Source organism: Vombatus ursinus, unplaced genomic scaffold (genome assembly GCF_900497805.2).
Source record: "Vombatus ursinus unplaced genomic scaffold, bare-nosed wombat genome assembly UNPS02014845.1, whole genome shotgun sequence".
Taxonomy (NCBI): domain Eukaryota; kingdom Metazoa; phylum Chordata; class Mammalia; order Diprotodontia; family Vombatidae; genus Vombatus; species Vombatus ursinus.
Window position 1 is genome coordinate 2,888,533 of NW_020954623.1, and position 72,089 is coordinate 2,960,621.

A 72,089-nucleotide genomic window follows, 5' to 3' on the forward strand; every position below is an offset into this window, starting at 1 on the left:
GAAGGAAGTTGAACTGGCACTCGAGAGAATGAAATCAGAAAGAATAATTGGATTCAAATGAGTGCCTACAGGAAAAATCAAATTAAATCAAATGTGGACTGCAAGTAACAATCTTGAAAGCACCGAGACATTGCTTTTCAAGATATCTGAAGCGCAGGATACTAAGTGACTCACAAAATCAAGAGTTTACTAATCGCCTATTATGTGCTAAGTGCCAGAGATACAAAGAAGAGCAAAACCTTGGCCCTGCCCTCAAGAAGCTCCCATGCACGTGACTGAGAACGTATAAGATCTAACCAGTGTAAAGGGAAGATAATCTCCAGAACATCTTTGGGATAATGATTTAGACATGAATCACTGGCCAAGTTTTGTCAATTTGAAACCCACACATTCCATGGTCATCCTCTTCTAAGTACTTACATGGCTCCCACCTTACCTTAGGCCCTGGTTACTTCTTACCTAGAGTATTGTAATAACTCCCAACTGGTCTCTTTGATTCAAATCTCTTTTCTCAACAATATCTCCTCTGCACAGTGGACAAAATCTTCCCCACACCTTTCTTTCATAATGTAAGCTTATTGAGCGAAGGGACTGTTTTTCTTTCTCAGGCCTTAGCTCAGTGCCTCGCAAAATGACTTAATAAATGCTTGTTGACTGACTGTTGACTGATTGACTGAGAACCACTTCCATTCACTTCAGTCCCATATTTTGCCATCGGGGAGAGTCTCCTGATTGCACCAATGCATCTTTTTCTTTTCCCAAACCCATGGAATGACTTAGGCAGCAGATTGCTGCCAAGTTTTTTATAACGTAGAATAGTTGGTATGCAAATTTAATTTCCTTAATCATCACTTTTTATTGGCCAATATGGTAATCCTCTATTTCTTTCTAATTTTATAACCAATTCTATAAAACTTCCCATTCTTAATATTTCAGAATTTCAATTGTAAGTCACGATGATACTGATATTTATGGATCTGGTGCATTTGCATACAGTGAGAGGGCAATAAACAAAACCATCTTTTCTAGCACAGATATTCCCTGGAAGCTCAGATGACAGTTTGATATTCTGTGAGTGTCAGGAAAATCATTTTCCTTACTTATCCCATGGATGGCTCCTTTGGAATTAGGAAGACACTTCAATGAGTATGATTAGAAACTGGGAATTCTACCATCATAAATACTGGATTAACATCCAATAAATCCTCCTTGGAGGGAGATTTGCTCTGTTTTTGATGAGCACAGGTTTCTATCAAAAATCTTTCTCTAGTGTCCACACACCAGCATAGGAGGCTGAAAAGAAAGCCTGACTTGGAGGATGGGGTAGGAGGAGGACACTTGAAAAAAATACCTCTTTACTGTAGATCCAGGATCTAATCGGTACACCAAGAGATTCTTAGAACAGGGCAGGAAGGTCCAGTAAGCATCCTCAGAAATATGAAGACGTTGGAAGGGAACAGAATGTGTGAGAGAAAAGAAGACATTACTAAGTTGTAATTTACAGAAAATGAAGGCTGAGGTTTGTGGAATCGATCCAAGTAAAACAGATAAGCCCAACCACAGCCCGACCAGTTCCCACTGAGTGTCAAGGCTAATGAAGCATTCTCCTCATAATAGCCTTGGCAAAGAGATGCTGCAAGTGTCTGTGTAAGCTGAAGAACTTCCCTTCTTACAGTACTCACACACATGTGCACACACACACGTATGCACACACATGCACACATGCACACATACTTCTAGAATAGCATTGACACCAGCTGCCCTCTGTATCCCGCTCTGTGGTTTTCCAAGCATCTTATACATATTATCTCATTTGCACCTTTCAAGGGTCTTGTAAATTGGGTATAAAAAGATGTATTATTATCCTCATTTTACACATGAGGAAAATGAGGCATCGCCTCATAACCCCATCAGAGGGATTATGTGATTTACTCAAGGTCACACAGGACAGTGTGGAGTTGGAATTTGAACCCAGCTGTTCTGACTCCAAGCCCAATTTTCTTCTACCAAACAATTAGCCAATAAGTATGTATTAAGCCTGTTCTAGGTCCTGCTTCTTCCTCACATTGGCTGCGTGATCTAGAGAATATCAGTTAGTGGGCCAGGCAGCTTTCTAGGACTCTCGACTGCAGAGAAGTGGTTACTTGCTTTGGGAGGTTTGCCCAGCTGGGAGTTCCCTCGAGCAATGAGATCAGTGGTTCTGTGCCAGGCAATGGAGTTACAAAGCCATGCATGAAATAGTCCCTGCCCTCAAGGAGCTTATCTTCCATCAAGGAGGAAGAAACAAAACAAAAAAATAAACCCTCTGCATATATGAGTGTGTAAAACAATGCACAAAATAAATGCCTGGGAATTGGGGAAGAGATTCTAGATTGGGAGACAAGGAAGGAGCCGCCTCATGGAGACAGTATTCCTTGAGCTTTGCAGGAAGCTTGGATTCTAAAAGCTCTAAGAGGTGAGGAGGGAGAGCATTCCAGGCATGGGGCACAGCCTAGACAAAGGCATGGGAGCTGGAGGATCATATGGAAGGGGTCAAGTCTTGTCCCTTCTATCTCCACCTCCCCTCTGACCTCTGGCTGCTTCTCTCTCCTCAGGCAGCCACAAACCTGTTTCAGGCCCTTATCAAGTCCTGCCTGCATGATGGCAATAACCCCGCTATCTGATTCCTCTGCCACCAGTCGGCCTCCTCTCCAGTGTACTCTCAAAAATCACTTCTAAAGCCCTTTTTTTATAAAGCACAACTTCGACTATTTCATTGCCAACTCAATAATCTTCTGTGGCTCCTAATTACTCTCAGTATCCATTCTTCATTTGGCATTTCAAATCCCTTACAACCCTCCCCCAAAACACCTTTCTGGCCTCATCCCATGTCACTCCCCTTCATGTTCTCCATGGCACGACCAAATTGAACTGGGCTTTCCTCACTCACATCAGGCCATCTCTCGTGTCCATGTTCCTCTTCCTCCAAATTCCCGGGCATTTCTTTGGTACGTTTCTACGTACTCATGGATGCATCCCTTTTGTAAGACTGTTGGGAGAGTTGAGAAGAATGAGTGAGGGAGACAACGATCTGCCTGGGGAATCCAGTTGGGCCAAAGAGTAGTGAATGCAATCAGATGACTGTCAAAGGATAGGAAAAACTTGGAAACAACAGTGGCTTGTCACTAGAGCCTGGGGTCAAACAGGCTCTCCATTTCTCCATTTCACATCTCTCTGTGTTAAAGATAGAAAAGATGGCTAAGTACAGCCTAAACAGAGCAAAATAAATCCACTGGAATGCCCTAGATGGAACTAGCTTTGGAGAATGTGGGAGTGAGGGGAGGCAGGTTAGGGCCCAGAGTAGAATCAGAGCCAGCTAGGTGGCACCATAGTGCCCAGAGTGTCAGGCCTGGAGTCAAGAAGACTCATCTTCAAAAGTTCAAATCTGGCCTCAGACACTTACTATCTGTGTGACCCTGGACAAGTAAATTAATCCTCTTTGACTCAGTTTCCTCATCTGTAAAATGAACTGGAGAAGAAAATGGGAAACCACTCTAGTATTTTTGCCAAGAAAACCCCAAATGGGGTCACAAAGAGTCAAACAGAACTGAAGAACAATAACTCAGAACTGGCTCAACTTTCTTGGCCCAAAGAAGACAAAAAAGGGAGCCCTCCATTTTCTAATAGACTGACTCAGTTGCCTTGGATCCCAGAACAACCCAATTTCTGAAGTGAAAGGGAGCTTAGTGTTCATCTAGTTTGACCAATACTCCCAAGAAGTCTTTTTTCACCAAGCCCAGAGAGTAGTTATTCAGTCTTTATGTGACGACCTCTAAGGAGAGTGGTCTCATGACCTCTTTTTTTTTTTTTTTTTTTTTTTTTTTAGGCAATTGGGGCTAAGGGACTGGCCAGTGTCAAGTGTTTGGGTGAATCCGGATTTGAACTCAGGTCCTCCTGACTTCAGGGCCGGTGCTTTATCCACTGCGCCGCCTACCTGCCCCTCATGACCTCTTAAGATAGCCCTTTCTACCCTTGGGAGGAAGATAACCCTTATGAAAATTCTAAATCTGTCTCCTTATTGCTTCCTCCCATTTTTTCCCAGCTCTACCCTCAGTGGCCAAGTTGAACAAGGCTAAATCCATTTTCTTGTGACAGCTCAAACAAGTGTGGGAATAGGGTGGTAAAGATTCTTAACATAGGGAAAGAAGGAAATGTGATGTGTGTGTGTGTGTGTTTGCATGCATATATATATATATATACATAATACACATATATGTAAAATGTGAATATATATATGATATGTAGATATCATATATATATGTTTCCTTTGAGATCATCTAATTCAATACAAATGGATAGAAAAGAATTCAGTAGTCGGTTTATTCAGTACCTACTGTATTTCAGGTACTGTGCTAAGTACTGGGGATACAAAAAGAGGCAAAGAGTAGTCCCTGCCCTTGAGGAGTTCCCAGTCTAACTTGGGCCGAGTCTGAGAAAGGCTGTTTGGTGCCAATAATGGTTCATTTGATTGGCTCTCGCCTTGTACTGTCTTTCTCAGGACCACATGAGCGATGGACCGGCTATGGGAAGGTGAAGACCTCTAAGATGACAGGTGCCTCTCAGATGAAAGCCTGACCTTTAAAAAAGAGAACTCCATTCATCTTCTTTCCTTTTAGTGACCCTACCTTTGACTTGCAGTTCTTGGAATTTCTGGACAGAATGACCTGGTATTAACATATTCTCACTGGCACTTCTCATCATCACGGGCATCATTTAAGGGTTTTTTAAAAATCATTTTCTCCCCTCAACAGTCTAGTGGCCTGCTGAGTTTGGCCCATATTAGCAGCTGGGGTGATACCAACTACTGCAATATGCCAGAGCAGGACCAGGGAAGAAGAATAAACACATTGTCTTCTTCCTAACAGGGGCCTTGGCTACAAAGAAGCCTTTTTATTTATTTATCTACTTATTTATCTGTCAATCAATTTTTCTATCCTCCCTCTTCTCTCTCTCTCTCCCTCTCCCCCTGTCTCTCTCTGTCTCTGTCTCTCTGTCCCTCTCTTCCTCCCCCTGTCCCATCAACACTTGCCTACTGGTTCCTTGAGGCGCTACCATTAACCCTCAGTGGCTTTCAAAGTAGCAAGTGCAGAACTGGTAGCACTTCAATGCAAAATCCAGTTCTGGGTCTGTTGTTTAAAATTGCAAATCTCCGCTCCTAAGAAGCAATAAAGACAGAGCTGCTACTTATTAGCCCTGAAAGCCACCTGTGTAATTCACAAGCATCCTGTCACTGAGAGTCTCTGAGGTACCTTTTTCTCCTTTTATTAATGACAATTTTTAGTCTTTTAATACATAAGCCTGAAAACTGCTGCAGCTTTAAGCAAATCAAGGCCCTAATGTGGATGCCCCAGAAGCCCACTGGCACCATCTTGGCATAGATCCCTCCCCAGTTTTGAGAGCTCTGAGACGTTTCTCCAAAGATCCTTCACAAGCTAGGCTGGGTCTCAGTGCCTCCATCATATAGAGCTGGCAAATCTTGTTTATTTCAAAAGAAAAAAATATTGATTGCACACTCTAATTATGTGGTAATTATTTGGCTGCCGCTCTCAGGGGGAGGGGAATGGAAAGCTGAAGGGGTAAAATCAAGTCCTGCTCTAGTCTCCTTTCCTTCTCTCCTCCCCCCCAAAACCCACCCACTCTGCTCTAATCCAGCTGTGCCCTGGGCAGGAGGTTGCAGATGCCCACCTCTGGCAGACACCTAGTGAGTCGAGGGGATTAGGTAACCCCAGTGACCTGGCAGACGAAATCTGCTCCAGAGAACCAGCCAGGTGGAACCCTGCCAGCCTCACCCAGCCCAACTTCGGGCACATTGTGGGGCGCCTGCACCTAACAGACGTTACCTGAGGTCAGTGAAGTGCGTTCTCTTGTTTGCATCCCACTAGTGGAGATCTCCTTCTCAGAACATGACGTTGTGATGCCTGGTGTCCTGGTGAATTCAGCTCACTCCTCCCCTCCTAGACCAAATCTTCTGTCCCTTCTGTTCTCTCCCCTAGCACATTCATGCTTTCAAGGTATGACAAAGAGGGGATGAAGCCTTTCACCTTCTTTGGAACAGAGGGATTTGAGATGCAGGAGGACATAACAACTATCCCAGAGGCCTCTTCACCAAGAGGTACAAATCCCTTGCAGATCCCTTGGGTCAGCAGGGTACATCTGACATGTGTCAAGTAACATGCATTGTTGGGTCCCCTTGGCAGAAAGGATATATGTGGGGATGCCAGGAGAGACAAGGGAAATACAGGAGACACTGGCTATACAGTCACAGACTCTTAGGAGGAGCAAAAGGCCTCAGGAGCCTCTCAATCCCACACATGGCTGACCAATGGTCCCTCGACAGCCTTCCTCATAGAACAGTGATCCTCCTTCCTTCGCGGGAATTCTTCTCGTGGCATCCTTCAGTCCTGATCTGGAGACCCAAAGCTACACTAGCAGATGTCATCCTCTTACGCAGCTGTTCACTTCCCGGAGGGTGAGGACGATCTGGAGAAGTAATGTCTTCTCCTCAGTTCACAGGTTCTAGTAGAGCTTGGATGGGCCTTGTCAGGTAGGTTGCGTACGTGTGTGGGGATGGGGGGGAGATTCTGGACCAGGGAGGTATGGCCTTTGAGGTCTTTGGCATGAATAATTCATCGTCTAATCTAGATTCATTGTAGGTCCGAAGGCTTTTTGGGTGGGTGGAGGTCACTCACACATGCTCATACAGTGGTTTAACTAGTACAGATACTAGCATGTGACTCTGGGAAAGTCATATACCCTATCTGTGCCTCAGTTTCCTCATCTGTAAAATGAGGAAAATAATAACACCAACTGCACAGGCTCAAATGAGATTGTGCATGTAAATAACTCTACATAAATGCTAGATTTCTTCATTTTGGTGATGATGATGGTCTTTAATAATCAAAGTATAATCATCAGATTTTATGGATAACATCAGATGAGATGGAAGACAGTTACCTACCTGAGAGCCAGTGTGGCTTCAGAAAGGGCCAAGGAATGGTCGATATGGTGTTCGCTGCCTGACAACCCCAGAAGAGATGCCAGGAGCAGAACAGAGGTCTGTACACAGTGTATGTAGATCTGACCGAGGCCTTTAATACCGTCAGTCCTGAGGGCTTATGGAAAATTATGTCAAAATGGGGCTGCCCAGAGAAGTTCATCAGTATTATGTGTCCATTTCATGACAGCATGCTTGCCTGGATTCTGGATAATGGACGATGCTCTCGAGCTTTCCTAGTCATCAATGGAGTGAAACAAGGCTGTGTGTTTGCCCCCATGCTTTTTAGCATGATGTTTTCAGCCATGTTGTAAAATATTTTCAATGAGGATGAACACAGCATTAAGGTCAGCACTGATGGTAAATTCTTCAACTTGAAAAGGCTACAAGCCAAGACCAAAGTGGAGGGACTGTTGGTGTATGCTTTTTTGTTTGCAGATGATTGTGCACTCAATGCAGCCTCTGAAACTCAGACACAATAAAGTATGGATCAATTCTCTGCTGCTTGTGCTAATTTTGGCCTAACAATTAACACGAAGAAAACCCAGGTGCTCCGCCAGCCAGCACCACACCATCCATATGTGGAACCATTGGTTACAGCAAATGGAGAAATTTTTAATACTGTGGATAAATTAGCCTACCTTGGCAGTACTTTCTAGGGATAAACACACTGATAACGAGGTTGATGAAAGCATTGCCAGAGCTAGCTCAGTGTTTGGGAGACTTTGAAAGAAAGTATAGGAAAGAAGAGGTGTTAGACTGACTACCAAAGTGAAAGTCTACAGAGCCATTGTGCTGACCTCATTGCTGTATGCCTGTGAAACCTGGATAGTCTACCAGCGCCATGCCAGAAAATTGAACCACTTCCAATTTGAATTCTTTTAGGAAGATTCTGAAGATCACCTGGCAGGTTAAGATACCAGACTCTAAAGTCCTTTCTTGAAGTAAATTGCTGAACATTCAAACTCTGCTGCAGAGAGCGCAACTCCAATGGACTGGCCACATTGTTTGAATGCAAAACGTGTGCTTGCCAAAAAAGACGATTTTACGGAAAACTCACACAGGGCAAGTGCTCACAGCATTGTCAGAAGAAATGATACAAGGATACTCTCGAGGTCTCTCTTCAGAACTTTGAAATTGATCATGTGATATGAGAGACACTGGCACAGGACCACCCATCATGACTTGCCCTCATCAGAGAAGGTTTTGTGCTCTATGAGCAAAGCAGGACTGAGGCAGCTCACAAGAAATGAAAAATGTGCAAATTCAGAGCATCCACCCCAAATGCTCATATGGGCTATTCGTGCCCTAGCTGTGGTAGAACGTTCTGAGCTCATGTTAGGCTGATCAGCCACAGTTGGACACACTGAAACTTGACTCTCACATAATGATGTCATTGTCGTCCTCTTCAAGAACGAAGGACAATAACCACTTAATCATCAGAGCACAGAAGGAAAAAAGTTAGTACCCTCTGGGCTTGGCTTTGGGTCACTGCTTGCATTTAAGATGTCAGCTCTCCCTTCCCGAATGAGTTGGGCTCCTCAGCACACTCTACACTGGGTTTCCATCCTTGCATTTCTTCCTGCTTTCTACCACCTTCATTTAGAAAGTCAGTCATTGTTCCAATTTCCTTACTACATTACATAATTCTCACTGTTTAGTTAAAAGAATGTTCACCGGTGACCCTGTGAGCACTTCAGATCTTTAATTAAGAGTGGAGCTGTGTAATACATATAAGAATGAATGGTGTTTGAGAGGTCTGTCGTTTGGATTGCTTTGGAATGTATCTGTAAGCTTCTTATGTACTAATTAATAGATACAATCCATTAGGCACCTTTGGTCCCCAGAGAATGAGCCCTCTGACCTCACTGATGACCTGTCTGCCCCTACCCCCCGCTTGCTCATTCAGCATGAAGGGAAAGAAGTGCCTGACTTCTTGGAAATGTGACCAACCTTCTGGGAGGAAAATATGACAGAATAGGTCACCTTGTCTCTATTGATTTGTAGTCATGCAGAAGGAAGAGGCAAGTTCTGATGTCCTAGGAGGCCACAGTTCTTAGAAATGGGTGGAGGGTACAAAGAGGCAATTTTCAACCTGATATAAAAAGAAAAAAAAGTCTAATACTCACAGGGTTCTCCAGGTGGAATGGACTGCCTCAGGAGGTGATAAGTTCACTGTCATTGTTCAGGGGAAACATGGATGCCCATTTGTTGAATAGGGTGTAGATGGTGGTGAATATGCCATTTGATGCTAGCTTCCATGATCCTCCTCTGAGTCTCTGTCTTTTGGCCATCTTCAAACTAGTGTTTGATCCAGAATCCCTTCTACACCTGTCCAAGACAAGATTTGTCAATTGACTGGATAGGTTGTCATATTTCTATAATAGCTGCAGAATTCTGTCAGTAGACAGTGAGTAGTTTTTTGGGGTCATAGAGAGGAAAGGAAAATTTTCCCCGATCCAGCCAGTCTAGGAATCACAGTGACTCAGCATGGCTGGAGTTGTTCGTTCTTTTTTTTTTTTCCACAGTATGTTTATTTAGTATTTGGGTGGTGAGGAAGATTCTAGGAAGAAAGGAAGAAAAAGTCTCAGCCTTGGGCAACACAGGAGTGAGGAGAAGGGGGACGAGCAGGTGGATGATTGATGGGGCTTCAGCCTGAACTCCAGCAGGGGTGCTGTCAGCGGTCACGTGGTGAGGGCCTTGTTACACTCATCTGACACAGGCCAGATGAGTCCCTGGCCAGGGTTCAGGTTTAATCTGGGTGCCAACATTTGCATCTTTTGTGCACCTTCAGCAAAGAGCTCTGGAGAGCAGCAGTACAGCTGCATCATTACTCTTTGAACAAGTCCCTTGTTCATCTTAATGCAAAGAATGGCATCATGTTTGCAGTCAGTGCTCAGCACACTGATGTCCTCCTGGCCCGTGTCTGAATTGCTGAATTATTCTGGCTTTGCACCCTTGGCGAAGGCGGCATCCACTTTCTGGCACCTAGCATCAGGTGCTGGGAAAACTGTCTTGACGGACAGGTCACCATTGGCCAGAGGAGTCACAAAAGTGATTGCCATCTTCATCATTTCCTTCATGGCCAAAAAGTCTTTGTCATCAGAATGCTGCTGCTGTGAGGTACCACAAACCCTGAAACTTGCTGTTGTCAAAGTTGGCTTGAAGAGGGACATCAGCTTGGCCTGGAGAGCCCCAAAGCAACCCTAGTAGGCAGCCCAGAAGCACAGCCTTCATCATCTTGGGTGTTCACTCAGCACTAAATTGGGAGCCACTGAGACTTGAGAGTTCGGTGTGGTACTGTGCCCTCTGAGGCCATGGCATTTATCCTTCTGAGAAGATGCCTTGGGCAGGGAAGGGGCGGAAGAGGGCTCAGTGTCCCAGGAGGACAACGCCAGCCACCGTGTCTCAGCTCCAACCAGCCTGGCTGATGGCCTGTGTGAACCCTGGGGTTCTTCCTTCTAAGATCAAGTCTGTGTCCTTCTAAGATGTCCACTGTCCTGCTCATCATCCATATGTGCCCAGCGGTTACGCTGTGCTTGTGTTCGTCTGCTTTACCAAGCATCTAGGTATTCTTAGCATGCAGCACAGCCCCATCCCCCCTCTCCTGGAGGGATCTGGCCAAAGGTGAGCTGAATGTTGCTGGGCACATCTGTTAGTTCTTGCTTGCTAATACCATCTGGAGTTCCTCCTTCCCTTCTCTCAGGGAATAGCTAAAGCATAGTTCAGAAACTTAGTCTCCCCCATACTATGAGCTAAAATCTCAGACTTCCATAATGGAAACAAATCACTTATTCTGCCTTCTCCTGCCTCTATTTTTGGGCTCCAGGAGCCACATGTTTAGAGGGATAATATCAGTTAGGTCATATCTGTGGGAGGATGACCAGAATATTGAGCCCAGTTACATGAAAAACTCTAGAGAAAACTAAGACATTTAACATGGAGAAGAGGAGACTGAGGGTGAGGGGATAGAATGTGAGAGGCACTTTTAAGACTCTGAAGCCTTGTTTCATGGCAGCGGGATATGCGTGATTCTCTTGGCTTTATAGGACAGAGCTAGGACTTGTAGGACTCTCTTCCTGGGAGACCCATTGTCAGCCTACATAAGGACAGACTTTCAAACAATTTCAATTGGGCAGAGTTGACAGGTGGCATAGGCACCATCATAGAGCTGACTGGAATTGTAGAAAGTTGAACTAGCTGGCCTCTAAGGCACTTCCTTGCATTGAAGTACTAGGGTATTTATCCTGAATTTTAATAGGCTATACAAATCCCAGAGACCATCATCTTATTAAGTCCTCCCCTGGCAGTGTCTACACTTGCTATGTCAAGGGAAAGAGTTTGTAATTTGTAATTTCTACTACAGGTGACTACTTTGAGAGGGATATATGATCATTCAGGCTTTGTGATATTTCCTCAGTAACAGTCAAATGTTGGGGCCAGATATTTTTCATAAAATGTACTGTGAGTTTTGTTTATTCTATTTACAGGGTAATAAAAGTAGATGTTTCTCATGTAGCACTTGAAGGCTTGCAAAGGGCTCTATATATACCTTGATCCATTTGGTCACCACAACAACCCTGAGAAGTAGCTACTGCAATTTTTATTTTCCTTGTTTTAAATTAAGGCTAAGAGCAGCTAGGCAAATTGTCCTAAGTTACATAACTCAGAAATGGTGGAGTAAGAATCTGAGTACAGACGACTTACTCCAAGGGCAATACTAACCTTCATTCTGTTTCTGTCGGTGGCTCAGAAGAAGGAGAGTTTTCAAAGTCTTTTGCCATTGTAGCAAAAGCTGTGGCCAAACCACACCGGAATTGCAAGTCCTCAGGATATTATGTCCACCACCCACTCATCTCTAGTGTAATAATCATTAAATCAAACCACTCAAACCTTCAATAGTCCGATGGCTGTGCAATCTCATTGATGTGTGTCTTCTTTCCGTGAAGGAGATCACAGTTTATTTCAAACAGGAAAATATGTTAGACTTCTTCATCTAGAAGGGATTCCTTTTCTGTTAGGGCTTTGAGATGTTCTCCACAAGAGTGACAGACACCTTTTCTCAGTATGTTTCTCCATAATTCATGCCTTGTTTGGTTTTAATAATTAGAAATTTATCAAAGTGGCCTCTGTTGTTACATCTTTCAAGGAAGCGTGTAGGATTTTAACATATGAATGAAAGCTTCCTGGTTGGAGGAAAGCCTTTAAGAAGGTATCCTGCCCTTAGCAATAGAATATTTTATTTGTTTTTAATAAGGGGACCAGCAGCAAACAGAGTGGAATCAGAACTCTCTACCCAGTTCAGTCAGCTGGGTGAGTGCAAAGAAGAAGCACAGTAGAAAGAAGCATTCAGGAAAGCTTGCCTTGGCTCTTTTAATGCCTCATCAAGGACGCCCTCCGTGTGTGCGTGTAGCTTATTCCCATAATAGTTTTGTAGAGAGGGAAGGTCAGGTGGTTCTGTCAGTCACTAACCATTGATGGCATCTTTGTTGGCGCATTTTTTTTTTAACAGGACAAATGTCTTCTACCACCATCCCCTATCCCCACTCTTTGATCCCTTCCACTTTTTGGATGCTTTTGGAAGCAACCCTTAACATCTTCCACATTTTGTCACCTCCTACACAGACCCCTTCCAACAGTGTACACTCGTTTGAGGCCAGCTGCTTTCTTAGCTTTTTTTTCCCTTCAGCAGAATTTCCATTTTTTTTCATGCACCACATGCATATATCCAAGCCACTGAGGTAACAGGAGAAATGTGAGAGTTCTTAAGTACAAAACCAAGTGAATTTTTCAGATGGCTTTTGTCCCCCCTCGGAATGGCATAATTCACAGCAATTCCAATCAATTGGATATTGATCTTATGATATGATTATCATGCAGCCTTCTTTAGCTTATCCACACGTAGGGTTAGAACTTGGGTTGCAGCCAACACAATTTCTGAAACAGATGAAAAATGTTATCCCCTTTGCCATGCATAAGATGCCTACGGGATCTGGCTCTGTGCTCAAATGTCTGTGTGGTAGCGTGTGATCTCTCAGTGTTATTAAGGTGCATCTGATCCCAGGATTCTCAGCCTTTTTTGTTGTGGACCCCATGGGCCATCTTTGACAAAGACTTTGGGTGGACCCCTTCTCCAAATCATCTTCTAAATGCATCAAGTAACATGTAGAATTAAAATAGAGACCAATTATATTGAGATACAATTATCAACATATATTTAAAAACAAAAGTTCATGAAACCTGGGTTAGCAAACCCTGAACTAGAGACAGAGTATTCCTTATGAATAGCTGGACCTGCCTCCAAAGCTTCCAGAGTTTCAACCTAACCAGCATTTATTAAGTGCATACTATGTGCATTGTGCAGGGAGTTTCAGAGTAAAAAGAAAGCACATCAGCCCCTACTTTTGAGGAGCCCATATTCTTAATGGATAACTGTAATATGGTGCTAAGAAACTTCTTCTGTTTATCTATCATTTATCTATCCTCTACTTACCTAGCCATCTACCTATCTACCTCTCTCTCTCTCTCCCTACCTCTCTCTAATCTATCCAACATTGGACTTGATATTTCACTGGTGTGAGGAATTTCCCAGTGAGGAAAGTCCCTCCACTAAAGGAAGCCATAACCTGTTAAAGAGTTTTTGCAAGTTGTCTGAGAGGGTAAGGAATCTGGCAGGGTCACTCAGCCAGTATACATCAGAGGCAAGGCTTGAACCTAGGTCTTTCTGACTGTGAGCCCAGTGGTCTTTCCACTGGCAACATTTCCTTTTTTTATATGTTAAACTTTAAATATTGTTATGTGGTCATACTCTGGTTTCTTACTTACTGGTACTACCCAATATTCTTATGGTGTTCATAGGAACATAGGACCACAATCTAGAATCACAAGGTAACTCAGGGGCCATGTAGTTTAAGATCATACAATTAGGAAATACCAGAGACAAGATTTGAACTCAGATCCTTGGCCTACAGAGCATGTGCTCTTTCCTCTATCAACCTCCCCATAGTTCAGGTTTGTCCTTCTACAAGTGTTGTGAGTATAAGGGGGCAGATGATAGGGAAGTTAAGTTAAAGCTTGCTCTGTTCGGGGCTGAACAAATGAGAGTCCCATTTTAGGGTGCCCTGATCAGCCCACATCTGGGGTATTGTGTTTGCTTTTAAGCGCCATCTCTTAAGAAGGGCTCTGATAAATGGGAGATTGTCTATAGATGTGCAAGCAGGACGCTGAAGGGTCTCAAGTTCATGTTATATGAGGTTTAGTTGAAGCATATGAAGTCCTGAAGCCAGAAAAAAAACTGATATAGTGAGGCTGGGATGGCCAACCTTACCCCACATTCTGTCACATGGCTGATTTGCTTCAACCCCAGGGGCTTCTAGTGGGGACAAACCTCCTAACAAAACATGCCCCCAGTGGAAGGAGATTCCTCCTGTCTAGAGACAATTCAGGAAAGGTTGGAGAATGGCTCATCAGAGATGTTGTTAGTCACATGATGCCCTTGTTGGCAACTGAGATGCCTTCCAGTTCAGAGACTCTGGAGCCAGGGGTGAGGAAGCTTCATCCTTGAGGCCACATGCGGTCCTCTAGGTCCTCGGGTTTGACCTTTAGACTGAGTCCAAGTTTTACAGAATAAATCCTTTCATGAAGGGGATTTGTTCTGTGAAGTTTGGATTCAGTTAAAGGGTCGCACTTGAGGACCTAGAGGGTCACATGTGGCCTTGAGGCTGCAGGTTCCCTACTCCTGGGCCCTGGACCCTTAGAAGAAGGCAACACATGAAGATGAACGCATGGGATTTCCAACTAGTGAGGTTTACAGACCCATTGCTAATGAATGAATGTTGCATCCCAATAATGACAGAATTCTTTCTAAATTTATGAAGTATTTTAGGATCATGACTTTTTTGAGGTTTCTTCTAGATGAAATGTATATGCAAATACATTCATCTCCTGCTATAACTTTTATCCACTTTGATGCTAAAACAGGTAACTTTTGCAAAGACTCATAGGTTTCTTATTGCCTCACTGTCTAATCTCCTCCAAGGGATACCTTCCACATCAATATGTTAATTCTACAATTCCCTGAGAAAAGTCACACGTCCTCATTAGCTTGATTGAAAGTTCTGAAAGACTTGATGTGCTACTCGTTAGATGAGTCCCCAAAGAGAATATCTGCAAATATGAAAACCAAACTTAGAAGTAGAAATTCCCAGTGGGAGAAAAAAGTGCCTCCCATTCTGGAATAAAGTGTTTCTGTTTCTCCTCTAGAAAGGCAAAACTCAGGACCTGGAAAAAGGAATCCCTCACTTATGACTTGTCTTTCTCCACTTGAGTTCAACTTCTTAAAGAAAGGGCAGGGCGGTGTAATGAAAAGAGCCGTAAGTTCCAAGAAAAATGATCTCAAAACCTGGCCCTTCAATTGACTAGTTGTGTACCATTGGGCAAGTCAATTGAGCAAAGTCTCCCCTGTCAGCCTGGGGTCTCCTCGTAGGTAAAATGAGGGAGATGAACAAGGTGATTAAAGGTCTCTTCCACCTTGAGTATCCTAGGACTTTATGATTCCATGATCAGCAGAGGGAAGGCTATCTGCACTGAGAGCCCAAAGCTCTCCAAGGCTTCCCTATGACCAATTGCCAGTTGCTTACGTGGTGTCTGGCTTCAGAAGAGAACGTGATTATCGTCACCCAGAAAGAGTCACTTGTCCACCTTCTCCTTTGGCTTATTTATTTTTATCATGGTCTCCCACAAAGGCCAAAATAAAAAAAAACATTATAAAAGCACATGCTTTTCTGGTTTCCATGGCCAACAGATTCAAGCCATTTATTATTTGGGTAGAAATGCATTTACTCCACGTTGGCAATGGAGAAGTTTCATAGAGAACATGTGTCAAACACTGGAGGATGAGGTCTTCATTGATGGTAAGTCAGGACAGATGCCAATCAGGGGAGGAGGGCAGCATTCTTGACAAGTAGAGGAGCCCATGTGTGAAAGAGGGAGGCTCCCCTTCACTGTAGGTCTGCAAATAGAGGATGGCTTACCATTTGTTGGCTACGGAGTTCTCAGGACTGTTTTCCTAGCAAGGCCTAGACTAGGTGGCTTCTGAGTTCTCTTTCAGCTCTGAAATTCTTTGATTCTGTCATAAAACATGGTCTAGAGCTAGTCTAACATTCCACAGATTAGGTTCAAACCTGAGACTGCAGCCAAAATGTTTTGCTTGTTTGTTTGCAGCCACACAGATGATGCTCTGGAAAATTTCCTAGTATAACTTCTGTATAGGTATCTATAACCATGCACAAAATAGTCCCCCATGTCCTATATGATCATTCAAGATTACAATGCATATTTCATATGCAAGATAACCTCTATTCCCCCTCCCCAGAGGAAATGAATGAATGAAAATTAAATACGGACATGTCAGATGTTTTTCTAAACATTTAGGCTATAAATACAAAAAGTGAGACAAGTCCCTGATCTTAAGGAGTTTATATTCGAATGTCAGGAAATGACACATATAATGGAGTGGTAATCAGGGAAATTTAGGCCAGGGGAGTCAGGAATACTGGGTTTGATTCACAGGGCAGTCAGTTGACAAGCCCTTTCCTGGGGAAGTTTTATTATTATTTTGAATATTGTCTAGAATAAGAGCTGGAAAGCTGAAAGGAGTGTGCGTTTGCGGCAGTAAGGAAGATGGCAAGATAGTATAGGTAGAAAGGGGGATGGCTTGATAGGACTCAAAGCATGGTCTGAGGGTGGAGCTGATGAGAGATAATGGTCCAATTAAGTTTGTATTCACTCAGTGCCCAATCCAAACAGCTAAGCCCTAGGACAGGAGTTCCAAAGTCGAGTGAGTGGATTAACTTCCCAGGGCCTGGGACAGACATTCTAGAGGACCAGTGGAAAGGGTACTGATCCAGGCAAAGAGAAGTGGGGTGGCAGTGGGAGGGAAGATGATGGCAAGATTGCCTAGGTTGTTGGCTACACAAATGAATTTGATGTGAAGATCTGGGGCTGGCTAAATATAGAGGAATTATTCTCCAAGGTGGGGTACGGAAGATGCAAAGTACTAACAGTAGCTCACAAGTAAAGGAGAAAACATATTTTAAAAAGTTAAAAATAGCCAAAAAGAGACAATGCCTGTCTCTTTCTGTGTTTGGCTCTACTTTCTCCCAAGGTCCTAAAGTCCTCCATACTGACAGAGCCCCTCGGCCTTTGGACTCCCGTCAGAAGGGCACTGAATTTGAAGTTGTCACTGGGTCAGTGCCCAGTATTCCAGTGAATTTCATTTACTCTCCCATATTGCCTCCAAACAGGCTCAGAGTCCCACCCTGTGTTGTGTGTTCCCTTGGGAAGGGAAATGCCATTGAGGCTATGAGCCAGAGAAGACTCTTCTCATACAGACCTACCAAATAACCATGTAATAGTGTGATGAGAAGTCCGGGTACGCTGGTCCTGAATATTATGACTATAGCCCCCTCCTGGTGCTTCTTCCCATCCTGAGAATTGCTCACATGATCCTTCTTCCTTAAAGAGCCGTGACACTTAGTCAGTTCCCCTACTCTTGGTAGAAGAGCCAGGTAGCCCTCATGAACTTTCTGGAACTTCCCTAGAAATTCAGGGTTCAGGAATTTACATTCTCCAAAGACTTCATTGGGTATAGGGGCTATCTCCTGTTCGCCCCTGCTCTAGTCTTCTTAGAGGATTCTTGACACTCCATCAGTTCTTCAGTTGCTACGATATCTTGGGCCGAGAGTCCACTTTCAAGTCTGTGTTCTCTGACCTGTGCCCAGAAAAGGGAGGGGGTTGGGGTGTCCAGGAACTTGTGGTCCATAAGTCTCATCTCATAGGGGAGAGCTTTTAATTCACCAGTGTTCTTTTTCCCTCCTTAATAGTATTTTTTCCAATTACATATAAAGATAGTTTTCAACATTTATTTTTGTAAAATTTTGAGTCCCAATTTTTTTCTACCTCCTCTCCCTGATACAGGGATATATCATCTGATATAGGTTATACATGTACAAGCATGTTAGCACATTTCTACATTAGTCATGTTAATTCACCAATGTTCTTGATCCAAGCCTTGCCTGAATCATTGCTCTGATAAAGGAAAATTCCATGTGGGCCCAGCCTAACGACTGCATTGTCCTTTGATGCCTCTTCCTAGGTTTGTGTGGCATCTCATTCCTGATGCAAATACAACTCCTGGGCTGTAGGAGGGGAAAGTTCTTCTTACCTATGAGATACTGCATAGGAAGTGCTGGGCAAACCTGGAGTTACTGTCTAAACACCAGTCCTTAGTGCTGCTACTACTGTCACTGAGCTATGGGAGACGTGTCTTCCCTTCTCCAGGCTTTGTACCCAATCCGTCCACATTTGGGCCAAGGGGGAGGGGCACTGAATTCTAGTACTAAAGGAGAAGAACTTTCAACTGGATTCACAGTGGCTTTAAGGGAATGAACTAATTTCATGTGGAACACGGCATTTGGACGTTCTGGCTCCTATTGGCTGCCTGCGTTTCTCATCTCAAAGGGAGTACTTGAAAGGGCAGTCACTCAGAATAAATTGTAGAGGTATTACTCATCCCATAAATAATGCAGCCATTCTAAGTTTCCACCAGCCTCACTTGCCTTTATTTGATTCCCTCAAGAACACAAAGGAAATCCACTGGTGGGGCTCCATTTCTAAAGAGTCAGGACAGGCAGGGGGAATTGGGGCCATGCCTGGAGAATGCTAATTCCTCATGCTCTGCTGTTCTTGCAGGGAAACCCAAGAGATTTCCTCAGAGCTGCAAAGCTGCAGACAGTGGAAACCAGCCTGAAAGGGCTGGGGAAAGTTATGTGGCATTCTCTATAAATACAGCTCACAGTTAAACCAAATCCTAGATTAAGAAATGGCAGCTTGAGTTTACAAGCTATTAACTGCGAGATGCTCAATTCCAGGTTATTAAGCACTTCTTTAATTATTTTGTCATACATGACATCACTGGGTTAGGGCAAACCCTCCGAAGTGGGGACAGCAGTGTTTGAAAGAACAACCACCAGGGTTCAGGCGGAGCCTGAGTTCTTCCCCCAGCTCCCATGGGCTGGAGGCCAAGGCTCCAATGCCACGAGCCACAGATGGGCTCCTTTTGCCATGGCCGGCTCTTCTCTGGTCACTCCCTTTAGAGGGTAAGAGAGTGGAAGTGATTAGGCAGAAATGTCTCAACTAAACTGAGCTGAAAGGTGAGATAAGCCCTGAATGGTTCAGTCTTTAAAAAGGTTGAATCAAGGTTGAAAATTAAAAGGAAAGTTTTCTATGAGAGAGCTGAGGATTTAAGAGATTATTGGATTAGTTACTTTGCCGGGCAGCCTGGGGGATTCCTGAAGCAGCTGGGTGAGGTGGTCAATCCTCTTCCTAATGCCCTGAAATGGGAGGGTTTTCTCATTCAATATTTCATTCTTGTCTAATCAAAGCCTTTCTTGCTTGACTTAAATGCAATTCCACTTACCCCCCTTTGGGGTCAGTCTCTCATAGCCTGAAAGTAAAAAAAAAAACTTGACTTTTAGTGGCCCTGTTGAAAAGCTTTCACTTTCAAGTGAACTGCCCCAGCCCTCTATCATAAGACCTTCTTTTCCCTTTAATTATGATGGTGATAATGGTTGTGACATGTAGTGCTTCAAGGTTTGAAAGTACTTCAAATTCTACCTTTCAAATTCCCCCAAACCATGGGATGCAAGTACTATAGGTATTGTTATTACCATTTTACATATGTGGAAACTGATGACTGCTTTTAGTGTTTGTTGAAGGCAGGCTTAAAACTGAGGTCTTCCTGATCTCAAATTGAACATAAGGACTATGAGTCACCCTGTCTCTCATCATTCATGCTTCTCTCTTCTTGGGTCTCCATAATATTCTGTCTCTCTCTCTCTGTCTCCCTCTGTCTCTGTCTCTCTCTCTGTTTATCTGTCTCTCATACATACACACACATATGTGTGCACACATAAGCTAGGTGGAATAGTGGATAGAGTTCTGGACAGACAGAAAGACCTGAATTCAAATTCCACCTCAGCCACTTATTAGTTGTATAACCTAGGACAATTCATTTAACCTCTGTCTGCCTCTGGTTCTTTCTCTGTAAAATGAGGGTAATAATAATACCTACCTCACGGAGTTGTTATGAGGTTAGGATAAAATACAATCATATTTGTAAAGCACTTAGCAAACCATATAGCACCATATAAATGCTCACTACCACTAAAATTAGGACTCAATGGTTAGTTTTTCCTAGGGTTTTCAAGTTATTTTCCCATTAACAGATTCTATCTCCCCAATAAGTTTTTTTTAAATTATTATTTTCCAATTATATGTAAAGACAATTTTTTAACATTCTTTTTTTTTTAGTTCCAAAATTTCGTCTTACTTTGCTCTCTAAAACAGTAAGCAAAAACCCTGAAATCTATTCATGGGCCTTTTGGGAATCTGTGGGTGCCCAGTAAAGAACTCCTGCCTTAGCTTTACAATATTTCTGAATACATTTTTCCACCCATTTAAAATTTCTTATTGGGGGTGTCCAATTAAGGAAAGTGTGGGTTTCCATTTTGACCAAGTTGTAGATTATTAGCCAAAGACCACTTGGCTTGTGATATTGAACACATTCCCATTAGACTTTACAAACATCATTATTCTCAGTTCGATCATAAAATAAAAAAAAATTGAAATAAACCTTTCAAATATGTGTCATCCTCCAAAGAACACTTGCGAAAAAGGAAAAAAAAAAGTTACATTAAAGAATGTGGAAGTTTCTGAAACTTAAATTTTCCTTTTCTGAGAACTCACTTTTCTCAACTTGTAGACATCTTGAAGACATGAACAAGCTCTTCACTGATCATGCAGAGATCTGTCAGTGGCAGACTGCCTTTTCAAAGGAATAAAACATGGCACTTGCAGTCTCTGGCTCTCTGTTTTGTTTTGTTTTATTTTTTTTTTTGCAATGGACTTCAGGAAAGGAAGGCAACCAGCAAGGCACTTTAGCTGGGAGAAGAGAAGATGAGGATGTTGAATTGAGTTTGGATATTGGAAAGATTGGCAATTGCACCTCTTTGTCATTTCCTTGTTCCTGCCCTGGGTAGAGATGGGTGCCAACGAGGCCTTCCCTAAAAGAGAGGGTCTTGAATAGATGGAGGTCAAGAAATTAGGTCCATGAGCCAAAATAATCAACATTAATAGGGAGTTGAGATGCTGGGGCCAGGGAAGAAAGAAGAACTCTAGCAGAAGCAGAGCCCGAAGAAATACCAAGTAATCTGCAGCAAAAGCTGGGAAGGAGGGAGGTCCTGAGGGCAGCCTCTAGAGTGCCAGGGTCAAGAGAGAAGAAAGGGTTCCAGGCAGACAACAGAATGATTTCATATCATTGCCAGTGATGGCCTCAAGGTCACGTGTCAAATGGAAGGCCAGCCATGTTCCTATCATCCCTCCCTTCTCTAGTCTTCTTATTCCCTTAAGTAGAAGAGATCTCATCCCAGTAATGGCAGCATCTCCTCTGTGGCTCTCTATGGCCTTGAGCAATCTCCCAGAAAGGCAGTTAGAGCTTGGATTCAAAGATCTAGGTTCAAATTCCAACTATACTCTCCAGTTATGTGACCTTGGGCAAATTCCTTCCTCTCTATGAGCCTTGGTTTACTCATCTGTATAATGAGTATAATACTAGCAACAACTATCTGATAAGAGTTATTGTAAAGAAAAGCATTTTGCAAGCCTTGAATGACTAATTGTTCTTTTTGGCCTCCAAGGCAGAGCTGGGAGGGATCTGTAGAAGTTGTAGAAAGGCAGATCCTGACTTGGTATAAGGGAAACCTTCGTAAGAGGGCATCTACCTCAGCAGAATGACCTACATGGGAGCTGGTGGGCTCCTTCACTGGAGTTCTTTAAGCCGAGGGTAGAAAGCCATTTGTTCAAGTATGTTGTCATTGGGATTCTCAGGCAGGGATGGTTGGATTTGATGGCTGCTGAAGTCTTTTCCAGCCCTGAAAGTCAATGATTCTATAATGGTCTTCAGAATGACTTCCCAAAAGTTCCACAGGCTTAATCCAGTTGCCCCATAGTCCCTGGCCCACCATTGTGGCATTTCCAGTGGTTTTTGGACTCCATTGATCCATTTGAAGAATTGTCTTGGCCTCCAACCTTGGCTTTCTTTCTTTCTTTTTTATTGGACGTCAGAGATGTGATTGTTCCAGTGACTTCGGTTCCTTAGACTGGGGGTCACCAGCTACAGCCTTTAGAAAGCAAAATACACTTATGCTATAAAAATTAAACATATGTTTGTATTCAATTCCATTCAACAAATATGTATAAAATGTCTGGTATGTGCCAGTCAGTGTGGGGATAAAAATTCACCCAGAATAAAACTGTCTCCTCAAGAAGCAAAGGAGGGATACATTCTACCATACACAAGTAACCCACCGGTGCATACTAAGTAATACAAAGTCACCACAGGGGGGCAAGTGTTCTGATAACTGGGACGACCAGGAAAGACTGAGATGGCCCTGGAGCTGCTCTTTAAAAGAAACTAGAGATTCTAACAGGAAGAGGTGAGGAGGCACCCAGATCCCGCAGGGACTCAGGTCTAGACAAGCCCCACATGAAAAGCAAAGGAAAAGCAGATGCAGTGACATGGACAATGTATACATACTAATATTTTAAAGCCAGTCAGTGTTGAGAGATGCACGAATTCCAATCAACACAATGGCTACCCATTACAGGAGAGGAGTGAAACTAGTGTGTACCAACCTCCTCCTGGCAAAGACATGACAGACTTGAGATGCAGAATGAGACATGCATTTTTAGATGGGGCCAGGCTGCAAGCAACAAGTATTTATGAAGCAGCTTCTATGTGCCAGGTCTGAGACTGAGCACTGAGAGTACAAACAAGGGCAGACTCATTGATCCTGTTCTCTGGAAGCTTGGTCTAATGGAGCAGACAACATGCTAGCAGCCATGTACACACAAGATAGAGAGAAAGGGGAAATGGGAGATAATCTCAGGGGCAAAAATGCTGTAAGGATTTGATTGCATGGCAATCAAACACTTGTTACAAGGGTTTTTGTATTTCTGTTTTTTCCAATTGGAGGATGGGGGGGAGAAAAAAGAGGCTTGTTGATTAAAAAAAAAAAGAAAAGACTTTATATTAAAAATCAAAAGCTGATTCAGAAGGTTTAAGCCACAGGTGGAAAAAGCAAAGGAAATAAGGAAATTTCTCACTTTGAAATAATAGGTTGGAAGAATTTTAGAAGCAATGAATTAAACATGGGAATGAACAACTGATGTGCCCATGACAAAACCGTTCTCATCCATCCTTTACAGCAGGCCCCTAACGGGCTCACTTTGGTGGTGAAGTGCATCTCCTTTAAGGCTCTCTCTGCACATGCACACAATAAACTTGTTTTCTAAGTCACTGAGGTTTTCAAAGCCCTTTCATTACAATGACCTCATGATCTGGGGAGGCCAGGTATTACTTTCATCTCCATCTGCTAGAAGAAATCAAGATGACGCCTGGCTAAGTGACTGTCTGTGATGATTTAAGTGTCTAGCAAACGAAGTCTTCCCAAGGTCAAGGTCAATGCTTTGCCCACTATATCCTGCTACCTCTAATTCAGTTGTTGTTGTTTTTTTTTTTAATTTTGGACTAGTCTTTTCTTTTGTTAGTCTGAGTTGGAGAGTGTTGACTGTTCTGATGGCCACAGCTAGGTCAGTTTGGCTTTTGAACCTTGGCTTGGGCAGCCAGGAGCAGAGTGACCTTGCCTCCCAGACACAGAGGGTGGTGGCATGTTGGTGTTGGACAACAGGGAGGTCTCTGGGATTGCCCCAAACTTGCATATGTGCTGGCTGATATGGCAGCAGCCCTCTGTGATTCCGTTGAACAGACACAACCTTCCCGTGTGGGTACCAGGGATGTTGGTGTTCTCTATTGCTTCTGGGCTTCACTGATGGGCCTTCAGTTAATAATCTCTCTTAAGAGAGACTCTGTGATGAATCAGAAAAATTCCTGGACTTAGGAAGAATATTGGGGTTCCTGTCCTAACATCACTACTGTGTGTTCCTGGTCAAGTTACTTACCCTCTCAGAACCCAATTTTCCTTTTCCATAAGTTGGGACTAATACTCTCTACCATAAAATGATATATCCAGCCCATGCCAGGTAGTGTGTCTGATCCAGGAGGGGATATGGTCCTTTATCAGCACAGAATGATGGTAAGGAATGTTCAGAACCATCAGAGGAGATCAAGACTTTGAAGAGTGGTTTAAGTGAGGTTGCTGATCAACTCCTCTAACGTAACCATAACTTCCCTTTCCCCAAATTTTCCTTCGCCTCCCTTCCCTAGATCTCTGCCTCTACAATTATTTTTTCTACCCCTTTCATCCTCATAGAGTTCAACAAGTCTAAGATATACTTCTGACAGCTAGACCTGGCCTTGGAGATATGCCCGCTCTTCTTCAGATTCAAGGACTACTGTACCCCTGTTCAGGAGAGGAATGCCCCAGCCAAAGCACAATGTTCTAATTAGTAGCATATGGCAGGTGTGAGCCACCCATGGCATGGCACTGAATGGCAGAGTTCATCAAACATCTGTTGAGATTACATGCAGCTGTGCTCGGCCAGTGGCCCTGCCCTTAGAATTGTGAACTAGAACCCTGGATTATCACCAGCTGTTGGTGTGCAGGCCGCCCTGCACCCCCAACTACAACATTCAGAAATGTCAGACAGTGACTGGTTAGTACATAGCAAATCTCATTCATATTCTTCACAAGATTTGCTTTGTTGTAAGATTTTTTTAACTAAGCTAAAGGTCAGAGAATATATATCACACACATACAAACTAGGAGAATATTTTAATGTTCACAAGCCAGTATATCTTCATCCATGTAAAGTACAACTGCTTGGTCCCCCAGGTTCCCAAGAAGAGACTTGGGTGAAAAGTGAAGGGTTGTCTTTCATAGTGGGGCAGCAGCACAGGGGCCAAGATAGCATGGGGGCCAAGCAGGCTCCCCTGTGGAGGAAGGCGGGGAGTCAGGGAGGTTCAGAGGCAGGGACCAAGCTCTTGTATCAATGAGGGACTAAATGTAACAAGAACCCAAATGTTATCTGGAACTGTTCTAACTTGCGGGTTGAGAGAGTAATGTCAGTCCATCAACCAGAAGCGTCCACTGAAGACTCAGGGCCTACCTTCAGGAAGCTGACACTCTGCTTGGGAAACAGGACTTATTAAATATGAAACAGCAAGCGGAGAAAACCACAGATGATTAATTAATGGATAAATTGTGTCATACAAACTTCAAGTTTAGAAGAGAAGGAAGAATCAGGGACAATTGTTTAGAGTAAGAAGCAGGGAAGAGGAGAGACTTGAGCTAGGAGATAAAGCCAAACCCTTATCATACAGTGGAGGAAGCAGAGAGCAGAGGGGAGAGTGGAGAGGAGAAGGGACCATGACTAGTATTTGGCCAGGTTGGATCTGAACCCACTTTTTCTGACTTCAAATCTAGCATCTGCTGCATTCCACATGCATCCCTCTTCCTATTAAATTAAAGCTCCTTGAGGGTCAGCCCTGTATGGTATCTCCCTTTGTATCTCTAGCATCTAGCATGGGACCTTCTTTACAGCAGGAGCTTAATAAATGTGTTAAATTGGATTGAATACTTCATTCCCCAGAGATGCATTTTCTGGCACAGCGCTTCTTAAGCTGTTGGTCGCAACCCCATCTGGGGTCACAAAACATTTGGCAACAGTAAAAAGAGTGCAATGACCACAAATCAATTAAAAATCAAGCACGTAATGGATCCGAGGTGTTTCAAAGTTCTTGTTCATACTGTATCGTGCAACAACTTCACTGCAGCCTTGGTTCTGAACACAAAGCATGAGATTTGCACTCGAATTCCGTCAAGCCAAGCAGTGCCAACAAACGCTGCTGAAACATGAAAAGGGTTTGTGTATGGACAAAGTTTAAGAAGCCCTGTTCTAGAGAATCAAAGCTGAGCCTTCCAAGGGCTGAAACTTAGCAAAGATTTTTTTTAAAGAGACCTTTCTTAGGTGTTACACATTTCCCTGCCTTAGCGAGTGGAGTAGAATAAAGATGATATGGGATAGAAATCTTTCCCAAATGTATCATCTGTTTTCCCCCTTTTTTAAACAGAGGATGTGGAATGTAACTTAAACTCTCCTTGAGGAAACAATTTATTTCTCATCATGAATGCAGTATCTAAGACTACACAGCAGGAAGGGAACATTGAGATCATTGGTCCAAAGCCTAGCTCCAAGCTGTACAATATCTAGATCCAAAGAACAGAGATATAGAGTGAATGAATGAATGAAAACGTCTTTATTAAGTGATTTTGATGTACCAAACCCTGCTCGCTCTAAGAGGTAGGCCACAAATACACTCCCAGTCCTCAGAGAACTTTCATCCCAATAGGTGAAGAGAATCCATAAGGAAAATGGTGGCAAGCGAGGGGTGCTTTGGTTTGGAGAGTTCCAGGGAGGGGGATTGGAGCTCTAGAGAAAGTAGTTGGAAACACCTTTTCCCTGAAGTAATGGCAGAATTTTGTTCATTATGGATCAAGGACTGGAATCTGGATAAATAGGGAGAGCAGTAGTGGAGGGTATGGAAGTGGTGGCGAGGTAGCTGGTGACAAGAAGGCCAAGGAGTGCCCTGTAGTGTGGTGGGAAGCAGAGGTGGGCCTAGCTAGAATGGGAGGCTAAGGCAACCCTCAATGGGGATGCCATCTCTCCAGAAAAGGAGTTGCGGGGGTGGAAGAGTGAAGTCCTCCAGGACCTGGTTGCTTGTCCTGGCAGTGTGGTCACTGGTGAGAAAGCAGTTAGAGACTGAATAGGAGAAATGAGGAAAGGAAACATGATTTGTGAAGGCCTTTGGGATTTCCTGTTCCCCCTCCCCACTCTCTTACATCTCCACTGGGTCCCTCTATTGCGATAAATTTGAGTTATCCATTGAGAGTTATCTATTATCATTGAGAACGGTAGAGTGGTTTACTTCTAAACCAGGCAGAAACAAGTGACATCTCCCATCCCCTACTTTTTCATTTTTTATTGAATCCTTGTTTTCTCCATTTTAAAACAAACAATTTATCAGAGAATTTTTTTTTAATACTAGTGTCACTTGCCAGTGCTTCTGATTCCCCAAACACACACCTTTGTGAGAAGGAGAAACAAGCTGACACATCTGTGACATCATGGCATGTTGTGGGCTGTCCCCCCACACCCACCTATTGCCTATTTTCTTTTCAAATACTGCTTCTGTCTCCAGCCCTGCAGCCCTGATTGTCACCTGTAATGTCCTAGCCACCAGCTCCCACTTAATTTGCCATGGGCTCCCGACGAGATGAATGAACTCATGGAGCTGTTTTGTGAAACCACAGTGAGTAGACTCCCAGGGAAGGTCTCAGGGGCCTGCTTAGGAATTAACTGCACAGCCGCTGGTCCAGGTACGGGGCAGCATCTGCTTGGGCCACTCCGAGGCCTCTTCTTTTCTTGGCTCTTGTCCATCTTTCAAATATGCAAGGCTGCCCAGTAGGCAACCTTTGTCTAAGTAAGCTGCAATCGTGTTTGGAGAAAGTAGAACATGTGAGTGTGTTTAGCAAAGAGAATTTCCAGTTATTTTTAGAGAAAGAAAAGTCTTCCTATATAGTTGAATGAAGAAATGCAGTGATAAATGGAGGTTTGAAAATTTAGTGGAAATACCATGTGCTACATAAGCTACAATGCAAAATACCGATGGATGTTTGTCAAACGGGAACCAAACTTAAGACAATCACTACCCCTAGGAGAGAAAGCTATAGAGCATAATGCCACACATGACATTATCAAGGAAGATTTTCTTAGCCTTAGCAGATTATTTGAAGCATTTGCATCTGAAGCCATTTGCCAGAGACAATGAAGGCTGAAGTCATGAATGTTTGGATTTTAAGATGTATTAAAGAAGCAAAAGATTAGGACAAAGAGATACTAACAGCAGACAGGAGCCTTTAACAGCATATTCAGAGGTGGTGGTATTTTTCCTAAATACCAGAGGTATTTCCAAAAATAAGTGACCCTATAAGCTAATATTTCTGGTTTGAAATATTGTGCAGTCCAATACTTAATCAAAGCTATACACTATGAGCCCCTATCAGTCAGCATATTAAAACAGAAAACATTTAATCAAACCATTTGGCAAAAAGTAATAATAAAATATATACACACATGTATATGCAGTCGCATATATTCACACGAATACTGGTGTATGTATATATAGATGACCCCATGTATATACACACAAATCCAACAATACACACGTGAACACATATGTATATGTATACGCACATACACATATACATAGATTTTTTCCTGAATGAATTCGGGTATTATTCTCTTTTGGGTTACTCTACCACCAATGGGAAAGCAAGCATGCTTTTTGGTATGTGTGACCTGAGAAGACACATAGAGGGCACATAGAGGGAAGACGTTTGGCCAGGGACTTTCCAAGACAAGGCATACTCTAAGAACACTTCTGACCTGGGCCTTCCACACCTGCATGGCTGTGGATGTCTTCAAGGGACAGCATTGCACTGTTCTCTAGTGGCTGCTATATCTTTGCTCTTTGCAGGACATATTGTATCTGCTGGATTTGCCCCATCTGCTTTCTGCTGGGCATCATGGAATTTCTGCTGGGCATCTCTAGTTGCTGAGTTGTTTGCCACTGACATCTACTGGACTTTAGCTCCTTATGGCCACTGATTGTCTTTCTACTTCTATATACTAAGATGTGGTGACCAGAGAGCTTCTCTTTTATCAAGAAAAGCTGAGCTCTTTCAGTGCATAGAAGCTATGAGGCACCATGCCATGTCAGAGTAGACCCCTTAGCCTCAGAGGCTAAGATTAAGTCTATACTTTTGACTCATATATAAAATGAAGAGGTTTCACTAGATGATTCATAAGGCCTCATCTCTCTACATTGATGATTCTCTGATCCTAGGAACCTATCACAACCTAGGTCTGAAGATAATTCGAAGTCCATATTCCTAATCACCTATTGGCTTAGGGTTAGCAATCTCCTGTGTTTCTGATTCAATGCCTTCTGGGGATCCTATGTTTTCCAAAGCCAATTGGGAACTTTAAAAAAAATTGACATGAGTTGGGTGATGACTGAGGCTAAAAAGTCTCCATTATACCCAATGTTCTCTTTGTTATGTAGACATTTTTTTTTAAAAATCCCAGACTTGGTTGTTGAACATTTATCAGCACACCTGTAGATACAGCCCATGTTACTGAATGTGAGCCTATCCCACGTGTATCACTGTACACATTACTAGGCTTCTTTCCTGAGGACAGAATAAGGAAATTATAAGTATGTGATTTTAATTATGAAAAGAACTAAATAACCATTTAGTCATTTGAGGTTAGATCTAAAAATGCAAATTTTATGTTCATTTTAATTGCATACTATTCTTGACAGTGAATACATAAATAATCCCAAAAGGAGTCAAAGAAATCCATGTGTCAAGAAATAGGAAAGCAAGGACCTATTTTCCCGAGGCTGTATTTGTCTCAGGTCATCTCCCCCATTAACTGAGGTTGGGAGGCAAAGAATAGGAGGGGATGTGGGTGTGGAGCTGTAGTGGAGATGCCGACATTCTTTACACACTTTCACCACCCACCGAGTTTTTTAAGACAATGGATTGGCTTTCAGCAATCTTGGCTACATTGGCTCCCACAACAAGGCAATGGAGGGTTCTTGAGAATTCTGCCATGATGGGGTCATTGCTGGGAGACCTGAGGGTCCATGTCAGGGCTGCTGATCTCCCAAATCACAGCATCAGGTATGGACATTTCAGCGCCTGCAGGATAGACATTATGGAGAGATGTGGACAACCCAGAAAATCAGTGCCTGATCCTAAAGAGGGCTCTAGAGGATCTCCTTGCAGTTTGGAAGGAAAGGGAAATGACTTTCCAATCCAGCACTTTAGGTCATAAAAAAGACTTCATTTAAAAGCATTAGATCTAAATTCCAAAGTGGGTCATAAAGCAACTGAACATATACACACTGTGAGGAAAGCTACCTATGAGCCAGGCCATGCTGAAGGACTGTGTGTGTGTATGCGTGTGTGTGTGTGTGTGTGTGTGTGTGTGTGTGTATGCACCTACACATGTGATGTTCATTGAACATACTTTTAGATTATGATCCCAAATGGTATAGAGACTTTCACAAGGAAAGGGAAGGGAATAGCATTTGTATAGTACCTACTATGTGCCAGACACTATGTTGTACTTTTTACACATATTTTCTCATTTAATCCTCACAACAGTCCTGTGAGATAGGTGCTATTATGCCCATTTTACAGTTGAGGAGACTGAGGCAGGCAGAGGTTAAGTGACTTGATCAGGGTGATATAGCTGGATTTGAACTCAGGTCTTCCTGAGTCCAGGCTCAATGTTTTATCCTCTGTCCTACCATCTGCCTTCCAAGTGCACATATATGTATGTGTGGGCAGGTCTAAATGTATATCACTAAAGATTCACCCTTTAGTAATCTCTGTGTGTGTATGAGTTTAGGATGGGGTGGGTTTCTCCAAAATCTGATTGTTAAACATAAACTAGCATACTTTTGCCCCTACTAGACTGTGAGAGCCTGTTTTCATCTGTATTCATTTCCCCAGTGCTGGCACATGGATATACATCAGCAAAACCTCTATCACTTCTGATCTTAGAGAGTTATCTGGGGCAATGGGGGTGTAAGTGACTTGTCCAGGGTCACGCAGCCAGGATGACTCAGAGACATGGCTGGAAACCAAGTCTTGCAGATTTTTACACTTGCTCTCTTTCCCTTCACACGCATGCATGTGATCACATGTGTACTCCTGTTATATACACTACATGGACATGCATGGCACACATATGTATGAATGCAAAATACACACACGTATGCAGTACCTAGTATGTATGCACCCAGTATAGATTTAAGTAGTACTATGTATTTATGCATATATGTACACATGCACACATCATGTGTAAATACATGTAGCATGTAGGTTTATAGTAGGTATGTATGTACATATGCATATAAACATTTATAGGTAGATGATAGATAGAGATATAGATAAAGAATGGGGTGTGTCCTTGCCCCTTTCTTCCCCTTTCACTCCCTCCACTGGCCCCAAGTTTTCCAAGAACCTTTTTGGGATAGCTGGACAGTTGGACAATTTGCCACCAATAGAGACCTCATCCCCTCTTTCATTTTCTGTTCTCTCAGGCTGCTTGACCAATTATACAGCTTGGATGAGATAGGACTCAACAATTGGCTTCCTTCCTCCCTCCCTCCCTCCTTCCTTCCTTCCTTCCTTTCTTCCCTCCCTCCCTCCCTCCTTCCTTCCTTCCTTTCCTTCCTTCCTTCCTTCCTTCCTTCCTTCCTTCCTTCCTTCCTTCCTTCCTTCCTACCTTCCTTCCTTCCTTCTTTCCTCTTTACTTTCTCTTTTGTGTCATCTCTCAATTGAGGCCTGAACTTTTTAAGAGCATGGACTCTCTCAATTTTTTTTATCATTTATGCTTGATTTATAATAAGTGACTAATAAATACGTTTTCATTCATTCATTTGCTGTCCTTTCATTCATCCATTCTTTCATTTATTCACACAAACATTTTATTAAAATTATGTGTCTTCTTCCTTCCTAGATTCCCAGGATCATAGACATGGAGGTGGAAGGGGCTTCTGAGACCATCTAGTCCAAACCCCTTTTACAGGAGAGACATCTGAGGCTGTAGTAAGGAGAGAACCTGTCCTAGGTCACATGGCCAAGTAGCAGAGCCCAGATTTGAAGGTGTATCTTCTGACTGCAGAGCCAGAACATTTCCCATGGTTCTACATGGCCATCATTATGCTCTTCCTGGTCCCCACCTTGCTTTTCACTTGGAGGTTTGGACTTTTTCACGGTTTCTAGACATTTCTACCCCTTTCTTCAGTGTCCCTTTGTACCTCCATCTTTAACTGCTCTGCAGATGGTTCTTTTCATAGCTTGTGCATGTGTGAGCTTTAGCCCTCTGGTCAGTCAAAGGGCCTTCTGATCAGCCCAATAATGAAGCTGGACAGGTTAGATCAGGTTCTACATGCCCCTTAACCGGGTCCCTCTCAGGGGGTTTCTCTTCTACACTTGCCTTGTGCATGACTCTCATCATTCTTTCAGAGGACTCCTCAGTAAAACTGAAATGACCTTTGGCTTTGTGGCTTTTCCCCCAAGGAAAGATGTGGTAAAATCTACAGACTTGTCTTTGCCTTATTGCCCCTAGTATTATTGAGGGAAACAAAGGAACTTAGGTGCTTACCCACTCTAGAGGTGGCATCTCTTGGTAGCTTCCTTTTCCATGGTGTAGTGAACCTCAGTTCAAGGAAAGCCAGGCTCAGAAATTGTCAGTCATACCATTTAGGTCTTGAGCCAAGTTAACAGGTAGGATCCCCTTCTGCATAATAGGAACTTAACAAATGTTTGTCCAGTTGGATTGCATTGATGATGAATGGGTGATTTTCAGTGAGAAAATGGAATAATAGATAAGGAAAATGATCAGTAGAAGCATGTTAGCAAATTTTCATAGTGAGATTCATTTGTCAAAAAGTCAATAATAATTCTTTAAAAATCACTTCCACATCTTATACCTCTGCTGGACACTGAAGAGCAGCAAAGGAAACCTGAAGGGTGAAAGTCAGAAGAAGCAGAGGAAGGCAGAAGACATTGGTTTATTTCCTTTAAAACAAGAAAAAATGATGTGAACAATAAGGAAATCTATTGTGGCTTACTAGCTACCACCTTGTAGATAGTTATACTCAGATGGTCCATTGATCTGGCTTCTCCTCAATGAGGATGTCCCTTCCAGTCAATGGTGCAGATGGAAGCCTATCCCTGACCGCCCACATTGACTTATCCATGACCTCTAATGAGACCACCATGAGGGTCTACACAGTGGGATGGAAGCCTGCTTTTTTCATGGAGCCACAAGAATATCAGTGGAGTACTCAGGTTCTGCCATTGTCAAACCTTTTGCTTTCTGAGTAAGCAGCCTAGCTTCTTTTTCAATCTTGCAATTTCCTGATGATATCCTTTCTTCTAACTCCTCAAAGGTTCTTATTTGTTATAAGATGTAGTATGATTCTACCCCTCAGGAGTCCATCCATGGTTCTCTGTGTGAATGCACTTTCTTAAGTCTTTGGATACTACAGAGTTCCATGCTTTACAGACATATGGCAATTCCAAGATTGCATTGGTTGGTTATAAAATTAATCTACATATGTTTATATGCAAGAGAGAAAGGGGCCCCCCAGTAGGATCACTGGACCTCAAAAGGAGATGATGAGGGATAGACCCTTATGGATTGAAGTGCCATAATGTTGGAGAGTTCTTACAGAAGAACATGGACAGATTTCTTCATCTTCCCTAAGGACATCACAAGAAGAGATGATGCCATTTTCCTGAAGGATCCCACCACAATGCCGGGTTTCTGACCTTCCCCAAGAATTGCTGAAACATAATAGAACAAGGTGCTACTGCCATCTACCTTCTGACAGTGATGCTTAGGAAGCTGGGTCCTTGTACCACTTGTAACATGGTCAGAAGCAAAGGTGGCAAGACCTTTCAGTTTTTATGTTTGACTGCTTGACTTGTGTTCGGTGTTAGTACAGGGAATAGAGCACTAGGGGCAGCAGCTGAGGAGGAATAATTGAGGATATTGCGGCCCCTACCTCCTCTCTCCTTTCTATTCCTTCACTATTCCCTTTATTCTATGGATACCCTCAGGTGAACTAGACTGGTCCCTTATTCGGTAGGAGGGCACTTGGGTATTCGGTTTTTGCTAATTGATAATAACAGGCTTAGCTTGGAGGTTAGGAGTGGAGGGATAAAACTGGATTTTTCCTAAGCTCTACCTGCCTGCAAGCTGCTTTCTGAGCCCCTAACCCGGTGATTGTAAAGGTAGGGGAAAGTCACATTTTATAATCCTTTCACACCGACTTTGTGTTCTTTTAATGCATTGTTGGCAAATTTGTTTTCTTGCATTTTATGATCTAAAAGTACCTCCTTGCATTTTAACCCTCCAACCTGAGCCACTGGTCTGGTTGCCTAGGCAAGAATATTTGGAAGAGCAACAGCATTTGGATTGCAGTGGTCTTGTGGTAAAATAAACTTTTTAGGTAGGCTGGCTGTGTATTGCCTCCCTGTGACTCCTTACCACCCTGCCTCCAGTATATTTGCATTCTGCTTTTTGAGTAGAATACCAATTGGGTGACCTCAGACTTCAGCTATGGTCCTTTCTCATCACAGCATCATGCAGATCTCGGTAAATCAATTGGTAAAGTTTGAGTGGAATGATGAGGCAGCCTCCGATAGGGTTGTCCCCATAAATAGATATTCTGAGAATGAGAGAAGGAAGCAGGATGCTTGCTGCTTGGTTAGATGGGTAGAGGGAGCATTAGATGAGACTTTTGAAACATGGAGAGGGTAAGATGATCAATGATTAACCTATGGATATATTAAGCAAAATGTATTAAGATATCTGTAACCTGGCAAATAAGTTTCCTTCTGCCACATCAAAATTTAGGAGATCCCTGAAAACCTCTATTCTATCTGGTCATTTTCCTACCCCATCTGGTTGTTTGGAACCACCCACATCTATGTATGCTTCCAGACCTGATGGACAATTGGAATGAGCCTCCCTAATGTGGGAGCCGATATTCCCCCGCGTCTTGTGCTATTTCATGTTAGAGCTAGGAGGGGATAAGAGGCCATGTGCCCAAGTAAATGTAGCTTGGGAGGCAGGAAGAGAGGGGAAGTGGAGGGAGAAGGAATGTGAAGGATTGGAAAAACTGTAGGCAGGTGACTAGTATAAAAGAAGGGAACCCTGTTTATCTTTACCTGAGTTTGTATTAGAGGCAACTAGGTTGCACAGGGTGTGGAGAACAGGACCTGGAATTGGAAAAGAACTGAGTTCAAATCCTTCCAGCCACTGGGCACGTGACCCTGAACAATCACTTAACCTCATTTGCCTCACTTTCCTCATCTGAAAAAGAGGAATCATAATCACACCTTCCTTCCTGAGTTGTTATATGGATCAAATGAGTCAACATATGTAAAATGCTTTGGGAATCTTAAGCATTCTCTAAATGCTAGCTGTTATTGTGTCTTATTCTCCTTATTATTATTAGTGGTTTGTGGGTATGAGTCACTAGGGAAGAAGCATTCTCATTCGGGTGAAAGTGAGTAAAAAGCCTGATGTTTGGATGTCAGTTGTGGTGGCCAGGGAAGTGTATTGTGGGTATCAATTTATCAGAGAACACATTGATAACCTGCAGAACGTCCAAGTGAGGGAAATTGGGATGCAGAGGGCTTGGACTTCATACCATATGAGGATCAGTTTTTTTTTTTTTTTAACCTAGAAAACAGCAGACTTAAAGGAGATACGATAGCTATCTGTATTTGCTTACCAAGCTTTCAGCGCCTGGCGCATAGTAAGCACTTTATGAAATGCCTGTTGACTGAAGCTTTTGAAGGTCTGCAATATGGAAGAAAGGTTAGACTTGTTTTCTTTAGCTCCAAGGAACAGAATCAGGTGCAGTGGGTGCATGGTGGCAGAGGCAAGTCTATTGAGGAAGCCAGGAAAGTTTCCTAAGGGCTAAACTGAGCCCAAAATGGAAGGGACTGCCTTGAGAAGGAGTGACTTTCCCCTCAGCAGATAGCTTCAAGAAAAGGCAGTCAGCCAATCAATTGTGCCAGGCAGTGTGCAAGGAGTTGAAGATGCAAAGAAAGACAAAACCACTCCCTGCCCTCAATGATGGAGGAAACAACATAGAAATAAATAGGTGCATCCAAGATATTTGTGAGCCGGCTCCCCTTGTTGGGGATATCATCTTGGCCAGGAGCTCTTTGGATTGAACGCTTCTGAGATTCCATGAGTCAGAGATTCTGGGATAGGAATGGGAGCTTTGGAGGAAGGGAATTGAGTTATCTCTGTGGGAGGATGACCTAAGCCAGGAAGCTTGCCCGAATCCTCAGGCTGAAGAATATCAGCCGGAGCCGGAGCATCTGCCACCACTGCCAGCAGCCCTGTTCAATAGTCCACAGACAACGAGAGATTGCTTTATTTTGTTTTGTTTTCTGCAGACTCATAGGATTTGATGAAACTCCTCATCCTGACATTCAATATCCTCAGCACCCAAGCTAACCAGTCTTATCTCAAACTACGCTTCTCTATTCATTGTATGCTAGAGCCCCCCAAAAGTCTACTTGCTCTCTCTTCTATACTAACAAGGCAAAATTGTTTTTGTACTATGTCCCCCTACTATGCTGCAGGTTTCATGAGGCTAAGCATCAAGTCTTATCTAAAGTTTGCCTCTTCCTCAAGAGCACAGCAAGGCTTTTTGCACACAGTAGGTATTTATTAAATACAGTGAATGGGAAGGCCCTATAGGTAGTCCATCCCTTTACCATCAGAAAAGATCATATGTGACCTTCCCATAGAAATAGAATCTGGTACTTAGCAATGGAGTTTTCTTAGCATCCCTTGACTATTTTGTTTATAATCTTAAGACTCTCTAACATTTCCTATTGAGAAATCTTTACCTAAGTCTAAATTGGATCCTTCATGCCACTTCTGCTAAGTATACTGGAAGCAGGGTGGTAAGGAGTCACAGGGAGGCAATACACAGCCAGCCTACCTGAAAGGTTTATTTTACCACAAGACCACTGCAATCCAAATGCTGTTGCTCTTCCAAATATTCTTGCCTAGGCAACCAGACCAGTGGCTCAGGTTGGAGGGTTAAAATGCAAGGAGGTACTTTTAGATCATAAAATGCAAGAAAACAAATTTGCCAACAATGCATTAAAAGAACACAAAGTCAGTGTGAAAGGATTATAAAATGTGACTTTCCCCTACCTTTACAATCACCAGGTTAGGGGCTCAGAAAGCAGCTTGCAGGCAGGTAGAGCTTAGGAAAAATCCAGTTTTATCCCTCTACTCCTAACCTCCAAGCTGAGCCTGTTATCATCAATTAGCAAAAACCGAATACCCAAGTGCCCTCCTACCGAATAAGGGACCAGTCTAGTTCACCTGAGGGTATCCACAGAATAAAGAGAATAGTGAAGGAATAGAAAGGAGAGAGGAGGTAGGGGCTGCAATTGCCTTAATTATTCCTCCTCAGCTGCTGCCCCTAGTGCTCTATTCCCTGTACTAACACCGAACACAAGTCAAGCAGTCAAACATAAAAACCGAAAGGTCTTGCCACCTTTGCTTCTGACCATGTTACAAGTGGTACAAGGACCCAGCTTCCTAAGCATCACTGTGAGAAGGTAGATGGTAGTAGCATCTTGTTCTATTATGTTTCAGCAATTCTTGGGGAAGGTCAGAAACCCAGCATCATGGTGGGATCCTTCAGGAAAATGGCATCATACCTGTTTTTAGGCAGGCAACTTCTACAGAGAAATACTCCTTGAATGAAAGTAATGTTCTACTCTTGCAGCCAAGGAATGATCAAAACTACTTAGGAAATCACTTAGGACTTGTTTAATAATCACTGGAGGTGATTTGAAAAAAAAAAGTTGAAGAACTTATTAAAATATTGAATTCTCTTCCCACACCTGTGGAAGCTTCATTGTCAAGGTGTCTACCTCTAAGGCCTTGAGATGGATGATCAAGTCACCTACTAGAGGAGCACTTGAATAGAGTACCCTATGTCAGACTAGAAGACAGAGCAACCCTGGATTGTCCCAGAGGCCTGCGAAAGGCAACAGGAAGAACCATGCCCTGCTACTGAACTCTGTGCATCACTGTCCCCCACGTAAGGGATTCCATCTCTTACCTCTACGTTTCTGCCCAGACCTGGAATCCACTCTCTGTTCACCTCCACCTTTTGGAATGCCAAGCTTCCTTCGAGGCTTGGCTCGAGGGCCAGCTTGAGACCCATCTTGATGTCCCTCATTTGTTGATAGTCTTCCATTCTAAAACGTTTTTTTATTTACTGTTTGTTGACTTGTGTACATGTTGTATCTTCTTGCTGTAGAGTAAGATCCTTGAGGATGGTCTCACTTTTGACTTTGTGCCTGGAATGCTGTAGTTACTGCACAAATGTTTATTAAATGTTGTTGCTCCAAGACTACCTTAAATGGCCAGCTTCTCTAAAATGGTGGTGGCTGTTCATTTGTTTCAATTGTGTCTGACTCTTTGTGACCCCACTTGAGGCTTTCTTGGCAAAGATTCTGGAGTGGTTTACCATTTCCTTCTCCATCTCCTCTGAAATAGAATGTTATACTGGCCAACTGAAAGCCCAGGCATCTTTCTGCCTTGCTCTCCCATCATTCCCTATGATGGGCTCGTTTGTGCTTCTACCGAATTTGCCTGAATTGGCAGAGCCCCATTCTTTAGGGCTGTTTTCTCTCAGTGTTTGGAGATTCTGCTGTGTCATTAGAGAAATATCTCCCTGAGGATGGATGACTGTGGAGCTTTGTGTCTTCTACCAACCACTGTGAAGCTAGAAGCTGGTCCCAAAGCTCACAGTAGTAAATGCTGGGCAATTTCACTCTTAAACAGACATTTCATTTAGAAAAAGAGAAGGCTAGTTGAAGGGCACAGAGAGAGGGCAAAAATAAACGGACCAGCTTCCCAAGGTTTGCCAAAACAGGCCATTTCTTTGAAAAAGAGGAGGGAGGGAGTGAAGGGCCCTGTTCCTCTGTGAGAAAGCTTTAGTATCTACACTTCCTGTCATCTCTTTGTGTCTTTATTTTCTTAATATGTCAGGGCTTCTAGGATCCCCAATTTTACCACCATAGGGGATCCTTCTGTTGAAACTCACACTCTCTGTGGCCAAAATAACAATCTCTCTGTGTCCAATATGGTGGTGAGCTCCTCTGCATTGGGCCTCCCTAGTGCTTGGAAAATAGGCATGGTCCATCACAATCTGGTATTCAAACTCTTTCTGGCTTGATAGGGCCTGTCTGAGCTTGAGCTCTGCTAGTGCAGGTTAGCAGAGCCCAAGGTCATGGTGAGGGTACAATACAAAGCACTTATAAATGCCAGCTGTGATTATTGCCCAAGAGCACCCAGCAAATGTCAGAGATAGGATTTGATGTGAGGTGGTGTGCAGTCACATTCTTCTGTAAAGAGCTCCCTCATGAGCAGCGTCTCAGAGTAGAGAGGTTCAAACACCATTCCATCAGGAAGGGAGCATTTGGGCTGAGCCATTTGACGTAATGTGGTGGACAGAGTGCTGGTGTCAGCGCCACGATGGATTCCAATCCTGCATTGTAAGCCTTCTTTTTATGTGGCCGTGGGCAAGCCATTTTACTGAGCCTGAGTTCCTTTTTTTCTGGAAAACGAGACACACGATTGCAGTGGCAAAAGCCTCACGAGGGCTTTTGGTGCACGTGATACCGAAATGAATTAATGTCAAGTGACCTTTAAAATACTGCATAAAGCCCAGTAATTATTCCTTGACTAAAGTGTGTCAGTGCTGATTCAATGCTCTGCTTTGCTTGAAAATGCACACTGTTTTCTCATCTACGAGCCTGCTGTCAGCTGAGTTGCGATGATTTCAGGAGTTTGCACTATACTAGGATGAAGGCTCAAGCCACATTGAATTCTACTCATCACCCCATGTCCTCCATGTTTAACTGAGTCATTGACATGAGCTCGGAGGTGAGCAGAGTGGGCTCCTGGGGACTCTTCTGTTGACTAGAAACGCAGCTGAGCTGCAGTGGTCTCCCTTTTGTGTTTGGCTCACATTTATGGCTGGAGAGAACAGGTCATAGGGGAGAGTCTTTCTCTTCCTTCTCATGTAACCTGTTGAATATACTTCTTAAAGTTTAGTTGAAGACAAGAAGGCCTGGGCATGCCCCACCCTCCAATCTCCAATGGGGCCTCTGAGCCGACAGGATGGATCTTTTTAAAAACTACATCTCTCTTTCATTAGGCTCATCTTGGTTTACAGCCTCCTGGTCTGGCTAGATGCATCTCAAACTAGCTGAGGCCCTTTGCGGACAAATACATGCGATATTTTGTGTATACTCTGGATTTACTTACATGTGTGCAAATATCTCTGAAAAATGTCAACTCCTGGAGGCCTGGTACTGTTCCTTCTGTAATGGTAGCATGTAGAATGGGAGTGGCAACCTCAAGTGGAAATGGGGCTGCTAAACCATACAGAAGAATCTCTAGAGAGGCCATGTTGATTTCATTTTAAAATGTAATCTGATCTGTGTCTACTGCATTTTTATTTATTTTGTTAAGTATTTCCCAAGCATATTTTAATCTAGTTGGCTTAGCACTCAGGCGTGCTGCAGGCTGTGCATCTGACATCTCTGACCCAGAGCAGTTCTTTGTACATAGTAGGTGCTTAATAAATGTTTGCCAAATTGACATTCTTCCCCCCCACGTTAAGCCCCCATGTCTATGATTTCATAATCAAGACCTGTAGTTTTCAGTCTCATCCCTGTGCCTTCCCTCCTCCAAATACAGAATGGGCAGCAGGAGCATTGTGATCTAGTACAAGGCCAAGGGTGCTGCTTGAGAGGCACGAGAGGGCGGCTCCAAAAGAATTCAGCCTAATGATCCATGAGTCCCTTTGATTTTTAAAATTCCAAATTGAACATTACATTCTAGATGTGGGAAGGGCTGACCCAGCACCCCTTTGGCTGCAGGACTACGTGGTTCGGGGGGCTGTGGGAGCCAACATAGAGCAGAGGCAGAAGCAAGTCGGTGTGCAAAGATCAGTGGAACTCACAGGCCTCTGGGTGATGGTGATAAAAGGCTCGTCTCTTTGGCGTTAAGAAGCTGCTGACATGGGAAGGAGCACAGAGTGGGAATGGGGAATGAGGCACATAGTAGGAGGGTTGTCATCACGAGAGGGTCATTTATTGTCACTAAGAGACTTTGGATTCTCCGTCATTGGGAAGAAAACAGAGCGTTAAAGAAAGCAAGTCAATGGAGAATTTCTTCCTGGCAGATGACGTTAATCTTAATCCTGGGAAGAAAGGGTCTTTCTATTTGGATTATACAACATCCATTGTCAGTAATGGATGCAGTGACACCCCTAGCATCAAGGTGCCTTCCTGCAGTCATATGGTTGCTCTCAATTATGAGGTGATTTTTCACCGTGGCATAGGGCACTAAATGTGAGCTCTCTTCCAAAGTGATAAAAAACATTTCGTGGTTGGTGCCCTTGGTGAATGGCGTACTTCTGATTAGTAAAAGACTGCTTCTCTCCTGTTCAGGCTATAGAAACCACTAAGACATCCATAATATTTTGACAGCTCCCATCTCAATAAGCTGACGGATTGGTAATACTACTATTTGCTCCAGACATCAATGCACTACAATAGGAAATGATTGCTTATACATTTGAAAGCTCCGATAATGGCTCTGTAAAATGATGCATATTTTACAGTCAGGAAATGGGAATTTGAATCTGCTCTTTTATCAATGAATACATGCTTATCATGTTTGGTTCATTAGCTCAATTGGAGTCCTTGGATTTTTTAAGTTAAGGAGGGTATGGTGCTCCTTGCCCTGGTGAGCAGAGTTGTAAGGCCGGAATCATGCTTCCAAGGTCACTAGTGGAGAGTCTGTGGATGACTCAGTGTGGGACTTTCACCACTACTGAGAGAAAAGACAACAAGCTGAACCCACAACACATGATCCATGGCCTTCTGATGGCAGGTTAGTGATACAAAAATGCTAGAATGCTAGGAATCTTAAAGCACTCTCTCCAAGTGATTAATGTTATTATTGTTGTTGGAAAGGACCCCAAGGGCTGTTCCTTCAGCCTCCCTTTCAACAAAGGAGTGCTCTCTCCCTGACTGATGGACAGCTGCCTAGCCTCTGCTCAATGAGGACTTCCCTACCTCACAAGGTAGTTCCCTCCGTTTTTAGACATCTTTGATCGTTAAAAAGAAAACAAAACAAAAACCTCCCTTCTATTGTATTAAGCAGGAATTCATTTCTATGTAACTTTCATGTCTTGTCTCTAATTTTGAACCCTAAAGCCACAAAGAGTCAGTTAATTTCCCCTTCAAGCATATAAGATGGTCATCTCCCACCACTCCCTCCCCCGTTCTCCTCTTCTTCTGTCTTAATGACCTTAGCACTTTCAGCCGACCCTCAGAAAGCTTAATTACCTGTTTCTTTGCTCTCCTAGGCTCCTTCCACCAGACTTGTCCTACTTCATCAATGTGATAAAGAAAAAGTACTTCTGATTTCTGACTGTCACAAAGGATAGTTGGACTTTTCCTTCCTTACTATTTATATTATATAGCTTAAGAGAGGTTTACTTTGACCTCCCTTGGGGTAACTGGGATCAGTTTTCTCTTGAATTCTACTCAGTTGCCCCATCTGTAGAACTACACACACATATACACACATATGAAATCATATATATGTCTAGCTATCCATCTATCTATGTGTATGTATGTATGTATGTATGTTTGTATATGTATGCGTGTGTGTGTATATATATGTACATGATTTAATAAAAGGGCACACTTCTCTTTCTTTGTGGACTCCTCCACTCCTCCATAGAATCACAGAATGCAAGAGTTAACAAAGACTATAGGAATCATCCACAATATTCCCATACCTCTTTTACCCTTCACTTTACTGAGGAGGAAAGGAAAGGCCAGAATGAAATAAGAAAAAGGTCTCATAGCTAGGTGGCATAGATGAAAGAGAACTGGACTTGGAATCAGAAAGATCTCAGTTCAAATCCAGCCTCAGACATTTACTAACTTAGTGGCCCTAGTCAAGTCACTTAACCTTCCTCTGCCCCAATTTCTCTATTACAAAATGGGGATAATAATAGTACCTACCTCCTGGGGTTGTTGTAAAGATTAAAGGAGATAATATTTGTAAAGTGCTTCATTTAGTGCTGGACACATCAGAGGCACTTAAAAATGTTTCTTTCCTTCCTTCCTCATAAGGTTGGAGAACTGGAACCCACAACCCAGTCTTCTGACTCTCCATATTTGCTCTACTTACTGACCGACACTTCCATAGCATTTTTTTTTTCTCCTATGAAGAATGAGCTCAAGTATTTCTCTTCCTGTGTTGGAGCTTTTCAAAATTGTAATTGGTTTATTGATCTTCCATATGCTACAGGAGTCGGCTGTTTCACCCTGTTTGTGGGTTTGGAGCCCGAGAACAGATGTCACCATTAGGAGCATGACTGTAATAGAGAGCCTGGTTTCTGTCCCCCTCCCAGATGACGGCTATATCTTTGGACTTTCATTCTCATTGTACCTATGCTAGCTTGGTTTTTAACCATATAAATTGTCTTTTATTTGAAAAGGCTTCACTACATTCAGCACAGATATTGTTGCCAGGAATGTGTGTTTCTAGACAAAACCGTCCTACTATTAATGGGAGACTAACCTGTCTTCCTCAGTGAGTCTCAGTAGCCTTGCCACCAAGAATCCATCAGAAGGTTGTCTAGAATTGAAACTCAGTGACTCAAACTTCAGGAAGTTTCAACCTTCTGTAAAGCTAATGACTGGTCAGAAACGGGAAAAAAAAGAGATGGATGCCCACAGAGAAAGGGTAAATTGCCCACCATCAATGAAGAAGAAGTTGATGATGATATTGAGAAAGACAAGAATACCAACAGACATTACAAAGGTCTCCTTATTGGTTTTCAATCCACCTCCCACCTGCACACCTTTTCACACACTACCTGATACCTGGAATCCCCCTTAGCAACCCAAACTTCTTTCTAAGTTCAGTCCTAATGCCATCTGCCACATAAGGCTTTTCCTGATCCCTCCCCCTAATTTCGCTGTATTTCCTTTGCATCTTTTTTTGTGTTTGCTTATATGCACATGTCATTCCCCTTGGTAGAAACTTTTGCTCCTGGAAGACAGGAGTTTCATTCTTGTCTTCATAACCCCAATATCAAGGCCACTTCCAGACATATATTAGATGCCTGATAAATTTTGATAGATTAGTTAGCTATAATATGAATATTAATAATAATACCTTTGAGTTTGATAAAATGCATTCAACTAACAGACAAACTAGATTAACACAGAGTAATTTTCTAAAAAGCTTGTAACTATTCTAACTATTATGAATGGATACCTTCTTCCCCAGCATTTGACACAGTGGAAAACCATTTCAGTATCTGAACATGACAGTGGCTGTTATGAAGTGTTATACTGCCATTGGGGAACAGTAGAACTCTCCAGGCCTCTTCCTAAAGGCAAGAAGCAAATACAACCATGGCAAAGGGGCTTGGAAAAAAATTGTTGAAGACCAGAGATTACATCAGTAGCTAACTCCCAAGTAGAAAACTAGCAAACCATATTGCCAAATTAAAGGGAAAAGTGCAGGAGGGGGAGGGAGAGAAGGGGAGTGAGAGCATCTAAAGAAAGAGAATATGAGAAGGTTATGGTGAAATATAACAGGACAAGTTGGATCAAAAATGAAAAAAATAATTCTTATACCATTTATATAATGAATGACAGAACAGTTATGTCAAGAGTGGTATCTGCAACTCCAGTTTATCTGCAAAAATGGAAAGTGATAGGTCAGGCTAAAATACAGAACTATTGGCTTAAACTTTTCCCAGGGACACATAAATTTCTAGCAATGCAATTTCCTAGCTCCTTCTCTTATGTGCATCTGATCCCATCTTTCTTAATGGCAGCCATCAAATATATTTTTATGTTTATAAAATACATTTTTATTGATATATTTTGTTTTTATATCATAATATTTTCTCTCAGTATCCATCCCCTCCCATAATTTTATTCCATATAATAAATAATATTTATAAAGAAAAAAGGAAAAGGAAAAATAAGAAACACTGATGATTATATCTAAAAGTCTGCAAACACAAGTGACATTTCAAACCCATGAACCTCCCACCTCTGCAAAGGCTTAGGGTGTAGGTGTCTTCTCACAGTCCTTCTTGTACAATTCTAAATTGCTTTCAAAAATGATTCTATTGATTCACAGCACTACCCACAAGGCACTAATGTGTGTACCTCTCTTCCCACAATCTCTACAATATTGACTCTTTCCATTTTGGGGTCATATCTGCCAATTTGCTGGATAGGAGAAAAACATCAACATTGCTTTGCCATCACATATTTACCCCCAGATATGAAGCCAACATTGACCACTCCAAATACAAGCCAATTGTATACAGACACTTGATATAAAACATTCACAGCTTGGATCATTAAAAAAAATCCATAAACAAATGCAGAAAAGGCAATATACTCATTTGGAGCAAAAGGCTGTGTCAGAACATCCTGGAAGAATAAAGAACAATAGCACATCATCTATTTGGTGACTATTGAACCAATCACCTAAAGCACCCTAATGTTTACACCACCTCTTTTGATTATTTCCAAGCCTTTGACCCAGCCCTGCACTCATGGCTTAGTTATGTACTGCAGGCCTATGACCTAAGGCAGCAGACAAATCTGTGACTAGGAAGGGAAGTAGAGTATTTGGTGTCCATGGGGAAAATCATTCTTTATTTATAATGTGCCACTGAAAGTATGATGTCACAAACAACGGACAGAAAATGTGGCATCTCCCAGGAAGCTTGTTTTCAGATCGTTATCTTCACTGCCCATGTGGCTGCTTTCCTAGGCTTGAACTGACCTCCAGAAATTCACACTTCTGTAAGATAAAATCAACTCTGGAACTCTTACCTCCTCAGATCATCTCTTTTCTCAGTTACAGGACTTCATCAAGCTCCTGTGTATGGTACCTTCCTCTCCCACCCCATTCCACCCTCTCCCCTGGATTTTCATCTTTGTCTTCCTCTATCAGATTGTCAGTTCCTTGAGGATGGGAATTGTCTAATGCCTTTCTTTGTATCCCAAGCAGTTAGCAAAACTCCTGGCATGTAGTAGGTGCTTAAAATGTTTCTTGACTCTGATTCTGTCTTTATAAAGTTTCAAATTCATTATCATCACTTCTGAATAGAATTGCGTATCGCTTTCAAGTCAGAGAGGGAGTCATACATTATATTAATCACTTGGTCTGCATGGATAAGATGTCATAATATAGTTTCCTTGAAAAGCACAGTAGACAGCTACTTCATCTCAAGTTTCTCCAATGATATAAAAATGTCCTTTCAGCTTTAAAAATGAAAAAAAAATGTTAACGTGCTTTAGGAAAGAATAGAGACTGAAGGTCTTGAGCTGGGATGAATTTGAAAAAAAATCATTGAAGAGAATACTTATAAATACCTTGGTCTTCTGCAGGCAATCCATTTGGAACATAGGGCTATCCAAGAGTATACTGAGTCAATCTGTCAATATGTCAATAGATTTGTTGGCATCCTGAAGCCAGCATTTAACTTGAAGAATAGGTTTAGGACAATTAGCGTCATTGGAATACCTGTCAGTATACATCTGAGGCACCATAAAATGGATGGCTATGGATATAGATGATGTTCAAACCAAGAAGAGAACCATGTTAATGAAAGATGGGGCACATCAACAGAGTTGACTTCATCCAAAAGGAGGTAAAGTGCTGAGAGCTTTTCTCAGAGCACACAATCAACAAATCTACCAAAATACTTTTGGAATAAACAGGACTCTTTTGACAGTCCAAAAATCAAAGATAACAGTAGTGGTTTGGGGTTTTTTGTCTTTGTTTTTTCGAGATGAATTTATGAAATACCAGAAATCGAAGAATGGAATCAGAAGTCCTCCATGGGCAAAATTCTCATGCATTTCATCAATGATGCATTGACAGAAGCAACAGATGAGTGGTTAAGATGTGCATACTTCTTTATAGAAAAGGATGGTGGTCATGAGAAAAACCTAGGACCAAGTCATTGCCCCCAGAAATAATGCAAAAGACATACTCAAGGAACATGGAGATAATTATTGATAAGTAATATGAAGTGCTGTAAACTGCGCATCATATTTCAGTAGGTGGTGAAAATGTAGGCTCTACCATATACCTAGAAATGATTGAATGGCTCAAATCATTTATCAAAAACTTTGTGTCCTTTATAAATAAATATACGACAAATCCTTGTACTACAGATAAACATAAACACTTTGACAGGTAAAGCTAGGCCAAAAGAGAATGAAAATTCTGAATAGTCAATTTTTGAAAATACAATGGGGATGAATTTCAATGAGCATGTAAGATGGGAGTTATCTAAATGCACAGAAATGCTCAGCCTGGGAGTGTCCTAAGGATCTGTGCTTAGCCATATACTGTTTAATATTAGAATCAATAACTTGAATAAAGGCATAGAGGTACATTGGCTACATTTGTAAAACTGATAGGAATGGAAGACACAAGCTCTGAAAGTTCTTTGATAGCCTGGAACATTGGGCTGAATTGATGCAACTGAAATTTCCCAGAGAGAGGTACCGAATTTTGAACTTGGGTTGCAAAAATCCTCTCTTGAAGTACAATGCATGAGATACAGGATTAGGTAGCAGTTTATCTGGAAAAATGTCTTCATGGGACAACTAGTAGCAGTATCAAGGACATGGTGCCCAAATAGGTGCCCTAACAGATGCTTGCAATGATCCAAGTTTCCATCTGCAAAGACATCCTCTCACTAATGAAGTAGGCTATGAGCAAAGTAAATCCTGAGCAAAGCAGATCCTCAAGAATTCCTTCTTGATGTAATGCCTCTAGAGGACAACATGAAAATATGCAAACAATGGACCTGTAATTTTTTTCTAAGAACACAACATTTTGAACAAGAAGAGAACATTTCCCTGAACATTACTCATGAGACAGCAAGCAAACATTTATAAGCATTTGGCTCTGTGGTAAGTGCTGGGGATAAGCCAAGTGCAGTCAACAAGCACATATTGGGCATTGACCGGTGTGAGACAGTTCTTGCCCTGAAATAGTTCACAGTTTAATGGGATTAAGGGGTTAGTAGTAAATGCTTAAAACTTAGTTCTGAAAAAAAATGTACAAGCATGACACACTTCTAAATTTAATCTGCATTCTCTCTTTCACTTTTAGGCAATCAGAAAAACAGTCAAATCTTGATTTGCAGCATTTGCTGATTTCTGAGATGTAAATGTTCACACTGAAAAATTACCAGTTGATTTTCTTGAACCCACTGAAGCTGCTACAACATATCCCTTAATGGGGGAGACAACATGCAAATGCCAACATCAAAGCAAGTGATCAAGAGAAAAAATGTGCTATTCTTGGGAAAAAGAAACATATCAATAGTAGAGCGGGGGTGCGGATGGCAAAGACTTTTGTTTTTTAACATTTGTTTTATTAAAATGTGAGTTCCAAACTCTTTTCCTCCTTTCAGCCTCTCCACAACTCATTGAGAAGGAAAGCAAGATGATACCCATTATACATACAAAGTCATCTAAAACATTTTTCTATATTAGCTTCATTGCAAAAAAAAATGAAAGGAAGAAAGAAAGAAAGAAAGAAAGAAAGAAAGAAAGAAAGAAAGAAAGAAAGAAAAAGAAAGAAAGGAAGGAAGAAAGAAAAAAAGAAAAATAAGGAAAGTGAAAAAATCTTCAATCTGCTGCATTGTTTATAAGCTCTCTCTCTGGAAGTGGAGAATATTTTTCAACATGAGTACTTTGAAATTGATAGTGATCATTGTATTGATCAAAACAGCTAATTTTTTTCAGTTGATCATCATTACAATATTGCTACTACATCATGTACAATGTTCTGGTTCTGCTAACTTCACTCTGTATCAGTTCAGATAAGTCTAGATACATACAGGCATATACATAAACATAAAAAATGGACATACATATCTTTGTATGTTGGTGGAAATATCTATCTATACATAATGCACAAATGTATATGTACATATATCATACTGTATGTGTATATCTATATCTAGCTATCTATGACTCTGTGCAGATAGAAATGATAAGATATGACAACAGTTTGTATATGTGGGGAAAATGGACTCAAAATTCAAGAATGATACATTGCAAGTATGAGTGACTACAAGAATGGTGGTGTACTTGACAGTAATTGGAATATTGGGAAGTAGGATCGAGGACACATGCAAAGTGTTTGATCTTGGTGAGAAAGTTGATGTCTTCCTCAGATTTTGGAGTAGAGGATAAGGTTGGGGGTGATATAGGAGGGATTGTGAGGGATTGTCAGATGATGATGAGGGGAATCAGTCAGTCAATAAAGATTGATTAAGCACCCACTATATGACAGGAACTGTGATAAGGTCTGGATACAAAGAGAGGTAAAAGATGGTCCCTGTTCTTGAGGACTTTACATTTTAATCAGGGATACAAGAGGCAAATAATTATGTACAAACAAGCTGTATGCAGGATAAATAGGAAATAATCAAGAGAGAAGGCATTAGAATCAAGAGTAATTGGGAAAGACTTCCTATATAAGGTGGGATTTTAACTGAGACTTAAAGAAAGGCAGGGGAGCCAGGAAGTGGAAATGAGGAGGAAGAGCATTCCATACATGGGAACACCCAGAGAAAATACCCAGTGTCTGAAGATAGGGTTTGTGCAACAGGAAAGCCAGTGTCGTGGCATCACAGAGTACGTGCTAGTAAGGATATGGGGGTGTTAGGTGTAAAAAAAACTGGAAAGGTAAGGATGGGGAAGTGATAAAGGGCTTTGAATGACAGAGGATTTTATATTTGAATTTGGGGGGTGATAAGGAGTGAATGGAGTATATTGAGTAGGGGGAGAAGAGGAAGTTCTCTGGGGATAGCCTTGATTTTTTTTTTGGAGGGGTAAAATATAGAGTAATAGTCTCAGTTGGGGATTGAGTGAGACTTGTGAAAGGAAGAGGTTTGGAACAGTTGTTCTGGAGAGAGCACTAATCAGGGAGGTGTTTAGGGATTACCTTGCTACAGGGAGGGATAAGTTGAGGTTTATAAAATTGTTGTGGACTCTTTCAACCAGCTTGTGAGAATACTTTTTTTCTCTAAAATTACTTAGTTTTAACACCAATTTAAAAAAAAAACATTTTTATAATCACAAGGCAGAAAGCAATCTCCATAGAACAAAAGATTGTAAGATCATATGATTTACAGTGGTAACAAACTTTAAACACCATCTAGTTCAGCTGTCTTATTTTACAGATATGGAAACTGAATCCCATAGAAGAAATCTTCTCCCTCCTAAAGAGGCCCGTGCTGCTGATGTATGAGCCTTTGGGTGCCCAATATTTGGTGTCGCCAATGGTCATGGGGAACCTGATTTATAATATATTTCTAATTGAAGATTTAATTATAGTTGCTTTTTAAAAAGCCTACATTAGTGTTTAAAATGTACCCTTTTGGAAGAAAAAGTGGTCACCTTTTAAATACCAACTACATTTTTTCAGGAAACTTTCACTGTTTGGAAAAGATACTTTGGAGTATCTTCCCTAGCCCTCTCCTATAAGAGGTCTAATTTCCTTGATTAATTTTATCTCATGATGGGAATGCATTTTATCTGTTTTTACTAATTAGTGGAAAGAGTGTTGTTGGGGCAGAGGACCTGGGCTCCACGTTTACCTCTGCCTCCAACTGATTGTGTAGCCTTGAGTAATTTATTCCCTTCTTTGGGCATTAATTTCCCCATATATCATGTGACAGCATGCAGTGTAACCATTGGCCTCCACAGTGCCTTCAAATTCTAATTCCATGATCCTGACTAGGGCATTGAACCCACAGACTTACAGCAGATTGGGTCTAATAATAAGCAACATGAAATAATATAAATGTTTAATTTGGGCTTAGGGAGAAAGAAACCTTATGCAAAATTTCTATCCCTTCAGGCAATGCAAATACAGATCACTTATGTGATTACTTCAAACAAAGGTCAATTTAGGGGTTTAAGAAAATATAGCTAAAACTATTAAACATTCATGTAAAGAAGAAGTGTAGGCAGAATGCTAGAATTTAGACCAGAGAATTGGAGACTTATTCAATCACCAAGCCCATGAAGCAAGCTGCTTATTTAATTCAATATTTCTCTTTGGGCTGTTTGGAGAGAGAAAACACACGTTCTCAGGAGTCACGCCCGATACCATGATCATTTGTTGTCCTGGCAAAGTCTGTCTATTCCAAATATGAATTTCCCCCCAGTCATGTAAAAAGCTGAAGCTTCTGAGCAATAGTGTAAATTGCTTCCATTAGTTCATTTCCATGAAATCACGTAATGGCCCATCATCCCCTGGCTATAAAAGCAGGAGATAATGATGTTGCTGCTACTGGTTTGGTCATTAAACTAATGGAAATCTAATGGTGAAATAACTGTAAACTATCAATTAGAAGGATTACCAAACATAAGATACTGTCAGGGTGACCTCCACTCACAGTCCTCTGATGCTGGGGGATGGGTAAGGAAATTTATTAACTGACCGAAGATTAGTCATGATGCACTGGGGATGCCAAAACACAAAATATGCAAAAAGAGACGATGATGACAATATCCAGACTCCATGTTCTTCTTGGCTCCCGATTTAAAATGTATATGGTGTCAAGAGTGCTGAATACAATCCTCGTGGAAAGCACAAATAAGACTTCATCAGAGTTAGAAATCTGGACCCCCTGCAGTGATGTGCTTGCCAGGAGATGCTAATTCTAGTGCTGGAGTCTATCTCTTTGCCTTTTACCCTTAAGTGTGTAATATGAGACTATGCACCTCACCGTTGACTGTAATTCTCACTTTTTTCTGCGCTGGCTTTCTGCTCTTATTAGAAAAGCCAGTCTTTGTCATTTCCTCCAAGCCTAAGGACTGGCTTCCCACTGCTAAGAGATCACAGTGAGATTTACAGAAAGCCGCCTTCTGCCTGGGCCATGCAGAGGGCTCCTTCTTCCTTAGAACTCGTTATTACTCACTGCAAACATACTCAGACTCTTGCTCTCTTCAAAAGGATTTAACTCAATTTGTAAACTCAGAGATTTGCAGAGCTCTTCACAGTTTAATTTTCTGTGATAAGAGGAAAGCAAACTTCAGTAAACTAGACATGCCTGGTGGTAAGCTGACTGTACCTGAGGGCTGCTGGGCCTTTTTTCCTCCTCTCCTTGAGGCCACGTTCCCTTCAAGGCAAAACCCAATGACTCTCCACTGGAGGTGTCTTTGAAGGGATTCTTGCTGCCATCTTGAATGAACTACTTGGGCCCTGGGGTCCCTTGTAGGGACAGGTTCTGTGTTTCTGTGAAGACACCCTGTGTCTGGATGCAGACTTGTGGCATTCCCATGTCCCAAGACCTGGCTTTCTGAGTTCCTCTAGACATGTGAGCCTTGCTTTTCCTTTGAGGACAAATTTTTTTTCTGTTCTCCAGATTTCTTTCACAGATCAATCTATTTACATTATTATCACCTGATCTCCTTGAAGGCATGGGCTAGTTTTATTTTGTTTTTGTCTTTTGTTACCTTTAAAAAGAGTTTCAGAGGCCTCTAGGTAGTACGGTGGTACAGTATGAGATCTGGAGGCAGAAAGGCCCAAGTTTAAATTCTGCCTCAGAGTTTTACTAGCTATGTGACCTTGGGCAAGTCACTTCCCTTCCATCTGCCTCATCTGTAAAATGAGGATAACAATAACACTTGCCTCCTAGTGTTTTATGAGGATTGAGTGCAATACCAAATGTGGAGTACTTTATAAACTACTTATAATTGCTAGGCATTATTATCCTCAGTGCTTAGCACTCTCTTAAGTTTAGCTTAAGATCTTAGGCCAAAGCCATTCTCTGGTTGCTAGGATGCTTTCTTAAGGGTCAGGCCCATAGATTACCCCCTCTTGGAGCGCCTTCTTACCTGGAAAGACGCCTCGGGACAAACTTTGGCTCTGCTGCCCAAAGACATCCCCAGATTGTGGAGTGGCTATATTGCTGCCACTAGTCATGAAGATGCTGTGCTAAGGAGCAGGAGAGCAGATACATGTGTGGTTTGAGCTAGCTCCTGTAGTCTGGCCTTGACTGCACCTCTTCCCTCCCTCACTTCTGGTTATCATTTCCTTTCTTCTAGTCACCTGGAATAATTGACCAAAGGTGCTCCAGGTTTCAAACTAGAAGTATAAAGTCCCATGTACATCCCCTCTGATACCTGGAGCAGCTGAAGACTCCTTTCCTACAACTGGTTTTCTTCTATTTAATGAAACCAAATACCAAGGTGGCCCCTGGCCATCAGTTACCTGGGCTGCTTTCAGCAAGGATCCACAGAGCTCTCCAAGCACAAAACTTGCCAGATTCTGAACCTTGCCTCTCACCCTGGGAGTGACACCATTGCAGATAAAGGCCTGTCTATAGACTTTTTCTGCTGAGGACACAGAGATCTTTTCATGTCCTCCTGAACCATTAGCATTTTAGGAATATCAAGTCTAGAATACACACAAGCCTCCCTTTGATACATGATAAAGGAATTAGTGTATTTATAGAGGGAATAGGAATAGGGGAACTGAGCCCAAGAGTCTTTGTCTTCAGGAGCTACAAGTTTTCTGAAAACCCTATCAACAAGTTCTGATCTATTTGAGCAAAGCAAAGACGTTCCAGGGAAGAAGCTGAGAGGGAAATGGGAGGCCAGCCGTGAAGAGAATGGCTTATTTCCTTTTGAATCTCTTAGTATCAGAAGTGCGCCTGGTGTCCTGTGACATGAATTTTCAGAGGTATTAGGGGACTTGCTCAGCAGGGCTCAACCCCACACAATTGGCTACAATCGCTTCCAAGCTGCCCAGGGGATCCTTATTACATTAACTCTTGGTAAAATCTCTCCTGCAGTCAATCTTCCTGACAGCCCATGTCAGGAAGGCTCTGTCCCTCTACACATTAACTCTGCTCTGAGCCTGGAGGGATTTTCCATTTGTAGAAGGACTGACATCAAATTATTCCATGATAAATGTGTAGCTTAATTTTTTTTTAAAAGCACCTTGAACATAGATCTTTTTTGAAGTTTTAGAGGTACCTTTTCCCCTTTAATTATGGTTGTTAGGTTATCATCAAAGTTTAACTTTAAAGGCCTGACTTTTCAAAGTCTCCAGGTGCTCTGGGCCTACCTCCCACCTCCTCATGCTTCCTTGTCCATCATTAGCAGGCATGGCTTTTGCTGACTGGCTTCTGCTATGGATGTTGTCATCATGCTTTGGGCTTACCTGAGCTCCTGGGCAATCAGTTTTTTTTTCCTGTGGGAAAGGTCATGGCCTTGCCCATTTCTTCTCTACTTCTTGGAATCAGCACAGCAATCTTCTATTTGGTTCAACTGTATAAGCATTTCTGGAGTATCTGTGATTGTGGGCCACTGAACTAGGTTCTGGGGATGCAAAGGGGATGCAAATGGGGAACCAAATCAGCCATGCTTTCAAGGAACTTATCCTCTGCTGTATCCTAGTGTAAGGGTGCCCTGCCTCCCAATGAATCTCAGAAGATGCAGGCATCTTACATCTCTATCAATCACTCAACCAATTCAAAGTAACACAGATGCAAATACCTCCTAAAATAGCTCCTAAAGAGAATTGTAGAGCTCATGGGAGATTTGGGTCATTGGAGAAAAGTAGATGGCATCACACAAGAAATATCTTGTGATTGCTTGGACAGCATTGGTCACATCCTGTGTGGCTGTAGTTAAAAAACAACCCAACTAATTTGGAACCAGTCACTAGAATGCTGATGGAATCTAAAAAGAGAAAAAAAAAACAAGCAACCAAACAGAAAACGTCCTGAGAGGGAATTGACCTTGGGGGGTGGGGAGAGGGGAGAAGAGAGTTTTCTCTCTCCCTTTTCTTAGAGGCAGCTGGCTAGGTGGCACAGTGGATAGAGCACTGAGCCTGGAGGTAGGGTAGACCTGAGTTTAAATCTGACCTCTGAAACTAGCTGTGTGACCCTGGGCAAGCCAACCTGTTTGCCTCATTTTCCTCAACTGTAAAATGCAGAGGATAATAACAGCAGCTACCTCTCAAGGTTGTGATGCGGACCAAATTAGATAACAATTGAAAAGTGCATGGTACATAGTAGGCGCTATAGACACGCTGCCCAGGTGATGATCTTGGGCCCTTCCCAGATCTAAGACGTGACATTGGTTCTCGCTGGTGCCAGTACTAGTGTCCACTGGAGTAGGAAGCACCCGCCCCAGAGCAGCAGTGACAGCGTCAGAGCTGAGATGTGCTGAGAACAAACTGACCCCAGAGGGGAAAGTTCCCGGCTTCCCTGGCCAGCTGCAAGCTAAAGGGAATTCCTCACAATTCCACAGAGGCAGAGAAGGGCTTCCAATAATCAATGACTTCAAGTTAGACCTTGATACTGGACTTCTCCACACTTATATCTTATTTCCATTGTACTACAAGTTGCAGTTTAATAATAATTATAAGAATTAACATTTATGTCTTTTACTGTGTGTATAAACTTTTACTGTGCTTAGTAGTTTACTTTCTTTCTCCCCCAGGACCCCCACCTGTATAAGAAAAGGGGACATCCCTATCTGCTTGTTCAGCTGCTCATTTTAAACAACTGTCCTTCCTTTTCAGACCGGTTTTTATAAATTCCCCTTATGAAAGCTAATCATGTCTGACTGATAATTTGTGGAAAGCAAATAGTAGGGGCTCGAGGGTGACAGGATTAGATGCTGTTCCCCTCCCCCTGCCCCCAGCCCCTAAGAACTATTGATAGACTCCTGAATACAGCAGTAAGAGTCTAGAAATCCAACCTATCAGTGGGAGTTGGAGTCAGAAGAGTGAGCCCCATGGAGATGCCATGCCAAGAAGTCAAGACTATAAATAATAGAACACAATTTTGGGGTGTGGGGCACTTCTAATTGAGGTAAAAAGGCCTTTTCTTTTCTTTCCTTTTTTTTGAAAGCAGAATTGGAGCTGATGCTTGAAAGGAGCTAAGGTTTCCAAGAGGTGGAGGTAATGATGGAAAATATCCTAGGAGAAGAGGTCAAAGCAAAGAGGCAGGAGATTGATCAGCATGTGGGAGGAATGGCAAGTAGGCCAGTGTGGCTATGACCCAGAGTGTGTGTGGGGGGGTGTTGTGTAGATGTGTCTGGAAAGATAGAAGCTGAGGCCAGACTAAGAAGGATTTTATTTTATTGTTTTATAATTAATTTCTTTTTAATTTTCAATATTCACTTCCATAAGATTTTGAGTTTTAAATTTTCTCCCTCTCCCCAAGATGTCCTGCAATCTGATATAGGCTCTACTTATACATTCATATTAAACATATTTTCAAATTAGTTACTATGTAAATAAGAATTAGAACTAATAGGAGGAACCACGAGAAAGAAGAAACAAAACAAACCAAAAGAAAAAAAGAGCAAATAGTAAGATTCAATCCGCATTCAGACTCCAAAGTTCTTTCTCTGAATGTGGATAGCATTTTCCATCCTGAGTCTTCTGGAGTTGTCTTGAATTGCTGAGAAGTTTATTAAAGTCAGTCATCACACAATGTGGCTTTTATTGTGTACAATGTTCTCCTGGTTTTTCTTATTTCACTCTGCATCAGTTCATCTATGTCTTTCCAGGTTTTTCTGAAGTCCACCTGCTCATCATTTCTTGTAGCACAATATTATTCCATTACATTCATATACCACAACTTGTTCAGCCATTCCTCAATTGATGGGCATCCCCTCAATTTCCAATTCTTTGCTGCCACAAAAAGAGCTGCTATAAATATTTTTGTACATGTGGATCGTTTTCCCATTTTCACGATCTCTTTGGTATACAGCCCTAGAAGTGGTATTGCTGGGTCAAAGGGTATGCACAGTTTTATAACCCTTTGTGCGTAGTTTCAAATTGCTCTCCAGAATGGTTGGATCAGTTCATAACTCTACCAACAATACATTAGTGTTCTGATCAGACTGGGAAGGATTTTAAATGTCAATCAGAGAAGTTGATATTTTATCTTCAATGTAATTGAGAGCCATTAGAACTTCTGGGGATGGGGAGTGAGACAGTCAAACCTTGGTTTTAAAAATATCAATTTGGCAGCTGTATGAAGAAGGGACAGTTTAGATGTAGGGAAAGCCACCCCCTCCATTTTTTTTAAATCAGTAAAATATATTCCATTTTCTTTCTATTACTAATTGTTACAAAGAACCTGAGAGAGAAATATCAAAGAAGGATACCAAATTACTGCAGTTGTAATTGTTAGTTCTAATCTTCCTCATAAAGTAGAGGGAACAGGCTTTCTTTTAAATTTCCTTTGGTCTGAAAAGATTCCTCTATACCCCATTTCTTTTTTGAGATCTTGTTACTAGATTCAATCCATACTGTTTTAAATTTATCCCAAGGTTTTTCATCCATTTTTCCTATTTCTGAGGCCTCCTAAATTCATAATTTTCTTTACAAATCAAGCTGTGATGAATAGAGGAGAATATTTGGAGTCATATGACCTGGGTTTGACTTCTTCTGCTACTCACTACTTACAAAACTGAGAGCATAACACCTAAGTTCTCTCTGCCTTAGTTTCCTCATCTAGAAAATGGTGAGTTTGGAGTAAATGATTTCAAGTCTTTCCTAGCTCTAAATCTGATTCTACTGCTTCTCCTTCTAGACTTTATACAGCTCTATTTCAAGCTCAGAGACAGCCCATTCACACCATTCATATCTCAGATTGGTTCATTCTGAAGAGCAATTTGGAATTGTGCCCCAAAAGCTACTAAGCAATGTAGACCCCAGACTCAGCAATACCTCCAAGAGGCATATGCCCTCATAGAGATCAAAGAAGGAGTAGAACTTATTTGCACAAAAATATAGCATCTCTTTTTATAGTGGCAAAGAAAATGGAAATCAAGGAGATGCCTATCAATTGGGGAATGGATGAACAAAGTATGTCTTATGAATGTAATGGAATAATTGTGCTACAAGAAACAATGAAGAGGATGGATTCAGAGAAATCTAGGAAGACTTGGATCCTGATGCAGAGTAAAGTGAGCAGAACAAAGAGAGCAATTTCCACAATAATCACAACATTGTAAAGACAAATAACCTTGAAAAACAAACAAACAAAAAAACCCAACATGGATACACCAAGTGAATAAGGACAATTCCAGAAGACAGATGGTGACTCACATCACCCAACACCTGACAGAAAGATGGCAGATTCAGCATGCAGAAGATGTCGATCTCTTGAACACGGATAATGTGGGAGCGTGTGCTTCATGCATGCTCATGTTTCTTTTTTTTTTTTTTACAAGAGTTTTGTTTTTCTTTTTTTTCTTCTAAATTAGGAAAGGGGTAAGAGGGAAAGAAAGTATGTGTGTGTGGGGGGGGTAATTGAAAAGTAGAATTTAAAATAACCATCCTACAGTGATTCAGTACTTCAAGTGGTTTGTATATTAAGACTCTTCCTACCTTTGGCAGAGAGATCACTTTCTGTGATTTCTCAATAATAGCTGTATTTTGCCACAATTCTGATAATAGAGAATACCAGCTTTAAAAAGTGAGGACCATCAGAACTTGGCCATTTGACAAGAACATGGTCAATGGTTTCTCACAGAAGAGGGGAACGGAGTACCTCATTTCTCATGCCTCCACCCACTCTCGGCCCCTCCCCGGGAGCATGGCTGCATCTTGGATCACCAATGCCTCCAACTTGTTTAATGTATTCAATGATAATTTGGCATTGAAAACTAATTAACAGAGCTGTGGGGAATGAAGCTGGCCTGCCTAATTGGAGGTGAAAGGAGGAGGTGGAGAGGAGATTTCAGTCAATAAAAGTGTGGTATAGGAGACATCCTAACTGTTTAGAGTGTTTGCTTTTAACCCTTTCTGCCCTGCTGACCTAATATGTGAGGCTGCTAAGATTACTGCCTCCTCCATAAATTCTCCACTCTAGTGCCAAAATTTCAGATTTATAGATTGGGCCTCCCTGCCCTCTTCCATATACACAGACCTTGGTCTCTCTACAGAGATAATCAGCTGCTTGGTGCCACATAAGCATTGAGCAACTTTGCCTTCTCTTTGTGGCCTGGTAAAATCATCTTATTCATAATATACGTAAAACACTTTGCAAACACACAAGTGCTATCTAAATGCTAGATATCATCATTATTTATCCACCTCAAGCTTTACTTGATGCTTTTCAGTCTCACCCTCGAGCTAAACCTGAAAATGAGCACATACACATTCTCTCACACTCACACATCATACCCAATAAAAGTCAAACCAAACCCACCCTTTGTGCTATTATTGTAATACTCTTTCCTTACAACCTCTTCTAAAGTAGCATTTAGGTCCTAGCGTTGTTGTGAGGATCAATGAGATCATATTTGTAAAGTACTTAGCAGAGTGCCTGGCACATAGTAGGTGCTTAATAAATATTTGCTCCTTTTCCTTCAGTGTTTGTAATTCAATACATTAAACACCCTTGATTTGGTCATTGCACTAGGCCAGGGGAGGCTTTTCCTGAAGATGTAGATCACAGCCCAGCCCCTCTTTGACTTGTGAGATGGTCTTCATGATGGGAATATTATCCAAAATGAATGGCATAGGTAAGATTGTCCTGGTGCGTATAGATGGAACAATAGCGTATATTAAGAAGTTACACATTTGTGAGCAAATCAAGAAGCCAGAGGTGGAAAACATGCAATAGAATATTGGGGCAAATAGAAACAGCAACAGAATGACGTGTCAAAGGCATACAATAGAGATTACTTGGACACAAAACAGAAAAAGATGAGGATTTTGGGGAGCCTCTTGTGAGCCTGGCCCAGTGGGATAATGGGATAGTGTAATAGCGATGGGGAACTTGAGCGCTCATGGGATCTGCTGGAGGTGTCTCTGCCCAGAAAAACAGGAAATCTGTTGTTCTTGTTTGCCTTAGAGATACTTTCATCTTTTAGAAGGTGGAGGAGAGAACCAGGACTGATTCTCATCACAATATGATCTTCATCAACAAGAAGGGTCTGCTTGAAGAAATAAACATGATGAGAATTTTCTGAGTGGCTGGGCCCAAAGTGTGGATCTTAATCCTTTGAGATCAACCTCAAGGGAGGTCTCTGCTGAAGTACCTTAGGCACCAATAGATGGACTTGGGCTGTGAAACATTTGCATCACTGATTTAGATGTTGTTGCTTGTCCTTCATTCTCAAAGAGGACCAATGACATCGTGAGGGTGATGTCTTGACTTGCAAGTGCATTGGATTTAAGTGAGGCAGAGTTACACAAAGTCATCAGCCTCACTCTCTCCTCCAGAGTCACTGGAATCCGGAGGCAAGGTATAGGTCAGGATGACTGGCAATAGCCCCAGATGCATTGGGAACCTTGGCCTTTTAAGCTAAGGTCTTTCCCAGGTCTCAGTTGGTCTATGGCAATAACAATTCAGTGATTAAAGGCTAGCTAAGAATTGAGGCAAAAGATGGCCTAGTTTGCCTTTGCAGAAGATTCCATCTGGGAGGGGAAGAATATCAGAGTTTCTGGCCAGAGAAGAAATAATTGCTGATTTAGATAAAGGCAGAGGGGCCATGCCTATTGAAATGTAGATGAACTAGTGTTTGAAGAGGGAGTTAATCCACTGGGGTGCTTGCCATCATTCTTGCCCCTTGACATATCAAAGCAATTGTCAATTGTCAAGTCCAATCAATTCTATCCTCCCCCGATATCTTTGCCTGTCACCTTCTTCACCTCACTTAGATGTTCATTGCCCTCCTTCAGGCTTTCATTGGCAACAATAGCCTTTTGGGAGTATCCCTGGCTGTCAGTCTGTCCCATCTCCCATCTTCCTTCACTAAGCATGTCAGCCTCTAATTAACATTCTTCTGGGGTTCCCTATTCCATCTAGGGTAAAATCAAACTCCTTGTTATGACATTGGAAACCCTCCATAAGTTGACACCTGCCTATTTTTCTTGCTTTATCTCATGTAGCTAGGTGACCCAGTAAACAGCACTGATCCTGGATGCAGGATGACCTGAGTTCAAATTTGTCCTCAGGCACTTACTAGGTTTGTGGCCCTGAGCTAGTCACCTAACCTCTATTTGCTTCAGTTTCTCAACTATGGTTGTGAGGATTAAATGAGTTGATGTTTTTTAAAAGCACTTTGAAAACTTCAAAGTATTGTAGAAACACTAGTTGTTGTTGTTATTAGCTATTAATAATAGCGATAAATATGAAGTCAACTCAGGGTTAAAAAATTGACCTCACAAATGCAAGATATGGTACATGTGAGGTAATTAGGTTGGCTGAAAATAATCCTAGGGTTGTAGTAGCTTCCTGCTCAATTAGATAGACAGAACATTTATTAAACACTTACTGAGGGCCAAGCCCTGGGCTAAGTTTTGGAAATACGCATAAAGCAAAAAGAAAGAGAGTTCCTGCCCTCAAGCAGCTTACAGTCTAGTGGGTAGACATAGCCCATAAAAGGTAGCTGAAAAGAGAGAGGAGTAAGGAAGGTAAAGGGCATAAGGTGGAGAGGTGGACATCTTGACATAAGGGTTGGTCCAGTTTTGAAGAGGGCATAGTGGCTGGTGTGGGTGCTTTCCCAAAGGGAACTTCAGCCAGGAGCTCACCAATTGGAGGAAGTGTCCACAGGGCTTGAGGCACTGCCAACAAGTGAAGTCTGTTATGGCATCCGTGGAGAAGTGGCCTGTGGCATCGTGAGCTGGTTGGGATTGGGAGAGAGCATGGTAGTTAGCATAGGCTCTTGCTAAAATGGGGAATTTGTGAGGAACTAGGTTTGTGCTGCAGGCATTTGAACCAGTTCCCAAGGATGATTGCTTAATTTTCTGTGTAAGCATAGATATTTCAGAAAATAGAGAATGCTACAAAGCACGACTCAATTTATTGTTTTGTTGATTGTCTAGAGTTCAGACTCCAGAAAGTAATGGAGAAAATGCTGTTGCAAATCAAACTTCAAAGTGTGTTAGTTGCTAAGCATTTACAAGCATACTGCTGAGGGGATCTCCTCATTACAAGTGACTAGCAAACTATGGCTTCCATGAAAGCTAATGTAAACAAATGTTGCCTTAAAAGAGTCATTATGTCCAAAATCAGGAAGCTGATATTTTCTGTATTCCTCTTTTCCATACAGACACAGAGGATCTGATTCATTTCTGGGCACCGTGTGTTAGGAAAGATGGAAAGCTTGGGTGTCATACAGAGGAGGGTGATCAATATGGCCAAATGTCTTAACACCGTGCCTTGTGAGGCTCTGTTGAGGGAACTTGGGCTATTTAGCAAGGACAGAGAAGACTGAGGAGGGCTACCTTATCCGTCATCAAACTTTTGAGAAGCTCTTATGGTGATGAGGGATTAGATTTGTTTTGCAGAGTCAAAAGTCATGCTTTCAAGGTTGTAAATCAGAAACTTTAAGCTTGTTGAAGCTTAAAAACAAAACCAAAGATAGCTGTCCCAAAGTGGAACAGACTACTTCAGGAAGACTAGGATTCCTTCTCTTCAAGTAAAGATGCATAACCAACTATTTCTACATTGAAGACAATTCTTGTTCAGGTATAAATTTGATAAGATAGCTTCTGCAGACCCATCTAGCTCTGACAGCCTTTCAATATGCTTAAGTTAGGGGATGAGACCAGGTCTTTGGGCTCCAAGTCCCTCCTAAGGTATTATGGGTAGGAATGGATTCACAAGCTACCTTTGGGGCAACATCTGCATTTGAACTGTAGCCTTCTGGAGGTGAAAATGACTTACCTCACAAAAAGGCATTTGAACTCTATCTGATTCTCAGTCCGATTGGTCGGATGTGAGGCCCATGGGTATGGAGAAAGTGGATTTGAGCCACAGGACTTCTAGCACCTCTCTGATCACATTCACAGCTGCCACTTGGTGGGAGGGAAAACATTTGGAAGCACTTTTTTTTTCTGATGGCGGCAGCCTCCCTTAATACATCCTTCTCTCTAGACTCATGTGATCAATGACTGCCATTTACAAAATGATGAGCCAACCTGAGTGAAGAGAGGCACACAAAGTGGTGGGAAGAAGTTGGGCTACAGCCAAGAACTTCAGTTTCCTCATCTGGCATATGGGTTTAAGAAGCTTCTTTCATAGGGCTATTGTGAGAAAAGGCTTTGTAAACCTTGCAGGAATTTGAAGACACACATTGTAATTGGCAACATTTGGCCTGGCGCTAAAGCAGAGAGACAATCTGCAAAGCAACGTGGGTAAGAACATTCCAGTTTGTCCACCTCTTCCCTTTGTGCCCATCACGCACTGGTCCTTGATCGATGAGCTTTCCCTTCCTCATGGCTGGAGTCAGGCTTTCCTTCTAGGCCATTTACATATCATGACAACAGTGGGTTCACACCCATCTCTTCCCAGGTCCAGCGTGTTGTCTCCCATGTTATAATGTACCCTCCTTGAGAGCAGAGACTGGTTTGCCCACTTCTATTTGTATCCCTAGTGCTTAGCACAATGTCTGGTACATCATGGGTGCTTAGCAAATGCGTTATTTTTCTATCTTTCCAAGAAGATTAGGAATAGTCAGGAAGAATATTAGCCTCCTCCTAGTAATCTGGACCATTTATAGAGGACCTTCCATTTATGAAGAGATTTCATGTACATCATCCCAATTGATGTTCATAGAAACTGTGTGAGGTAGGGAAGTTAGATATTATTGTTCTCATTTTACAGTTATGGAAACTGAGGCTCAGATCATAAGATCACAAATGTAGAGTTAGAAGGGACCTCTGAGGTTAGCTAGATCACGTTTCTCATTTTAGATATGAGGCAATTGAGACCTGAGACAAAAAAAAAGTGATGTCTCTACAGGCAAGAGCCAGGATTTGAACCAAGGTTTATTGACTTCAAGCCCAGTAGAGTTTTCAATATAGCATGCTGTCTCTCCCAATGAGTGTGAACAATTCACTGTACTTTTTTTGTTGTAGTTATTTAGTGGTTTCAATTATATCTAACTCTTCATGACCCTCTTTGGGGTTTGCCCTTTCTTTCTGCAAAGGATTAAGGCAAACAGAGGTTAAGGACTTGCCCAGGGTCACACAGCTAGTACATGGCTGAGGCCAGATTTAAATTCAAGCCTTCCCTCCAGGCTCCAGCACTCTGCCCACTGAACCGTCTAGCGACCCAGTGGGTGCTCGTTGTTGTAGTTCAGTTGTTTCAGTCATGTCCATTTCTTCTGGATCCCACATAGATTTTTCTTGGCAAAGATACTGAAGTGATTTGCCATTTCTTCTTCCAGGTCAGATGAGGAAACTGAGGCAAATAAGAGTAAGTGACTTGCCCAGGGTCACAGAGCTAGTAAGTATCTGAGGCTGGATTTGAATACAGGTCTTCCTGACTCCAGGCCCTGCACTCTATCTACTGCGCTACTTTATTTTTTACTCTACAAATATACGTGTATTTGTGTGAGTGTGTATGTTTTTAATGACTCTGTAGCCCTCATTTAATAATATTTTGCCTTAATGCATCTTCATGGCATGATGGAGTACAGGTGATTTTTGGTGTTTCAAGGTAATGCTGGCACAACACAATCACTGGCAAGTCCTACCACACTGGAAGGGCCTCAAATCCAGGCCCAGTAATGGACCATATATCTATTGCCATAGTAGCCTAGGATAGAAAGGTCAGTCCTGGGATTGCTCACAGATTATTATGTATTTTTTGGTTACAGCAACTGATGAAGACCATATAAGAAACTGGGAAGGGATTGTGATCCATGTGGGTAGAGAAAGTTTCCAAACCAATGGAATCATGCATCGTTGAAAGGTTGAAATAAACATGAAGTCATCATTGCTTGAAATGGAAGATTTTCAATCCATTAACTACTGAGTAGACCACCAGGACTGGTCTATGGGACTTGGCAAGAGAAGGCAGCTGGGTCATGCTCATGATTTTGAAAGGGAGTGAGATTCTCTCTGCATCCTGCCTCATTGATCCAGCCCCATGCTGCTTATAGCATGCCATTTCTCATAGCCTCATTTGGAGACAGCAGGGCTGCTCTAATTGTTTCACTCTCCCTTTTGGCCTTGCTTTTGCAGCCTTATTGACTAAATAGGTTATCTCAGCTCATTTATCAGAAGACACAGGCTGTCATTTCATTTTGGGAGGTCAACTGGCACTTTACCAATCTCACTTGTGATTTTAACAAGGGTCTTTTTGGAGAAAGACTTTAGGATGGGGCCCTCGTTTCTTCCTCAGTATCTCTAGCTAGAAGGAAAATTATAACATGAAAGCAGTGGACAAGGCTTGTTGTTGAATCCTCTCCACCAGGTCAGTGACCTCTGGCCAGAGGGTTTAATGACAATTGAACTGAACTGGACTTTTGAAAAATGGAACAATCTGCTTAAAGATGTAATGAGTTCTTTACATCTGAGTGTCTCCAGCTGATAGCCACTTGTGAAGGAGATTGGATAGGTGATACTTAGCTAAAGCTAGGACTATCTTGCCTCTGAGATTACTCCTATTCTTAAGATTCCATCTTTTGGAAGATGGTTTTGGTATTGTTCAGTTTGGGAAATGAGAAGTAATCCCAGACTGACGACTTCAAGGAAAGGAGGGTGGAAACCTTCTCTTCTTTCTCCTTTACCTTTCTAACCTATAGAATGTACATGTCTCATCTAGGAAGGGTCTGAAAGGGCATTTAGTTTCCATTTTACTTAGTTTTGGAAAGGAAGTCCAGAGAAAGGGAAATGATCTAACCAATGTTGTGTAGGTCATAGGTGGGAGAGCCAGCCTTCTGATTCTAAATTCAGGGCTCTCCCTGTGACATCAAAAGAATGTGACACCATTCCTGACACTGATTTTCAATACTTCAGGACTTCTCAAAACACAGAAATATTTTTGAAGAAAAATATGTTTTAATTCCTGATTACAAAGATAAATGGCCTATAGGTCTTTTCCAAGAAGATACAGGAGGGTGTTGTTCTCCCCCTATATCTAACAAAAGATGATAAGATCCAGAGATTCCAGAAAGAAAGAAGTAAAATTCCCTCTATAATGTATCCCCTTTCCTGTTCATTTCTGGACATCCCACTTTAGGAAGGGTATTGATGAGCTAGGGAATGTCTGCTGGAGGGAAATCAGCATGAGGAAAGGATCTGAGTCTACGTCACATGAGAACTAGTTGGAGAAACTGGTAATTTTCAAGCTCAGTGAGATCTTGGGGGGAGGAGCATTTGTGTTATTTTCCAATACATAAAGGATTATGAGTGGAAGATAAATTAGATTCATTCTATTTGCTACCAGAGAGCAGATCGAGGAACAATGCATGGAAGTCACAAAGAGAGAAATGTACATTCCACGACAGGAAAATCTTCCTAAAAATCCAAACTGTTTCAGATTAGAAAGAGCTACTCCAGAAGCAGTGGATTCCTCTTCTTTGGAGGCCCATGGACAGAGGCTAGATAGCCACTTCTCAGAGATTTTGTAGTAGGGTTTCTTTTTCTGTTAGGAGTCTGACTAGATGGCCTGGGAAGTGTGATGCGCAATTGTCTCATGAGCAGGAACTGAAGTATTGAAATGCCTTGAGGTAGAAAATCTGTTATAACCAGTATAACAAAAAATATTTGCTAAGGAATGTGGTCTTTATATGAAATCACCATCTTATGGGGTAAAAGCATTTGTGTTGTAAGAGTTTCCTATGAAGTGGGCCAAGGGACAAAGATGTTGGAGGAAGCAGGGAGCTTCTCAAAATGCTGAGCTGTGTCCCCTACAGTGTTGTTGAAAACATCATGGGAGCAAATACACAGCCTTGCTTCACTCCACTGGTGACCAGGAAGTGCGAGAGCACCGTGCATCATCCAGAACCTGTGCAAGCATGCTGTCATGTGACTGGTGTACAATCCTGGTGAACTTCTCTGGGCAACCACATGTTGCCAAGATCTTCTACAAGCCCTCATGACTGACAGTATCAAAGGCCTTGGTCAGATTGACGAGCATCGTGTGCAGACTTCTGTTGTGCTGCTGACCTTCCTCCTGGAGTTGTCGGGCAGCAAACACCATATTGATTGTTCTTTATCCTTGTTACATTATGTCATATTTGAATTAATGAATGCTATGATCAAAATCTTGGTTTCCTAAGTTTTTTGGAATTGTCTTAGGTTGTTGTATTGCTGAGAATAACTGTCATTTACAGTTGTTCATCATACAATATTGCCACTACAACATTGTGTGCAATGTTCTCCTGATTCTGCTCATTTCACTTTGCATCAGTCCATGTAAGTCTTTACTAGCTTATTTTCTATTTGTGTCCTCAACACTTGGCCCATAGTAAGTGCTCAATAAATGCTTCATTCATTCATTATTAGATTTCTAAATCTGTTTTTTTTTTCAGATGGACTGCTACCTAGATCTATTTCCCCATCCTATTCGTCTGATGTCATTTTTTAAAAATCGAAGTGAAGACTTTATGTTTATCCTTGTTACATTATATCTTATTTGAGTTAATGAATACTGTGATCAAATTCTTCAAATTTGGCTTCATTAAGAGATGCCTAGGGTATAGGATGATGAAGGTGATGCTTCTGCTGTCCCATAGTCAGACCAGGCTGTAGCTGCAATCTTGTGGTGAATGACATGATTTATGAAGGACACTTATAAGCAGGACAGCATCCAGAATAAGGTGGCCAAGATAGGTTAGGTTTAGCGATCATGCTATATCAGTGTTAGTTGAAGCATATGGAGATACTCAGCCTGGAGACAGGTCTTGGTGGAGGTGGGGTGATTGTTGCAATCACTGTCTTCAAGTGATCTAAATAAACTGGAAGGAGAATGAGTCCTTGCTGACTTGGACGTAGAAGACATGAGCAGGCACGGAGAAGAGACTTTTCAAAGAGGCCAATTTAACATAAATCTAAATTGTGGAGCAGGAGGATTCCTCACAATCAGCTGAACCAAAGTCAGTTGGGATGCCTTGGGAGCCAGTGGCTTCTCCTTTGCCAACGCCTACAAACCAATCTGAATAACCTTTTTAAAGATTCGCTGTAAAAGTTCTCGGGTAGGTAGACATCGGATTAGATGCCTCTGAGAACCTTGGTAATTCTAAAATGCATTGACTCAATGAATCTACAGACACATTGTGACAAGATATCTACTATCATTAGAATATTTTAAATTAAAGGTATGAATTTTCTTTATGAAAAAAATCTTTAAAGACCAGATGATATTTTCCCAGAACATTCAGGAGCAATATAATGTTTTTCAGGAGTTGGGGAGGGACTTGAAAAGTTAATGAAATGCACACGTCAAATCATGTCATCCCCTGTTCTCAAAGTGTATCAAGGCATTACCGACTGAACATTTCTCATGCATACAGATCTAATAACAGGCAGCTCTCTAGTTTAAAAAGGGAACCCAAAATCACACAATTGAAGCAGGTACTTATTTACTGAGTGTTTTTGGAAGGGATTTGAAAATGTATTTTGGTAACTCAATGAGTAAAGAACAGGCATCAGGTAGAAAGCTATCAGTATTTACTATTTCCTCCTGTAACCCTGCATAAGAATTATACTCATGAGGCTTTGAGGAACTCCCCAATGTCCCCAATGCCACTTTCTCCCTCTTCTTATGAATAACCCTCCATCACCCAAACTGAACCAGCCACTGACTCCCATAGCACAAAACTGTTAAAAACTGTTACACTATCTCATTTAGTCTTCACACACTATTCAAAATGATGTGTTTGAGAGCTTTTCAGACCAGCACTGAAAAAATAGACACAGATCTTAAGGAAGGAGCCATGAAAAGATTTCAAGGGCTTATTCAGTTCAAGAATCTGAAATCTATGTTGTGAAAAAGAACTTCCTTACCAACCAACCAATAAGCTGTTATTCTGAGATTAAATATTATAAAAGCCAGCTCCCAGACACCATCCAAAGAGAATGTAGCTTGAATTAGCCGTGCACGAGTGCAAGATGAATGATTTTAATGAGATGGATAACAGCTAGGATAATAATAGCAAGAGAAGAGCATTTTTCAATGTCTCGTTATCTTTGGCCTTAAAAGATCATCCCGGCTGAGACTACCTCAATATTCAAGTAAGTTACGGTAGAGTTCAGCAAGTGCAGGCCTGTTGTGTTCTCATGTGGCAGTAAGAACTGTAGGCTTCATCACCTTCTCTCCTGTCGGGCATGAGTTAGCACAGTTACTATTGCCTTCAGGCCTTCGCAGGACACTACAACACACACACAAAAATGTAAGAAAGAAGAGCAGAAGCAGACCCCTGATGACAGGAGCCAAGAGGAATGTTGGCAAATAGAGCCAAAAGTACAGTTCGGTGCAACCGACTTTGGTTAATGTTTATTTTGTGTAAAACACAGTGTTCTGCACACATCAGTTCTAAGTCCTGTGATTTCTCATCGAAATGTCACAAGGCATTGCTTTCAATGTAAAGAGATCTTTTGGGTTCTGAGACATCTGCTGAGCTCTGGTAGTCCTCACAGAGCTATCACCCATCGGGAGAGAGGTCACCCCTTTATGACTGAAGGCATGTGGGCTGGTTCTGAGGTACCAGAAAGGACATTCCTGATTTTGGCACTAACATATAATGCCTATGGCTGCCCCAATGGATTTCTTGGGCCACCGACGCGAAGGACTGAGTAGGATTCAATCCTGTTAGGAAAAAGAAGCTTGTTTGCTCTTCATAACCTTCCTCCCAAATGGCAGCTTATGGGCCCTCAAATCAAACATTTTTAATTTGAGTTAGAAACAAGTTGGCATTACAATCTTCTCCGTGTTCCAAGATTCAAATAAATAGTCATCAGACAAGGGAAAAAAAGTACATGATAGTCACATTAAAATTCCAAATGTATGATTAGAAATACAAGGAATGACAGAATTTCTGGAAACAATAGTTCAAGATTGCTTCCATAATTAGCAATTAATGGGCTCATGGGGCACTTCCTGGTCATACCAACAAGGACTAGCATAAAGGCACTTGTAATTCATTAAAAAAAAATATCTATTTCATTTAGCCAAGCTGTTAATCTCCATTTAGACCTCACCAACAGGAAAAAAGAAAACACCAGGAAAAAAAAAAGTTTTTCAGAGTTTATCTGCATTCCATCAGCACCAGGAGAGAGGCTGTTAGACTGAAAAGGCCAGGTTCTCTCTTGCTATTCAGAACACAGCAACATTTGACAGGCTTGCTGAGACAGTGGGTGGATTCACAGCCAAATAAAACCTGTTTCTAAACTTTAGCACAAACTCTTATCCCTGCTTTCCATAAGCTCTGTGAAAAACACCGTAAGAGTTACTCTGTTTGTGTTAAAATTGTTTCCTTTGAAGGCATATCAGGTTCATGTTTCCAAGGACCGCCATCAAGATTTCATCTAAGGACTCCATTCTGGGAAACAGGTATTCATGTCAGAGGCTCCCTCCTGCCAGGAAAGAGCAGCAGATTCACGTTTAGGCTCTCTCTCTCTTTTCTCTCTCTTCTCTCCTCTCTCTCCTCTCTCTCTCTCTGTCTGTCTCTGTCTCTCTCTGTCTCTCTCTCACTTTCTCTGTCTCTCTCTCTCTGTCTCTTTCTCTTGGTCTGTCTCTCTCTGTCTCCACTCCTCTCTTCCTCTTCCTCTCTGTCTCTGTCTTTCTCTTTGTCTCTTTCCCTCATTTTTCTGTCTGACTTTGTCTTTCAGTCTTTCTCTGTGTTAGTCTCTCTGTCCCTCTCTGTCTCACTGACTTTGTCTCTCTGTCTGTCTCTCTCACTTTAACAGCAATAGTATATATTTGACTGCATCACTGCATATGGCCTTTCAAAATTGTAACATGCATCTACTATAATTCAGACACTAAAAATATTTTGACTAGGGAGAATATCAGTGTATTACCCTACTCCAAAATGTCACTACCAACTTCACATGTGATATTCAGGTTCACACGGCTCCAAACTTAAAATATGGTTTGACAGTGAGCATTTTAATGGTGCTTTAAGGTTTGCCAGGCAGTTTGCAAATGTTTTCTCATTTGATCTTCACAACATCCCTGGGACATAGGTGCTAGTCCCAATTTTACAATTGAGGAAACCAAGGTACAAAGCAGTTAAGTGACTTGTGTATGGTCCCATACCTAGTAACTCCCTGAGGCAACATTTAAACTCAATCTTCCTGACTCGAGGTCCAGTGCTCTACCCATTGTGCCACCTAGTTGTCGTGATTCTTGTTGTCTTCTACCGTCTGTCTCTGTTCACCCTGCTTAGATCCCAGCCTCTGCCAAATGTTCCTCACAGCCTATGGTCAACTTGTTATCAGTGGTATTGTAGCTCAGCTCTGAGTTCTGAAGCTCACCTCCTAGAGCTCAAGGTTGACTTTTCCAATTCTGTTTCTACCAGATGGCACTTCCATACCTTCCCCACTGCCACAAACTCTCTCTCACAACAGGTTCCTCTAGAAAGATGATTTTGTAGCCTTTGGTCTGACTTAGACTCAAAACCACATGCCTGGGGCATTGTAACTCTGTTTGGTTTGTTTTTGATTCTTCTTCTTTTTTTTTTTTTTTTAGAAATTATTAGTTTTTCAAATAGCCCCACAGTTCTCCTCTGCCATGCAGAGGTTCGCTTTGGGTGGCTGTGGCAATGTCCCCATCTTGGATTGTTCACATGTGTGCCTGTTTGCCTCCCCCAGATGGGTCACATTGGCTGCTCCTTCAGCACGCACATGAGTGTTGCGCCTCCTTCTGGCATTAAGTCCTCCTACTCTGTCTTGTGCTTTGGAGAGGACACTCTAGGCCTCCCTCTTCATGCAGCTTTGCAGCATCCATTTTCCTTTGAGGTACCTGCCATGACTGAGGTGAATTACCCCAGGCTGCTTCTCCCAACATCTCCATAAAGGAGAGGGAAAACCCAGGCTCCTCCCATTGTGGGATGTGCAGGGCCAACCGCTGGAGGGAAACAGGCAAGCCTGCCTCACTGCCTCATGGGTGGAGATTGGTGGTCTGTTCTGATCAGCCTCTTTGGAGGAGGAGCTCATATATGGAGGAGAGCTCAGATACACTGAACCATGGTGATACCCTTTACGTCCTTGGCACCTCAGGCCACATGTTCCCATGTGCTGGAATCTGGGGAAGATCCAGTGACTAAATATTATCCAGACTCATCCTCATGCATGTTTTGGACTGTGGAGGCAGCAAATGGGAAATGGAGATAAGCTTGTCAAACCTCCAGTGATGCTGTGTCTAAAGCACATCTATAACCCATTAGTTTTTCATTTGCACCCCCTCTTGTTTAATTTTGTTAGAGCTCTCTGTCTCTGT